This window comes from Vanessa atalanta, chromosome 5, assembly GCF_905147765.1.
Source record: "Vanessa atalanta chromosome 5, ilVanAtal1.2, whole genome shotgun sequence".
Taxonomy (NCBI): domain Eukaryota; kingdom Metazoa; phylum Arthropoda; class Insecta; order Lepidoptera; family Nymphalidae; genus Vanessa; species Vanessa atalanta.
In genome coordinates, this window is record NC_061875.1 from 3086103 (window position 1) to 3157384 (window position 71282).

General features: G+C 32.2%; 9 protein-coding genes across 12 annotated transcripts; 5 read left to right on the top strand and 4 right to left on the bottom strand.

Moving 5' to 3' along the window:
* The first annotated feature begins 12400 nt into the window (after nt 1-12400).
* LOC125064177 (transmembrane protein 115) lies at nt 12401-15168 on the top strand. Its single transcript, XM_047671090.1, has 4 exons — nt 12401-12919; nt 13075-13270; nt 13922-14098; nt 14549-15168. The coding sequence occupies exons 1-4, from the start codon at nt 12409-12411 to the stop codon at nt 14778-14780; spliced, it is 1116 nt and encodes a 371-aa protein (XP_047527046.1). The 5' UTR covers nt 12401-12408; the 3' UTR covers nt 14781-15168.
* Nucleotides 15169-15717: 549 nt separating this feature from the next.
* Nucleotides 15718-19855, bottom strand: LOC125064176 (E3 ubiquitin-protein ligase Hakai). 2 transcript variants are annotated; one of them, XM_047671089.1, is made up of 8 exons: nt 19369-19855; nt 18593-18780; nt 18130-18204; nt 17396-17497; nt 17105-17215; nt 16786-16926; nt 16502-16646; nt 15718-16235 (listed from the first exon to the last, which is right to left on the bottom strand). In XM_047671089.1, the coding sequence occupies exons 1-8, from the start codon at nt 19577-19579 to the stop codon at nt 16063-16065; spliced, it is 1146 nt and encodes a 381-aa protein (XP_047527045.1). In that variant the 5' UTR covers nt 19580-19855; the 3' UTR covers nt 15718-16062. The 2 variants fall into 2 exon arrangements, with proteins under 2 accessions (XP_047527045.1, XP_047527044.1); XM_047671088.1 differs by having other exon boundaries at nt 16502-16649.
* A 547-nt stretch (nt 19856-20402) lies between these two features.
* Nucleotides 20403-21892, top strand: LOC125064126 (NAD(P)H-hydrate epimerase). Its single transcript, XM_047670933.1, has 4 exons — nt 20403-20557; nt 20655-20872; nt 21044-21367; nt 21616-21892. Exons 1-4 carry the CDS (start codon nt 20522-20524, stop codon nt 21842-21844), a joined length of 807 nt encoding a protein of 268 aa, XP_047526889.1. The 5' UTR covers nt 20403-20521; the 3' UTR covers nt 21845-21892.
* A 320-nt stretch (nt 21893-22212) lies between these two features.
* Nucleotides 22213-25082, top strand: LOC125064238 (proliferating cell nuclear antigen). Of its 2 annotated transcripts, none has more exons than XM_047671187.1 (7): nt 22213-22345; nt 22569-22688; nt 22878-22984; nt 23248-23405; nt 23737-23853; nt 24264-24439; nt 24814-25082. In XM_047671187.1, the coding sequence occupies exons 2-7, from the start codon at nt 22575-22577 to the stop codon at nt 24922-24924; spliced, it is 783 nt and encodes a 260-aa protein (XP_047527143.1). In that variant the 5' UTR covers nt 22213-22345; nt 22569-22574; the 3' UTR covers nt 24925-25082. The 2 variants fall into 2 exon arrangements, with proteins under 2 accessions (XP_047527143.1, XP_047527144.1); XM_047671188.1 differs by having other exon boundaries at nt 22228-22298.
* Nucleotides 25083-25110: 28 nt separating this feature from the next.
* Nucleotides 25111-33091, bottom strand: LOC125064237 (MDS1 and EVI1 complex locus protein EVI1-A). Of its 2 annotated transcripts, none has more exons than XM_047671186.1 (10): nt 32839-33091; nt 32070-32388; nt 31530-31770; nt 29581-29915; nt 29036-29211; nt 28702-28830; nt 27927-28038; nt 27140-27226; nt 26671-26865; nt 25111-26349 (listed from the first exon to the last, which is right to left on the bottom strand). In XM_047671186.1, the coding sequence occupies exons 2-9, from the start codon at nt 32359-32361 to the stop codon at nt 26690-26692; spliced, it is 1548 nt and encodes a 515-aa protein (XP_047527142.1). In that variant the 5' UTR covers nt 32362-32388; nt 32839-33091; the 3' UTR covers nt 25111-26349; nt 26671-26689. The 2 variants fall into 2 exon arrangements, with proteins under 2 accessions (XP_047527142.1, XP_047527141.1); XM_047671185.1 differs by having other exon boundaries at nt 27140-27280.
* Nucleotides 33092-43874: 10783 nt separating this feature from the next.
* Nucleotides 43875-53632, top strand: LOC125063979 (integrator complex subunit 5). The gene is made up of 17 exons (XM_047670737.1): nt 43875-44213; nt 44538-44685; nt 45118-45228; nt 45506-45678; nt 45970-46090; nt 46516-46692; nt 47001-47159; nt 47488-47800; nt 48406-48571; nt 49168-49282; nt 49654-49877; nt 50306-50461; nt 50696-50812; nt 51348-51504; nt 52177-52316; nt 52747-52831; nt 53425-53632. Exons 1-17 carry the CDS (start codon nt 43998-44000, stop codon nt 53562-53564), a joined length of 2718 nt encoding a protein of 905 aa, XP_047526693.1. The 5' UTR covers nt 43875-43997; the 3' UTR covers nt 53565-53632.
* A 1471-nt stretch (nt 53633-55103) lies between these two features.
* Nucleotides 55104-58644, top strand: LOC125064132 (GPN-loop GTPase 1). The gene is made up of 9 exons (XM_047670946.1): nt 55104-55315; nt 55398-55523; nt 55677-55844; nt 56117-56313; nt 56592-56783; nt 57111-57163; nt 57670-57755; nt 58003-58146; nt 58517-58644. Exons 1-9 carry the CDS (start codon nt 55276-55278, stop codon nt 58594-58596), a joined length of 1086 nt encoding a protein of 361 aa, XP_047526902.1. The 5' UTR covers nt 55104-55275; the 3' UTR covers nt 58597-58644.
* A 1820-nt stretch (nt 58645-60464) lies between these two features.
* LOC125064260 (FAD synthase-like) lies at nt 60465-67582 on the bottom strand. Its single transcript, XM_047671213.1, has 5 exons — nt 67397-67582; nt 63868-63938; nt 61999-62355; nt 61595-61716; nt 60465-61306 (listed from the first exon to the last, which is right to left on the bottom strand). Exons 2-5 carry the CDS (start codon nt 63910-63912, stop codon nt 61084-61086), a joined length of 747 nt encoding a protein of 248 aa, XP_047527169.1. The 5' UTR covers nt 63913-63938; nt 67397-67582; the 3' UTR covers nt 60465-61083.
* LOC125064259 (tRNA (guanine(37)-N1)-methyltransferase) lies at nt 65643-67403 on the bottom strand. The gene has a single exon (XM_047671212.1). The coding sequence runs from the start codon at nt 67354-67356 to the stop codon at nt 65986-65988; it is 1371 nt and encodes a 456-aa protein (XP_047527168.1). The 5' UTR covers nt 67357-67403; the 3' UTR covers nt 65643-65985.
* Nucleotides 67583-71282: the final 3700 nt, after the last annotated feature.

The window sequence follows — 71282 nt, forward strand, 5'->3', positions numbered from 1 at the left end:
ATACTGTTTTCTTGCCCCAAACTCCTCCATCCCTTATATGACGTTCTCCCTCCTAAAGCTCCTCGCCCTATTAATGTTCAATGTTTGTTAATGTTTGTGTTCAGTCCATTTTGTAAATTTTTATGTAAATATATTGAGCGTAATAACATTAAGTTGTAAATATTTTTGTGTTTGTTCATATATGTTATCTTAATAATAATTTATGTTTATCTAATTATTTATTATTGTGTTGTTTTAGGTTATGGGCTAACAGAGAGTCAACTTCTATTATGCCTTCAAATTAAATTAAGCCTGTAATCTCGACCGCACCGATCAATCTCCATCGTGTCTTCTCCATCGCACGTGACATTGGCGAAATAATCTGTGCCCTCTTGGCATAAATAAAAGCCAAAATTTTTTTTGAAAAAAAAAAAAAAAAAAGATATATTAGGCACAACTAAAAGCCATTAAACTAAGAATTGAATTTCAGATATATTAGAGTGCACAAGTGTGTGTGCATACACAAGTAGTACAAGTACACTCTCTATTAATTCATAAGCGACAGCAATCGAACATGACCGAAAACCATTTACCGCCATTACCGCCGAGGACGAGATTAATTATAAAATTAGGCACATCGCCGTAGTGCTCAGTTGTGCTTGCCTTAATATTCACGTGTTCTATCCCAATCACAATATTATCAAAATACCAAACTGGCGCCAGTAGTCTCACAACGAGTTCCGTTCATGAAATCAATACGCCTATTTTCGAAGCAATAAGTGCAAAATAATGTTATTTTAAGTTGAACGATAAATATTGATTGGGTAGGTAACACAGCAATGTTTATATATGCTATGTGTGTCTACGTATTATGTTTGTTTTGCAAGCCGTCTCAACTACATAAACTCCATGTAGTAATATTTTTCCCAAGCAAAATAAAATATAGTACACTCAATATTTTAATGTCTCCTCTCCTCTTAACTTCTAAATTATACTATTGAAATATTTTATGAACTTTACTGGATAAAAACGTTTAATTCCAAAAAAGGTGTTCTTGAATCTTTTTTCATAGGCTTAGGCTAGGTTAGTAATATATATTTTTATTTAATATTGTCACCGAGAACGAAACCTTTTAAATTATTAGTAATATGACTAAAACTAGTGATGCAGTGTATATTTATATTCAATATTATAACATTATGTTATAAATTCTATGGCCCAGGACTCAATATTGTAGGTTTTTTATTTAACTGCCTCGTTGGATTTGGGCTTGCTTATAACTACAGATCTTTGTTCCCGGCTACGAATCGTGGATCAAACCAAAAAAGTTATTTGTCGAGAAATCATATATATGTCAAAGCAACACATCACAGGCTAGGATGTTGTTAGTGTAACACTTTCACTTAGTACTTGGTCCTACGCCTGTCCCTTCAACGTGTCGGATTTCCGTACCAAATGAAAACGTATATACAAATACACTGTAATTAACTGCGGTATACAATCTATTTACATTTTAAAATTCAAACGTACAACAAAAGCATGACTGACATGACGCTGCAGCCATTATTGTGCCACTAATATGATACTTAGACCTGTACATCTTCTATAACAAAGAGACGAAATGATTACGTTAAATATAAATAAGCAGGACAATTTGTTTACGTTTTGTGTCGGCTAGAAGCGAATACGTGTCTCGTTTGACAATAAGACGATCATTGTTCTGTTAGTTCAGAGAAAAGAGTGTATCAGAATATTAATTTCGAACAGGACATAAATTACTAACATCATTATTATATTGATTTTTTAAACTAAGTGAAAAAATTATTTGAAAAATTGAATGATTTCTTAAAATTAAAATTTTATTTAAGTTTTATTCACGAATTGTCAATACAATCATATACGCAAGTATGAAAACATCTCTATCGTGTCTTCTCCATCGCACGTGACATTGGCGAAATAATCTGTGCCTTTTTGGCACAAATAAAAGCCAAAAAAGAAAAAGTATGAAAACTTTTGTCAAAAATAACTTAATGTTTATGAAATAAAAAAATAAAACACAAATAAATATATCTTTAAAAAAAAAACAAAATTCATGTGGAAAACACATACATAGAAAAAGATTCTTAAATTGTAGCGTAAGTATTTCTTACTGGCTGGAATTCTACTATTTTTGAAAATTTTACTTAATCTACATCTAATTTTTTCTGAGTTAATCACGTAATATAAGTTTGTGATTGCTCTACCTCATATCGTATTTAATATAAACAGCTAACATAAATAAGATTAGGTCGTGAACGAGTTCACGGCTTCTCGAGAACAGGTGCACGACATAGGGCTGGCAACACCAAGAAACTAATATAGAATATTTACTTTAGTTTTTTTATATTATATTCACAAAGTATTGTGTTGATTAAGAATTAAATAGTACAAACAGTAGAGGTAAATATGTATCTGGCCTGTTAAAAGCGTGCGTGAAGAAAGTATCGTTATAGTTTTTAGAAAAGGTCATATATATACAAAAGTATTCATATACATCATTTCTTTTTTTATTATATTTTTGGCCATGGTTATTCCCTCTTAACTAATATATAACTAACGATACAATTTTCAAAGAAATTTAATCAAAGCTCAGTAACACAGGAACCATTAAGAAAAATCTATTGATTTATTAAGATGTTTCTTCAAAAAAAAATTTAACGTTTTACAGTTAAGCTGGTGCCTGACCTGGTCGTTTGAACGTAATAACGTTCAAACGACCAGGTCAGGTTATAATAATCATGTTACAATGTGAGCATTTATAATCAGCACAGCGAGCTGAGTTGTTCGCTGAGAGCTCGCTTCTTCTCGTTGTCAGTTATAGCACGAATCCCTGCATGTTAACACATGTATTCGTTACGAAGCTCAATTCAGAACTGGGAAGACTTGTTGCGAGCACGGTTGCCATAACCTTTTGTATATTATTCTGTGACATTTTCACGGAGAATGCAAATGCAGCACCGCTGTGCTAAACGAGCAGAGCACTGCGCTCGTAAAAAGAACATACGCGTAAGCAAACACCGTAACGTACCACGCCCGTTACTAATATCTTAAATCAGATTCCCGCTGTATATTTATCACTAATTACTAATTACACTATTGAATAATACTGACAGAGTCCCCCGGCGTATAACCTACTCTAATATAACCTTCTAATGTAGGTCAAATATTATATGTACTAAACAAAGACAATTAGATTTATACAGACATATTTACTACTCTTCTAATATGAGATGTTTCTCACAATTTCATTTATATTTTATTATTATTTCTATAGACAAAGCATAACCCTACACGAATACGGAAGGTGAAAGGAGATCACCACCCCGCCATCTACAGCATACTAAGTATTGGAAATACTAGAACATTAATTAAATTTAAGTGAGATAAAAACGTATTCATTAATCCTTATACGAAATTTCTTGAAACAAATATTTTACTCACAACGAATTGGTATGAATGCCACTTAATCTATAATAATATTATAAATGCGAAAGTAACTCTGTCTGATACCTCTTCAACGCTGAACCGATTTGAATAAAGCCGTGGGTTCAAGCTATTATCTCTTTAGTCTACATAATATGTGTCATAAATAGTACCTACATATATAAATGAACTGAAAATACTTAAATTTAATTTACACGCAGTCATTTAATATAATATTAAATTAGTTTGTCTGCTATTTTTATAATTATGGATATAAAAATATAATAATAATTACTGTTAATATATATATATATATACATTCAACAATTAGAATATTATTAACTTAACAAACGTTTTTTCAAAAGGAATCTTTGAGGTATAAATTTAAAGAAATTAAGATATTGACTGTTGCTTCTCAATATATATTCTGTAATGTTTTGTATGTACGGAAAAATATTAATGTTTTTATGAGAAAATGTGATTCTCTTAACGTTGGTACAAGGAACAAACACAATATTGTTACTCCTGTTACTCGACTGCATAGAATCAGTAACTCTTTTGTGGGGCAATGGGTATACGCTTCTACAACAGGATCCCAGAAAGCGTTCAAAATGCTTCTGTTGCGAAATTTAAAAAAATTGTTAAGGAACGCTTGTGTGCGAAAGGTTACTATACAATTAGTGAGTTTATGTTTGATAGCACACCTTGGGAATGAAACGATCGCCTCCTGGCTGTTTCTGCTCATATACATTTATGTATATAATTAATTTGACGTAAAAAAAAAAAGTCCCGCTGAGTTTCTTTCGCCGGTTCTTCTCAGGTCAGGGTGTTTTCTTTTTCCGAACCGGTGGTAGTGTTTAATTTGACCATCAATAAGAAAGTGTAATACTTCTATATTGAATAAAGGAATTTGAGTTTGAGTTTGAGTTTACAAGAAATTTTATTCTTTCTAAAACACCCATCAACAACAAATTATTGCTGGCGGTATATATGTATATATTTTTTATATTTTAATTTAAGCTGACAAAGAGCCAACGTATGAGGAATCAGGAAAATATATTTTATACAGTAAAAAAGGAATAGATTCGGTAGTATTTTGGATATTTTCGCACAAATTTCAAGGAAAACAATCAGACGTCACAGCGAATAGTCTACGGTTCAAGGAAGTATGGTTTGCCAAATTTATTTTTACAACTGACCCGTTATCGGTTCCTCGTTGCGAAACATTTTACTGTGCCAATGAACAGCGCTTTTTTGTGTAAAAAATCTATATTAAAAAAACTCTTAGTCACATCAGAAATTGTGTTGCTAGCATTAAATATTTATTAAATACTTAATCCCTTAATAACTAGAATTTTGTCTTTTTTATTTATGTGTACACCTCAAAAGATTATCTTTGCCTGCGGTCAGGATACCTTCTGCTACCACAGATCCTGTACAATAGCAACACGGACTTTTTTATTTGATTTTAAATGTTATGAAATAACATTTATAAATATATTTTAAAGGTGGAAGTTGGTATACAGTATAGATGTTTGTTAATCTTGTTTGTAATGAAACTATAAAAAAACTTAGATAAATAAAATAATAAAAAAAATAACTTACACGTCAGAATGACACATAAGCTATAATTTATAAAGATATTATGGGCTATAATAACCCGACAACCAATCCTTACAACGAGAGCGAAGGCGCGGCTGAAAACTATTTTAAATATGTATTTATATTAAAAAGTAAATTCGAAACTGTTATTTTTAAATTAATTATTTACTATCAGATATACTCTTCGTCTTACATATTAAACGAGGACTAACATATTCATATGAACAAAAATCATATATGGAAAAAACAAAAGAGATAAAATGAATTAGGAAATTACTTTGCAACAATTTGCGGCAATTTCGAACATAAGATTTATCATAAAATATTGTTTATACAAAATTAAGCAAATCAAATGCAATTCGTGTTCAAATTGTGTTCAATATTCGGAATTGAGTTTATTAGACCACGGTGGCTTTAAACGAAAAGTCTATTAATGCATTGTTCTTTAGAACTTAGAGATACTAACATTCAGAAAGCAACCATCGAAAAAAAAAGGTTCTTTACAAATACAATGATACTTATGTGTCGTCCTATTCAGCATGATATCTTTAAAAATAGTGTAACAGAGCGCCATCTATCGAAACACGCCGGCATCTGCAGTAGCGAATATACAAGATTCTTTATTACAATATGAAAATAACGTCTATTAAAAAGCAGTAAATTATTATTAATTTGATATTGTAGTCCTTAAGTGTCACGATTTAATTTCTTTATTATTGTGCAGTTGTCAATTTGAATTTATTAACGGCATGCCAAGAAAATAGCATTCTAATTACTTATTCCTATTGAGTTGTAGCCAGTTTAGTAAAAACTGGTTGAGTTGATAAATAATCCATTATTTACTACTTTTTTTAAATAACTACCAATAATTAAAAAAAAAACTCTCGTTTTATTACAATCATGCACAGAAGGGGAGGATTCTACATAATATTATAAGCCTAGAACTTTTTATTGAACCGACGAGATTTCATCACAAGTCCACAAAACCTAAAAAAACAAATATTTTATTTTACTAGTTTGCTGTATGTCATTTCTTCCTGCATTCTTATAGTAATTAATACTGACAACTGATACAATTATACTAGACTAGTATAATAGATTTTTAACAAACTGCTCCAAGACTTATTATACATATATATTAATAATTTGATATCCCTCATAGTTTTGGACATTCAGGAAAGACTTGTAACGAAAAATATAGACTATATAATCTTTAAAATATTGACTTGTCCACCTATTTTAATAAATTTATTACAAAAATAAGTATGTAATTCAATTATGGTATGTTAAGTAATCAAAAGATATTTTACCGTACAGGTCAAACGTTCATAGTTATTATCAGCTACAACTGAGAAGGATGACAATAACGATAACTGTCATTTTGTAAATAGTTTTAGGACAAAGTAATTTTATAAATGCCTGCGACATATCGAATGACAGAGCGTCAACCGGCCGTGACCGCGTTAGGAGTCGTGAACTCAGTCGTCACTCATCACCAGTGAACTGCAACGCACTGTTTATGATACTTGTTACATAACAAACTCGATGGTAGGGCTCTTTGCAAGGCCTGGGTAGGTACCGCAAACTCATCACATATTCTACCAAAACAGCAATACATAGAATTGTTTAAAGGGTCAGTGAACCAGTAATTACAAAATAGAGACACAAGCGAAATAAAATCATAGCGCCCATGGTTGTTGGTGCATTGACGATGTAAAGAATGGTTAATATTTCTCATTTATATACATCAGCTTCAGCTCACCAAAAAGTAGCCTATTTGCTAGTCTGCCTGCCTGACAATACGCAGTTTTAAATAAAGACCGCGATTTATGAATAATTATTACTTGCTGATGAGTTTAGCTAAAACTAACGTTTTATATTTCTTCACATATCTACAACAATTACACAATGTTTTAATAAAATGACAATTTTATATGATACAACGTATAATTCTCAATATTAATCAAGTTTAATTAAGTATTTTGTACTAACATAATCTGAAATGTATAATCAAATGAAAACTTAATAATTTTAGTATGATGTATAAATCAGTTGCTTAACCGCATTGCAGCCAATAACTCGGCTTAACATACCAATTTATAGGCGGCAGGTTAAAGGTTCAATAATTTGTCTTAACGAACCTCGAATGCTATCGGTAATTGATATGTCTATATATCAAACGATGGTAACGAGTGACGTCTTATAAATATATGACGATAATTATTTTGAAATATGAAATATACGCAGGAATTCGAATGACATTACATTTATAGGAATGAAACAATTCACTGATTAAAGGAAACGATTAATGAGAATAACAAAATATAAAAATAAGAAATTTATTTCCCGTTACGTTGTATAAACTCTTGATGGACTTTCTAAAACCGATATTAAGAACCATTGCGGTATGGGTATACCTAAACAATTATTAAAAACTTCATTCGCTCGCGAAACTATTTTAGGAATTTCGAAATCTATGACAGGTTTTGTTTTGATTTAACGTCATTGTAAACTGCAAGTCACTCATCTAAATTTGGCGCCAACATGAGGAAACCTATTTTAAATGAAATTTTTAATATCATATAAAAAGTATACATTAGTTCAGTTAGAATTGGAGTTTTTCGAAGACAATTTACTTTAATTTTGTTTACGTTTTTCATTTTTTTTCTTATACATCCATAGCGCCGTTCTCTAATCGGCCAGTTACTTTTTTAAAAGAAATTCTTTGTTAATTCGTAACAATTTAGAAAAAATCAATCAAGAATCCTAATTTAAATTTAAATTTTAAATCCTTTACTTTTCGGCACGTCTACGGCTGCAGCTCTTCAAAATGAAATCATAACCTATTTTTTATGTGCAGCTATCACTCCATAATCACTGGGACAAAATCGGCTTACGCTATTAATATACAAGATTGTAATTCACACAAATCATAACGCTTTTCGCTTGCTAATGAAGTAGTCTCGTTTCTGCAGTGCTAAAGCCATGTTTGCTGCTGCGCTTCCCTGACTTCTTTGTCATTCTCAGAACAAGGACAGCTGATTTCTCGTAATAACTGACACGCAGTACTCATTTTATTTTGACTGCAATCGTTGAGGGTCTAAGTAATCCTTTCTCAAAAGTTTGATATAGCTTATATCGGTGCGGGAAAATACTATTTGATACGTACCTACAGTGTAACTACAGGCATAAGGGATATAACATCTTAGTTCCCAAGGTTGGTGGCGTATTGACGATTTAAGGAATGGTTAATATTTCCTACAGCGCCATTGTACACGCTTGTACAACCTATATCATAAAGAAAAATATATATTATTATTTAATCTAAAAAAGAAAACTAAGTTAGTGCAGCTCTTTATTAGTGAAGACTGAAGTTAAACAACTAACAGATTATTTTTTTATCAACAGGATCACAATAATACTAAGAACTGCTGTTTTGAGCTTTCACAAAGCCCTACCAATAAAACTCACTGTGCCATATATGATTTATATTTTGAAGTATGTATATCATAGAGAATAGTTATAATTATTTTTTCATATTATAAAAATGTTCCGATATTAAAATCTATTACAAATGTGTCTTATTTTGCTATTGGAATTGTAACCAGTGGCGATATATATATTGATTTATATTATACTGATACAGTCAGGGCCGGACAGTAAGTTTAAGGGGGCCCTAAGCTAACACTACTCAGGGGCCCACCTAAGACATATCTCAACGTAGACTTGAATTAAATTAATTGAATGGGCTTGATTAATTGCAGGACTCGCAGGGCTACAAACCATACGATCTGTTTAATTTTATAAAGTTATGGATTCTTTCGCATTATCGTCTATTTTTGACTTTGACTTGACTTAGCTGGGGCCCTTGAATCGAATCCACGGGGCTATGGGCTGAAGCCCAAAAAGCCATATGGTAGATCCGGCCCTGAATACAATTCGTTATTGTTTTAATTTACCTAGTTAATAAACATATACTTATTTTTAAAACTGTTTTTACTTCCACTACTTAATCATAGAGAATCATTATACTTATATGTTATAACCTATACCTATGTCACCTATGTTACCTATACCTATGTTATACCTATGTAAAATTTTCTACATACAATATCCATGCTAGTTATAAACAAACATGTATATTTATATGCATACATTACACTTGCATTACTAAGAGTGTGAACAAACCAATAAATTATTGTTTATCTTATACAATCCAGATGTAAACCAGACCATTTTAGTATGAAGTATTTTATTATACCGGCCATTAAAGACTTGTCGGAAATGTTAGATTAAAAACGATCGACTTCCTAAGTGCTGTATTGCTACTATAGAATGTAAGTATAAACAAATGTATTGAAATACCATTGATTGAAAATAATGCAATAATAATAATAAAGCCCTTTATTATAAGTAAAAAAGAATCATGTAAAGAAATTATTACTTTCTCTTATTAATTCCGCTAATCTACGACGTTTACGCTTCAGATTCTATTCCGATCCAGCTTCTACTGCTGAAAGGTAACGGTTCTATTTCATTACAATTGGGATAAACTGACAATTTGGTAGTAGTATTAACATATTCCTGGCAACATTTTCTTTTCACGTTACCTGTTCAGTTTCTATTTAGATTATATGTACTTTTCAGAGATTTCAGTGTCATATCAAGAACGGTATATTTTTATGTCGGTCAATATAGATTACAAAGAGATGTCGTCAATCTTCGTCGTCGTTATTTTGTACTATAACGATAGCGATATTCGATGTTTTGAATATTAACCCTGTCACGAGTATATGAAAGAGCGAAGCTGTCTTTTGAATTTATGATATCTTCTCTTGCTTTCAACGACAACAGCAACAATCTGCGTATAATTTTATGAATAGGGACGGAAGTATGTAACGGGAAAATGCGAAAGCGTCCGCCATTTGATTTGACCAATGAGCGCGATCTATGCATTAGTCGGCAGTTAGAGGGTACCGCCCATTTTCCAAGAGTGTATATAATGTTACTTATTACCAAGGTGAGATGTCAGATGTTACAAGTCTTGTTACGTATCTATGTAAGGCTCACTTGTATTTTATTTTAAGTTTCGTACCCTACTTTTTTCTATATTTGGCTCGTCTAATTTAAATATGATCTTTGGTGTTCTAACTTTTGTAAACTGCTTGGAAACTGCTGTTGTTACGCTAAATAATATTTGTTATTATTTAAGAGAAGTCTTGTATAAGCACAATTGTTATATGTCAATCTAACAACTATAAACAATCAAAATCTAAAACGTAAATTATATTCATTTACCTACAAGATTTTCGCCTCCTTGTGCTTATTCAAATCGCTTTAATTTGACTTTTACTATAATATATATAATATTTACCTACTGCACTAGTTCGACTTTTTAGGTAACGTGGGTGGATTGTAAGTTTATATCCCTTTCTTACAAAATAAATAACAAGTCTACAATAAAATTTAGATTGAGATCCATGCGTAAGCACAATTAGTATTTACAGCAACCAAAATCAATTCGTTTAACTCAGTCAAGTGCCATCGAAACAGCGTCGTGACCTTCGAAGTGAATATGTATTTATATACAGTAGCCTATTATCACTTTAGTAATATTAGTTTAGTGATATTATTAGTTGCCCATTGAAAATTTCTAGTTTGCAATTACTTCCATTAAGATTAATTATAATCATTTTTTTTATAATTACAGATTACCAAAATTAAAATTATCCCAAAATATGTGTGAGAACAAATTTAGAAAGAAATCTCGTCTTAAATCTCTGTTACGGTATCATGTCCTAACAGTCAGGAACCCATTACATATGCAAAAAAACTGTTATCCCTCGACAATTTTACTTTTCTTCGACGATATACTATAAAACTCTAAATTCGTAAATTCTTTAGTCTTCATGTTTCGTTTAAACAGACAAGAACCCTTACATTTAACGATCTGTTTCATTGAAGGCGCTTCCTTCCGAAATAAAAAAAATAAAAAAAACTAAATAATTACAAACTTTACTCTAATAACACACAAATTTGAGATGCATATGCATACATTTAATATTTCCGCCTATAATCTTTAATCTTTTAATGCAGTTATATTTTTATGATGATTTGATGATGGCCAGTTTCGACTATTTGATTTAGTTCAATCTAAAAAGTTTGTATATTTACCAAAAATATTAATTTGAAAATAATCCCGCACTATGGTATGGTAGTTAATGTGTCTGTCACTATATATTATTGTAAATATACATAATATAACAGTAGACATACCGTGAAGTAACTGTAAAAATATTCACTTTATAAAAACATACCGAAGGGAATGCCGAAAAGAGTATTTTCGGCATTCATACCTACATTTACCTATTTATACGAGGAACAAGTGTCAAATGATAACCTTTGTTACCCCATTACAGCTTGACTTAGAAGTACTCTTTTGTGTATCAATTATACACGCTTTTACATCAAGATCCCAAAAAGCTATTTTTTTTTCTTTTTTGCTTATGAATTAACGTAAGGATTACTTACATTAGACCTTAATTATATACAAATAAATATGGTTACTATACAAATCATGACTGCATGGAATGCAAGTTGAATCGTTAATTCTCTAGGCAAAAAATGAAACATTCCTCCTGTCATTAATGGAGGCATTAAGATGAGGTGCTATACCTTCAATAAAATTTTTTGCTCTCCACAAATTCCACAAATAAATATGTAGGTAATTTTGAATAAGAGACGAATATTAACATGTTTCGCTTATATGAGACGGGCCTGATTCTCACACTAGGGTCCATCCCCGTTTCCAGGGAACCAGTGTCAGTCCATCAGGTCCCTTGCCTTCTCTTCCATGGCTCAATAAGAGCAGGAACGTCAATGGGAGCAAGAGCCCTTTTTATTGTAACATCCATCAGAGATCTTTGCTCAAAGCACATTGGTGTCCTACTGTCCGCCTGTCTGGTTCATTAGGTTGCCCATTAGGAGACCAATTAAAATGTGGAAACATTTACTATCTAAAAGTGTTCTAAGCTTCTAGATATAGAGAAATATAGAGGAATGTACATATGCAACCAATATACTTATTATTTATTTAACATAAATTGAATTATTGGTTAATCAAATTTAAAGTAATAATAAATAAATAACTTACCATAAGTTATTTTGATACTAATAACTACAAATATAAAAAACTGCTACATGTACAGAAAAACACTGAATTTCTTTATTGCGTTTTTCAACAAATAATAACGAAAACAAAGTGAAAAAAAACTTAAAATATTTGAATGCATCTAATTTCTATTTTCTAGTGACATAAGACAATAGACATTGACAAATTAGTCAAGTGTGACATCCGTCATAAAAATGGCTGCGCTTAGAGTATTTAGTCGTAATATACCTTATTTACGACAACAATTTTCAGCATTACTAGGAAACACTTCGCCTTCAGTCAAATTTATTTGTGTTGTAGTAGTAATAGGTTATATTTTGTCATTTTCTGAAGATGTTGTGGACGTTCTTAGTGTTACGCCAGGATATCTGTTACCTCCTTCTTTTCAATTGTGGTCCACTTTCACATTCTGGTTTCTCGAAATACATTTGTGGGAGGTGATCATTGATATCATAACGGTGGGTTTATGTGGGAAATTAATAGAGCCCCTATGGGGCCAAATGGAGATGATGAAGTTCTTTTTCCTAACGAACATTGGAGTTGCATTTTTGACAACATTTTATTACTTGGTGATATATTCTTGGACTCAAGATACATCATTACTATTCGATATACACGTGCATGGCCTTGCGGGCTATCTCGCTGCTGTGAGTGTGGCTGTGAAACAAATAATGCCGGATCACCTTTTAATAAAAACACCATTGGGTATGACAAAAGTATAAATAATATTGAATTTAAATTTATAGCTGAATTGTATATTTATTGAAGCATTTTCAATATTTTATAACATGAAGTTTTAATTTCATTAACACTCAAAAAAATTACAAAACATCTTTACAATTTATTTGGTTCATTTTTAGGAAAACTTACAAATAGATCCTTGCCACTGCTAATTCTAATAGCAGCTATATTACTTTGGGCTGTTGGTGCTTTAGAAGGTACTTATCCTTGTATGTGGGGCAGTGGGACTCTACTATCATGGATTTACCTGAGATTTTTGCAACGCCATAGCAGTGGTACAAGAGGAGATATGGCTGAAAATTTTAGTTTTGATAAGTAAGTCAATTTTTACAAAATCTTAAAATAAATAAGATATTTATTATCTAACCTAGCCTACTATAGACTTATGATTAAGAGCAATAGCAGGTGACATAGTTAATGTTCTCTCAATTAAAAATATAATTATTTATAAACATAAATAAATGTCAGGTTGATACTAGCAAGTTTCTACAAACCTAATGATATTTCTCTATCTTCTATCTATTCACAAACTCAATAGCTTCAATACAGATCATTAGTGTAAATTGTTGTCAAGCTTCATAGAGCCTTGAGTTGTTGATATTATCTGATAAAAGTTTCTGTTATAGTTACTTTAATTTTTCAAACACAAGTGTTTATTTTGCCTGATCTTACAGCCTCAGTTAAGCCCAAGATTTTACAGTACAATTATGCAGACTCTGTTGGAGTAGAATCTAGTTGCTTACTTCAATATCGGTTGTTGTGATAAATATTGACAGCTGAAAAACCAATTCTCTTAATGCAGTATGAGAAAACTTATGTTTATAATTAAGCCAGCAGTTTACAGTTTAAATCCCAAACGATTATATTTAATTTACATCTGGTACTGGTGGCCCTAGCTTAGTATTGCCTCCATGCATCGGTAGATTATTTTATCAGGTAAATTTAAAAATATATCCTTGTTTGCAGTTTCTTCCCAACAGTTTTACAACCTATAGTGCGAGGTATTCTTCGTCCAGGACATCGTTGCTGTGTTCGTATAGGACTATGCTCACCGAGTACACGTCGAGTGCATCTTGCACTGAGTAATCGAGGTGTTGGTGTAATAATACCTGGTGTTGAACCACAGGATATGGAGCGGCGACGGTAACATTAAATATATTAACCATTTATGGATAATTTTTATTCAAAACTCTTAAACGTCTTTAATAATCTACATATAATATTAATGTTTATATGTAACAACAGAGATAAATTGCTATTAAATTATTTATGATAATAGATTAGCATTTGAACAGCCAAAGTATTTATGACATACATCAAAAGATTATAAAGATAACCCTTATAAAATGAGTCAGTATTTTTAATGTGTATTTCATTTAAATTAAAAAAATATTATATTTCCATGATCCAGTTTCAGTAATAATTTTTTATATTGGCATAAAACCAGTTTCATTGGTTTATTTCCAGAATAAGAATATGTAACAGACTGAACTTTTTTTTTTAAACAACGTTTTACTATTGAAATTCAAGTGTTTCACTAGATTTCAATAGATTTCGTCTATCGTTGTTAAAAATTGTCTTGATTTTTTTCAGCCAAATTGCACTTAAAGCTTTAAGTGAGAGATTATCCAAAACATCAGAACAGACTAGACAGAAGAACTTATCAACGAAAGTTAACATGGAGGCAGTGCGAAAAATGCAGTCTTCTCATGTGATTCCACAGTTCCCCACTGAAACAGAGACTAGCCAGCCAGCAGCTCCAGCAGAGACTACTCTAATTGACATAAGTACCGACCCGTCACCCCCCACAACGAAAACATCATGATTATAGTCATTTGTACTGTTAAGACTGTTCACAGTTCAGTGTAGGAACCTAAGATGTGTGATCTTTACAATACATGTATATTTTAAGATTACATCACAAATTGTAAGATTTAAATATGGAAATTTATCATTGATTTTCTTATGATTTCTTTTGTTGTTTGCATGGTAGATAGATTAATTTGTTGATCAGTACTATAAATTTCTGTTCAAACTACATTAATGAATGACGTTTTTAACTTTCAGTTTAATGAAATCCATTGTGATCGATGATCGATATTTAATTCAATATGCTGATATTTAAACAGAAATTTTAAAATTAACATTTTCATGGAAACTTAATTGAACTACTTATTCATGACAATTGTGTTTGTAACAAAGGTAAGGTATATGAAAGTGATGAAAATAAATTAATTAGATTTTATGTGCAATTATTAGAATACTGCCTTTAATATATTGAATCACAAAGGCTGATAATAATATATATACAAACAATTTATTTATGCATTTAAATGTTGTGTAATCTTTGGCATTCCTATACTGATTATGTGGATGCATATAAAAGTATTTTCCATTACTTTTCATTTGATTCATTTCAATAGGCTACTTAGAGTATATAGTACGTACGTACATCCATGTTTTTATACTTTAACAGTTGTTGTAAGGTGCAAAGGAAAATAATTTTCATTGTTATTAATTTGTTACTATGCCCACATTGGCATAGAGTGATCAGAAGTGTAAATAATAATTATTAAATACTGTTTAGTGTTAATAAATAATTACCCCATCATAAGCTAACATCTTTTATTTATTTCCTTTAATATATAAATATTAAATTTTTCATATAAATGTTCCAAGTTGTTGATGTAATTTCAAACATTTGGTAAATGTTTTCTTGTATCATTCATGCCTGTACTGTAAGTTTGAATAATGTTAGAAATAATCTACATTACAGTACTTGTATGTAGTAAATAGATATAGAGTATGCAACAAAACATCTGTGTTTAATATAATTAATAATCCTCAGGGTTACTGTGCTACTTGATACCATATAGGCAGTATAATTTAACCAAATAAACCTTTAACATCAATTATTTAAAACATATGTTTTATAAGAGAACACTTTCAAATAATAACACAATAAAACTTTGAGAGAGTATCAAATTTCACTGAGTACATTTATACGCTATTATTCACTTATTGTAAAATTTAACTTTATTTCAAAGGATCAATGTTTTTCATTTTCAACTCATTGAGTTCTTCCACTATCGTCGAAAGTACAGGTGCTACCTGTAGTAGTGATGTTGATTTTGCGGTGGCCACTGTTGTACAGGGACATTAGACTGTTGGTAGCCAGCTTCAGGCCAGCGACTCGTCTCTGGCATTGGATTGACGGGTGCTATAGGAACGGCAGTCGGCATGGGCGAGACACCTGCTACATTTGTTGACATAGAACCACCTGAAATAAAATATAAGGTAAATATATTATATATACTACTGTAAATATTTTTTTTCTGTTTGGCAAACTTCATAAAACATGCTCCAAGGCCCAAAAATGACGAATAAATTGAGCTATAACTGTTTTTATTTTTCTAGTTGACTTTACATATCGTGCATTGTAAATTCCGTATATTGACTTTTTTGTCATCAATCATTATTGCATGTAACCTTCAACAGGCTTGTTGTGGTGTGATGTTTTTAACTTCAAAGGAATGTATGACTGACCCGGTTGCACGTAGGGCGAGGGCGGCGCGGAGTAAGGTGCGGCGGGGTAGTAGGGCGGCGGCACGGACAAGGCGTGTGCGTGCGCGTGCGGCAGCACCGCCACCGACGAGGCTGGCAGCGCGGGCGGCGGCACCGGCTGCGGGCTCTGCTGATAGTTGTGACACAGGCATAACATATTATTCATCTTGATATACCATGCTAGTTTGCTTATGTCTGAATATTTTTACATGAATATTTCATTTAATAATAAGTCTTAAGGTACGAGTAAGACTTCAAATCTGTACCTGATAATAATTATAGTAGTTGTGTGACTCGGGTTGATCATGTATGGGCACAGTTATGAGATTAGTGCGCGCTCCACGAGGTCGCTCAGCTGTTGCGTGAGCCAGAGAATGTGCACGAGGATCACCACTGCCTCCGGATACCTAATAAAGATTAAAAAATATTAACAATTTCTGTTCAATTCAAATATTCCTTAAAAATCTCTATGGAACTTTGAAGTTTAAACATATACATTACACATTACATTCAATTTTTACTTAGATCTTTAAAAACTATTATTCTAGGTAATAAATATTTTTAATAATGGTTTAAAGTATTTACCGATAGAGGTTTGACAATTGCAACAGATGGTGGTGGAGGCTCTGGTTCCTGCTTGGTTTCAGTACCACCTGACGAAACATGCCTGTGATTTATATGAGCCTGAAGATCTCTCTGTAAATTAAGTACCATACATATGAATAAAACATTATAATAAAGTTCATATAATATTTTAGGTTCAACATAAATTATTATTTGTTCATAATGCATAGTATAAAAAAGTATGTTTAATCAATCAATTTATAAGCCCTGTATGAAATTATATATGAACAATTTTTTTTTAAATGTACATACCTGTGACAAGTAAGTTCTCCTGCAGCCTGTATTGCCATATCTTGTTCCTGAATGAGTGCACATAAAAACAGTGCCGAGTCCTGTTTGCTCCACTCTTAGTACCTAAAAAGTGATATTAACCTTTAATATGGGTGAAAATATATTATCATAGAGTAATACTTTGTACTATTTAGCCTTCATTCATCAAAATAAAGTCTATCAAAAGGTACATATTTATCCAAATGGTAATTAAAAATGTGAATGTGTTAGGAATATAAGTATTAGGTTATAACAAATATTTAAAAAAAAATGCTTCATAAGTAATAAACAATAGAACATGCCCTGTGCATTGTAAATAACATTTTAACTTAAATACTCAGTACAAATCAGCACTACTATTTCATGGTAATGATTTAATAGATTGACTAGGTATTACACACTCTCCTATATACTACTACCAAAGAGCAATTATATTATTTGTATTACCAAGTTCCAGTTTAGAAGTTGGTAAAGTCTATTAAATTACAGTCACAATTGACAGCATTCTGCTGTCTATTGTGTATAAGAATTTAAAATTATGATTGCAAACTTTTTTTTACATAATAACTAGTGTCAATGTTTTAGATTTTGCTGTGCCATTATGTACTGATGAGATATTTAAAAAAAAGGTTTTATATAACTAGCAATGTTTGTTTGAATTAAAACCATTCCACTTATCCTAGGGATCTGATACATATGTCTATAATATTCAATACCTTTTCTCTGCAACGTGGACAGTGCGTATGTTCCGATCTAGCGCATGATAAGCAGAAAACATGCTTACATGGTATCTGAAATAAAAATTAAGATTATAAATTTAAATTAAGCAGTATGTGTAAGCCCATCTTGGTAGGTACAGCCAAATCAAACAGCAGTACTCAGTATTGTTGTATCCCATTTTAAAGGATAAGTGAGCCAGTGTAAGTAAACAGTTAATTATCATTTAACAAAAACAAGGGACATAACATCTTAGTTCCCAAGGTTGGTGCGCTAAGAAATGGTTTATACTTCACACATTGTCATTGTCTATGGGCAGTGGTGAGATTTGCACATCTGCCTACCTATATCAAAAAGTAAAAAAATAACACAAGACTCTTAATTGTAACTACAAAATGAATCATAAGTGATTAATTTTTACTTTCGTTGAGAAACAAAACTATATAAAGTTTATTAACGTACCATTCTCCCATAAATAAGGATAGGTTTTGAGCAAATATCACAACAATATATCATAGGATTGAGGACTTTCTCTCCAATGAGTGTGGCTCTGTGACTCCAATCTAGTCTTAGCATTGGCTCAGGGGGTCCTCTTTGAAGTGTTGTAAATACTGGTGCTTCTAATTGTGATATATCTGAGGGAACTTCCACTGAAACAATATCAAAAGTTATGATAAGATTTTGGGCTTTTCAAAAATAAAATCTCTCATTGTCCACTACACTATGCACTAAAGCATAAACATGGAAATATTATCCTAAAGAATGAGACAAAATTCAATATATGTTTATCTTTACTCCTGCAATTGGAATATATTATGATCTATACAGAATTATTGTCTACTAGAAGTTCATAAGTTACCAACAAAAAATAGAGCCAACCTTTTATAGATTATAGAATATAATATCATAAATGGAATTAATGATTTTATTGGGTATTATTAGAAAATAGATATGTACTAGGGTCATTTTTATAACTTATTTTACAAAAATGCTGTTATAATTATAATAACTTGTCTTTAATATACAGGTAATATTTTTTAATTTCCAATTAGGCCTATTCATAAATATTATTATAGGTTTTTAAGTTTAATTTAGAATCAAATAAGATAAATGAAATAATAACATATCTTCATATTATTATTATCATAATATCATCATAAACTTGGTTTACTAATTACATTTCTTTTTTAAATAATGTACATACATGTGTTTGTGTTAATAACGTAAATATAACTTACACTTGACAGGTTCAGCTGGCTCAGGTTCTTCTTTAATTTCTTCAGGCACAATGTCTTCTGTGTCTTGAGTTGTTTCCTCCACTGAACATTCTTCTTCATCAGACGACATTACTTTCGGTACTTTTTTACCTCTACCTCGCCCTCTACCTCGTCCTCTCCCACGGCCACGACCCCGGCCTCTTCCACGAGCATTTCTCTTTTCACCGTTCATTGAAAATTGTAGTTAAAAACAATAAGAAAATAATTTACACATAAAACAAATACTTTGACAGATTGACAACTTGTCGGCAGTAAATTGTAAAGTAATTCTTTTTATTTATAAGAGTATGCAGCTTAACTCGATGTCGTTATTATATATTTGTTAAACTAATGGTTTAACCATCAATTTCATTAAAAATTCATTGTTTTTTAGATTTAAACCATCAATATTTCCACTAAATCTAAACTAATATCGTTGGATTGTCATAAAATTCACAACTCTTTGGACTAGTTCTTTTTAGTCTATGGTCACAACTCACAAGTCCACAGCTTAAATTTCAAAGGATGTCCTACTTGGGGCTTGGGGCATGAGTTTGTTTTCGGTTTTTCTGACAGAAATAATTCTAGTTAATAAAGTTAAAAATAGCAGAGAACACAATAGATAATATTTTATACATGTATCAGGCTACACGCTTAACATTAATACTCAAATATTAATATAATAATGATTTCAACATTTTGGTTTTTATTTTTTATTTTTAATGAGGTAAAGAATGTTGATTTTGGTTATAATAGAATAGAATTCTGGTTTTTACACACTATACAATTCGGACATATATTAAGCCTGATGATTAATTGACGAATTTATGAAAAAAAAGCTACTCAATCTTCAATGTCAGTAGTTTTAAAATTAACTATTAGATAGATAATCTTGCAGATATAAAATTTAAATAAACTTTTAAATAGGTACCCACCAATAGGTTTGCATTTTATACTACACTATATACTAAATATATGTTACTAAACTATTTAGATATGACTTTAATTAAAACTTAATGTCAAATGTCAAAGATTTGTAAAAATATAAATGATAAACAAATTTCAACTTAATAAACAACAAATATATTTAGTGAAACTAATTTACCATTAAAACTAAATAGTAATTTAAGTGTAAATGTTAATTAAAAGGCTTTTTGGAAGCGCTTTATTGGTGCGTAAATTAAACACTTGACCTTAAACTATCTTTTTTTCACATTATAAAACGTATTGACTACATAACACTAACAGTTACTGTTTTATATATTTAGTTGCGGGTCGCTACTATTGGCTATAGAGGTACAATGGCTTGTGAAGGAAATCAATGTCATTATAATACAACAAAGAAAACTAGCTATTTATCTCAAGCTGAAGCAGCAGCTCTTGATCAGGAATTATTCAATGACTATAAATTTAGTGTAGATCAGCTCATGGAGTTAGCTGGTTTAAGTGTAGCAACAGCAGTCTCTCGCGTATTCCCATCATCTACGTATGTATATCATATAATTTTCAAAATAATATATATCTTCCATTCTTGATACATCGACACAAAAACTTTGTTGTTTAGGTAATAACCATAGAATTCAAACATAATATATTATTTTATAAGATATATATTCTACATAACCTTATTTGTGAATGAACAGTTTTATATTTACAGACATAAATCAGCTTTAATTATATGTGGACCTGGAAACAATGGTGGTGATGGACTGGTGGCAGCGCGACACATGACACACTTTGGTTATAATGTAGGAGTATATTATCCAAAACGTACACCAAAACCCCTGTATGAAAATCTTCTATTACAATGTGAAAAGTTTGGAGTAAATATCCTGAATGATTTACCACCAATGGAAGAAATTAAGCAAGAATACCAAGTCCTGGTTGATGCTTTATTTGGTTTTAGTTTTAAACCACCAGTACGTGAAGGCTTGAAACCTGCACTAGATGCATTGGTTAATGCTGGATTACCTGTGTGTAGGTGAGTAATAAAATCATTTTAAAAAGCTCATCTGAATATATTTTATATAAAATATATATACATAAACCATCATTATTATAATATGGTTTAAATTTATTTTTTAATTTATCTATAAAAATATTAATATCCTATAATTTTTACCAAAGCAATAATATTATATTTTTACTATCATTGCTTTGGTATAGTTGCATGGAATAATAAATCTGTTGTTGTAGTATAGATAAGTTGCATATAATTTTTTGTTTCAGTGTGGATATTCCCAGTGGTTGGGATGTAGAGAATGGACCAACCTTAGAAAATTCTCTCACACCAGCATTGCTCATATCTCTTTCAGCTCCTAAACTATGTGCGAAGCCAGAAATACTAAAAGAAACCAAACACTATTTAGGCGGAAGATTTTTACCTCCTGGCATCATAGAAAAATACAAACTCAAATTACCACCTTATCCTGATCAAAGTCAAGTTGTTGAGTTGTAGTCATTTATATATTTTTTCTGTTAAAAAGTTTTTGTTAATAAAACATTATAAAAATTTGTTGTTTATCTTTAGTGTCCGTACATTTTTCACCGTTAAGAATTTTTTGACTAATCTCTGAAACAGACATATGTATATACGTAGGTACCCATTAAATTGAAATTATAAAGCTAAGTATTAAATTAATTTTATGTAATAAGCACAATATTTAATTTGTATAAATTAGAAATTATCTTAAAATCGATATCCTATCAACAAAATTGCTTCAATACATACAAAATTAAAAAGTCGTTACCATGTCGCTTTACTGTATTTGGCTTAAACTCAATTACTAAACGCACGTTACATCAATTTGACGTTTAACTATTTCGCGCTACTTTTTCCCGCTTGTAACCGGCTTGTCTGTCAAATTTCGAAGCGGTCAGCGACATCAACGCTTGCTTGCAACATATTAAACGTAAATTGCAGTAGTTATTTATTATAAAGGACTGAACAAATAATTTTGTAAGTAACAAAGTTAGAAATAGCTTTAAGTTTGAAACTTCCTTCTAAATCTCGACCATTAAAACGGTTCTTAAATTAACTTCTAACAACTTTCCGACATGTCAGCGATTTGTGTTTGATGCTTGTTAATGGTTTAATTATTCAATTATAACAATTAAAGCCCTAACATTAAAACTTCGATTGTATGTAGTTTCGTGTGACGATGATATCATTATAATTATAGGTGAAGATGTTTGAAGCACGTCTACTCCGTAGCTCAATCCTGAAGAAAGTTCTGGAGGCTATCAAGGACCTTCTTACACAAGCAACGTTTGATTGCGATGATAATGGAATCCAACTGCAGGTATTGTATAATTTCATGATTTGAGTAAATGAGAAAGAAATTTACCTTATAATAAATATATGAAACCTATTATATTTATATCATATAATTATTCTAATAGGCAAAATTTCAACAAAGGATTTCAACATTATTTCAAAATTGATATTATGAATAAGATAAGGCTTTTTACTAATATCAAATGGGTTACAGGCTATGGACAATTCACACGTCTCCCTCGTGTCCCTGACTCTCCGAGCAGATGGTTTTGACAAATATCGATGTGATAGAAATATTTCAATGGGCATGAATTTAGGAAGGTATGACATTTTTTTAAATTACCTGGTTCTTTATTTTGACTTATATTGATTTTAGTAAATGTATAAATCTGTTTATTGTTATATAGTACAGATTAAGCTGCAACTAAGCTAAATACTGGTCAATATTTAACTTAAACACTACTTAACCTATTCATCAGAATGATTGAGCAATGGCAGCTATAAAAAGTCTATTTTCAAATGAAAAATCCTTTATTTGAATTAAGAGTATAATACAACACTTTAAATTTTTTTTATTTTTTTAGTATGTCAAAAATTCTGAAATGTGCCGGGGACAAGGATACAGTGACCATGAAGGCGCAGGATAACGCTGATACAGTCACATTTGTGTTCGAGAGCCCCAATCAAGAAAAAGTCTCTGATTATGAAATGAAACTCATGAATTTAGATCTGGAGCACTTAGGTAAGAATTAAATATTGTCATTTGATCTCTGAATAGAGCTGCACTATTTTAACCAATAAGAGTTGCATCTTGTCACTTTTTGACCAGCACATTTGCAAATTGAGCATGTGAGTTCACTTCCAATTAAAGCATTAGCAAAAAACAGATTCTTAAGAGAGACTGGTGTCTGGGAGACATATATTTAGTTAAATACTCTTTTTGTGCAGTCTAATGAATTGTGTCAGTTCCAATAAATGAAAATGAATAAGCAAGTGTTAACGACATGTATTTGTTAGGATTAAAGTGTAAAATAATATTTGTTAAATAACATAAAAATCCCTGTTTCCACTAGGTATCCCAGAAACTGAGTACAGTTGCACAATCCGTATGCCAAGTGCAGAGTTTGCGAGAATCTGCCGTGATCTGTCACAGTTTGGAGAGTCAATGGTCATATCTTGCACAAAAGAGGGTAAGCACTAAATTAGTTAATTGTTTTAATAAAATAACTATTTAAGGACTACTTTTTACAGAAGTTCATTTAAATACATGATATATAATAAATAAAATGGGTCTTTCTTACTTGGTGGTAAGGCATTGTGAAGGCTTGAAAAACTAAGTGGTGTAAATGTTGGTGATTTGAACTTGGTGGATAGGCTTGGTGCAAGCCCATTTCAGCAGAAACAACCACTCATCCCATTCTATTGCCGAACAGCAAAATAACATTTTAGTCTCAAGGGTACTGGTGCATTGTAAGGAATGTTTAAGCATGTACCATAAGATAGACTCTTTTTGCCTGACTGCCTACCAACTTTATAAAGTCTTAATAGATTTCATATTAACCATGTTAACTTTATATTTATTCCAATTTCTAAATTTTAGGTGTTAAGTTCTCTGCAAGTGGAGATATTGGTTCTGCTAATATTAAGCTGGCGCAAACAGCATCCATAGATAAGGAGGAAGAAGCAGTTGTCATTGAGATGGACGAGCCTGTCACATTAACCTTTGCCTGCCAGTATCTCAACTATTTCACAAAAGCTACATCATTAAGTCCACAGGTATAATCATTTATTTTCATATCTCTTCGAAATTAATCATTCACTCATTTATTTATCACCAAAAAGTCGAAATTGTTTTTTTTATATGCACAATATTTTTATTACTTTGTATATGTATTGTCTGAAATTATTATACAAATCTTTAAAATACTGGATAGTAGAGTTTTCACAAGTAGTTAGTAGTTTTACGAAATTATAAACTCCTCTAAAAGGTGTTGTATTTCACACATGTTCTCATTTAATCATTTATGTTGTGCAAAATGCATTTATGAAAAAAGCATGTTATTTTAATGGTAATGCAAAATTACTAATGCAAAAAAAGCTAAATATCTTTGATTAAATTTTTTTTTATATTATTATTTTTTTATTCACAGGTTCAGCTTTCAATGTCAGCAGATGTACCATTAGTTGTCGAGTACCGCATTCCTGATATCGGCCATATCCGTTACTACTTAGCGCCTAAGATCGAAGAAGATGACAATTAGGTTAAAAATTATCTTTAAATAAGTCGTACCTATGTTTTGCTATCATGTTGTAAGATTACAGATACAATGTGTATTACAATAAAATTGTGATAATATCTTGGGAACACAAAGTATTTACAGTCAATTTTCTAATAAAACAACAATACATAATCTTTTAAGTTTTGTTTATTTTGACATACTATCATATAAAATAGCAATAACTTGAATGTCACTTCCATGTTACACATGAGTATTTAAATAATAATACAGGGAACACAAAATATTTACTTCTAACATTTGGAATGGTGAACATTAAGTAAAATTATTACTTATATAATTACGATTATAACACATTCTTTGCTCATCCGTCGTAAGAATAGAATAGTGCGTGTTTATAATACTAAAAAAAATTACATTCTGTTAGGACATATTGTCCGCAACTAAACTAATCTATAGGATAAACTAAACATTACTTATAAATAAAACTGACCAGAAATATTCAAAGATCACATGAAACACTTAAAACTATCCTAAACTAGTGAACTTAATATTAGAGAATAATAAAAATTAATCGTAGGAATAAAATTCAATTAAATACAAGATTAAAATTTATAAGGAGGGTGGGCAGGATACGAAATTCAACGCCGAGCCCGCTGCCATAACTTCTGTTCCGAGGTGTTTTCTCAACTCTTCATTTTTATATCAGCCATCGTCATAACCACGAATTAGAATGGTATCCACTGCGATAATCGTACGCAAACGTGTTAGCACATGCATAATTCCTGGAATAATGCAACACTCACATATCCTTCAATAATTATGATGATCACTGATAAAAGTAACATAGAGATTATTGGTTTTATACCTTTTGATATAGTATAAACACAATGAAAATATGTAAGAACTAACGGAGGCGGTAGATCGAATTAATAATTCGACATAATTATATAATTTCAGAAGGAAAATTCAGTCACTCGCTCACACGTTATAATTCTTCACACTAACATTTAACCAATCGCTGCTTAAATGTGTATTTTATACACCGGTTTCGAATATCTAACAATGTTACTTTCGGAATTGTACGTATCGATTTAATGGAATAATATTAGACATCGCATTTATTTTCAATAATGAAATAACAAATAGGCAATTTTAATAAAGTTTTGATTCAGAATCGAGTGAATCTCTATCTATTCAATACTACGTTAAGAAATGCGACGTCTAACAACCGAGACGGTCAACACGTCAGAGTGGGCCTCCGTGCGCAGTCCGGTAATCGATCACCCGGCGTCGGCTCGTGGCAGCGGGAAGGGCGTGACTATTTCCACTTCTTGGCGGAGAAGAGCACGGCGCGCTGCTTGAGGAACAGCGAGTAGCTCTGCTTGCGCAGCGCCGAGTCGCTGGACAACGCCGACACGAGCGCCGCGCGGCGGCCGCGGCCTCTACCTGCAACACCACGCTGCTTACACTACTTGCTTGTGTTTGTCATCGAATTCTATTTGAATACTAAATCTTAACTGCTGCCAGTAGATTTCAAAAATACGGTGTAACGAAAGTCAGCAGACACGAAAATTATCCTACAAGAGTTTATAGAAGATGTACGTAGCATTAAAAATAATATGAAATGAGGTCACGTGCGAAGTTAGCTCTGCGAATTTGCTCAGGTGCCCTCAAATTACAAGAAAAACATAGGCTCGATGAATAATGGGAGAGCTCGTATAATAGCCTGCGTATCGTAGTATCGAGACGAGTTCGAGTAGGACTGACCTGCCCCCCCTCCTCGTCCTCAAGACTCGCGCTTGGGCTCGCTGGTGCCGGGCACGTCGTCCTCGGGCGTGCACTCGTCGTCGTCGAGGCGCGCGGGGCTGATGACCTGGTCGTGCAGCGTGCGCAGGTGCCGCAGCAGATTCGACTTCACGTTGAAGCCTTTGTTGCAGAGGCCGCAGACGAATGGTCGCTCCCCTAGTATTATTTGGAAACTAATTTATAAACCGAAAACAAGCGCCAATTACATGTTCTACTTTAATTCAAAAGAGTAAAATTATAAAAAGCATACTCAAAAGTTCTTTACAATAAAAAAGTATTATAATGTGTAAATTTAACTTTGCAGTCATCACTATATTTCTTCATTAAAATAACAATACAATTTTAATATTTAGCGCTATTTATAGTACAATGAGAACAGAGATGGTAGATCACAAGAAATATAGTCCAAATGTATAAGAGTCATACTGACCTGTGTGAGTACGCATATGTATGAGCATAGAGGCGTGCGACGGGAATGTCTTCTTGCAGAACGAGCAAGTTTTGTTTTGCGCGCCCTCTGTGAAACGATTGTGACGTTTTGGTGGGGCACTGTTGTTTGATATGGCCAATTCTGGACAACCGACATCGAACCAACATTTAGACAACGATTTCAATCACAACAGCATAAGGAGTCAATGCAATGCTTTGTTTAAATAAATAATTATATATATATTTTTATCTTTGCAGAAAATCAGTGATAGACTAGTTCAAAAGCGATACAAAGCATTCCAAGGTTACAAAACTATCATAGAACATAACTGAAGTGATTATCATGACTGTAGCGGGTTGGTGAGAGAAAATAAAAAATAAAATGCTATAAAAAATAATAATATGCAATAATTCGACTGTGTTAGGAAGGAAACAGCGATAGTGATACTATAAACTCTTAAAATTATGTTGCGTTTGTCGAGAATTAGCCACATACATAACAATCAATTTTCAGCTATGTTAACCGTATTACTACTTATTATAATATAGTTCAAACAATGACATACTAGTTACTTTGTAATACTTAAGATATTTCGAAATGTATATTAAAATTTACTATGTATTTTATTTAAAATATTCTACATTTTACAAATACTAAAATTCACTAAACATTTTATACTAATTCTATAGAAAAAAACTGTTAAATTACAAAATGTATTTATTATATTGAATAAGAGCTACACTATCTTATAGTAAGGAATATTTACACAATGTTTCTTTGTACTGACCTGATTCGGTGTGTGTGCTCTGGATGTGTCGGACCCATTCCGCTGGGTTTGGGAAGTGTTTCTGGCATAGATCACATCTTAGCAATGCCATTGTCTCCTCTGTGTCATCACTCTAGAAAAACATTCTAATATTATCATCTGCGAACGATAAATCAAACATCTTCAATAATGGACGTTCAAATATTCATCGGCATACCGTTAATATATGAGCGCCTACCGTCGGTACTGCTTTCTATGAAATTAGTTACCTAGATGGCATGTAGACATTTCAAGGGGGCCTTATGGCAGACGATGCTTTTCTGCACGTCAGTACAGACCATGATAAATTTTAGTGTAAAGAGCTTGAATTTTTTTATTAAATTACTTACTTTGTAGAGACCGTCAACGTTTATTAAATAATCACCAGAAAGTACAGATTTAATTTAATTTTACCTCGATGTTTAATGTGGCATCTTTATCTTTTTGTGGAAATTGTGACGCCGCAAAAATTTTGTTTTGATGAAAATAGTAAAATTTTTTGATGCTAATGCTTTTTGTCGCCTAGCTGTCTTTTTTATCTATATCATTTCCCTACCGTTTGGTGTAGATCATTCGAGCCCATGTGTGAGTTCGAATGCTATAACGTGCCACTTGCGTACACGTTGATAGCTTTTTGGCTTCAACTATGAACGGAAATTTTAAGTAAATTATGAATTTAAGTGTTATAGCTCCGAAAGTGTTCAATGACAGATCACACATCGATACTTTTGTGGAGTGGTGTCTGTAGACTACTTACCGCAGAGCGATTCTTGCGGCGCCTGGGGTGGTGGTGGTGGTCGCGCGCGTGGTTCTGCACGTGGCGCACCCAGGCCGCCGGCACGGTGAACACCTCCGCGCACAGCTCGCACGCCAGCGGACTGTACAGCTACACGGACAAAGCTTATTACACTCCTGGACACAAATACATGCATTCCAATACTTTTCTTAATAGATGCTAGACTTTGATTTCAATCGAGAGAGTTCAATTCTTATGTTTTTGAAGGTTTAGTTCTAATTATATGATGCTTTCTTATATTCCATTGGAAACCACTCGTCTAATCTATAAACTGTCAATTTTAATATATAATTACCAAACTCTCTTCTTCAATGTCCATATCGTCGATCGGCTCCGACTTAACGCTCATCTCTGCTTGGAACATCTCGGCGATGGACCGCTCCTCTTCTTCTATACTGCTGGCGTCCCACTCTGGTTCATCTTTGACGTGCACTTCGGTATTCATCTCTGAAAGGGTTTGGCTGGATTTTTCTGTAACAATTTTTTTTTTTATATTAACGTATTAATAGAACAGTAATGCAAGCACAGTCATAAGAAATTAATTATTTTTAATTTGAAATAGTTACAGTAACCAAACTGTCCAATGGTAAAATAGAAAGTGTTGACTTTAAGATTTGAAGACAAAGACGACGCTTTATCACGATGAAACATCGTAAGGCGCTTCCATGTGGCCTTGACAAAGGGAATTCTTGTTAAGCCCAACTATCAATTCCAACGAGTACAAGCGCAACTCCAATATATCTCACCTACCTTTTCTATCATATATCATATCAGAGCTAGAAACATACTGCCCGAACCGTTAAAAAATGGTATTCAGAAAAATGAACGCTAATGACTTACTTGAACTAACAGACGCATTTTCTTGTTCCTCAGCCTCTTTCGCCTCTTTCTCTGCATTTTCAGTCTTTTGCCTCTTCCCGTACTTGCGTTCAGCCGCATGACGTCTCAATATACGCGGAGGTGGCGTCTCGTCCGACGAGTCCTCTGTTGTATGAGATACGGTGGCCGTTGTCGTCGCAGTCGGCGTGGTGACGGTCGCGGTGGTCATTTCAGTAGTTGGTGCGGGTGCGACCAGAATAGTTTGGCCCTTCGGTGCGCCTGGACGGAGCGCCGCTTGTGTCCCGCCATCCGCTGTCTTAATAAAGACAAGCTTCGGTGGACCGATGAACATTGGTCTGTGTAGTATATATTTTGTGATAAGTGTAAATGGTTTAGTGTTGGGGAGCGGGGGGGTCATAGAATCAAACTTCAACTTATAAATTCCTATAAAATGAGGTCAGTCGGAGCTAACGTGCCTGTGGAACATTATCATTTCTCCATCAAGTAAAAACCTAGCAACTATCTGCTATTTGATGACATGATGTGATTTGATTTTCGGGTAAATAAAAATATCGTAGACCGGGCTTGGGTGGCAAAATTTGGTTCTTGACCCGACGGCGGCTGAGATATATTACACTTAAGAAACGGACGCATGCGTCCACATTGAAACAATAGTACCAAGCGTCAGTAGTGTAAATTCAAATGGTGCTAAATTGTCTTCGCGGGACACTGACAGACCTGCCTAACAAACCAATTTGAATTTGTCGCTCTGAAGGCGTTTCGAACAAAATGACAATAACTAAATACGGACTAATTTATTAGAGTAGTTTAAACCAAAATGACAATATGGCATCACAAACAACACTATCATTTGAGCTGCTTAAAACATTAGACATTACAAGTAGGCTCTATTCTAGGGAACCAGAAGAGAAACTATAAAAACTACAAACTTCTCAATGTGGGACACAATTTAGAATTTTTTGAATCCAAGACCTCGGGATATACAGCCATAATCATTAGGCATTAATCTACTCACTACTTACTAGACCAATGACGAGAATGGTACTATGTATATATGAATGAATGTTTATATATACTTTTACAAATTTTCATGTATGTAATAAAGAAAAAAATAGAATTATATAGAAGGTTATTCTAAATATTTATAAAAATATTCTTTTCTGGTAATGCAAATATAACAGTTTATTAGTAACTTATGGTATATCAGAAATTTGTGTAAGTTTTATATTAAAATCAAAAATCAATGAATAGTAATTTTTGCAAGGAACAAGAGAGGATAACAATTTGAATTTTTATGTAATAGTTTTAGTTTACTTTATAATCATTTTATATCAGAACAAAGGCCCGTTATAGTTGGGCAATTATATGGATGTACATTACATAAAAAATTAAAATAATATAATTAAGAGTAAATCTTGTATTGTAGTAGTATAATAACTGTTGTATACAAAGATATAAAAATAAATATAACAAATTACAAACTTTTTTTTGTAAATTAAACCTAATATAAACCAAACAGGGCTCTATTATAAATAAAATGGAAATGTACAAGTACAATATGCAGTGAAGTGAATTTGAAGATTAGTTGTGTGATATGAATACAATAAATACTAAATTATCGTTGTGTCTCAATGCTGGTACAATTTTATTTTACACTGCTTATATTCATTAAATTGTTTTTTAGTATACACAGATCTAAATAAGGTATAATAGTTCTAATTTTTTAGTTCTTAAAATAATTGTTTTTGTTTGTATGGTAATATTTTATTAATACTTGAGTCGCAGCCAAGTGTTCAGTTTGACATGAACAACTAAAATGGTTAGAATTTTTGTGTTTGCTACTTAAGAAAATCGTCAAAACTTTCACAAGATTGTATCAAATTCAATATAAAAAAAAATTTTGGAGGAGACAGTTTTTGTTATGTCTTAAAAACTATAGATATACAAACCTTGTAACACCCTGAGGTTGAACCGGGTTGAATGATTTAAGGAGTTTGTCATCTTTCTTAACGGTAATCTTTGGCTGTTCATCTGTTTTCTTTGTTTGTTTGTTAACAGTTTGAGTGCTTGTTTTTTCAGCTGGTGTGTCACCTCCGGGCTCATCAGTCTGTCTCCAGAGACCTCGAATTTTTAGAACTTCTCCAGCTTTTAATACTGTATCTAATACTTCGTTAGATACAGTTGTTTCTCCTGAAAATATTTTTGAAATTGAGTATATTTTGTAATGTATTTTATACAAGAAACCAATCAATATAAAAAAGATTAAATTAAATATGAAGAATTACTTTCAAGGATCTTATTAATAAAATTGAATACATTATCCTTTTGGCTTTTACTATACTTCGATATTCAACTACAAAAAGAATATTAAAAAATATATATCGATATAATAAGGTAATTTACCTTAATTAATAAGTTGTTTAATAAATCATTAGGTATTTATACTGATTATTTATTGTAAAATTGTAATAAACTTTTCATAAACACACCTTTGTACATATATTCCACTAGAATCTTTAGCGCTTTTGTAGATATCTCTGAAGGTAAAACAACGTATAACATTCCGCCCATGCGTGTTACAGACCGTTGTCCTTCGAACAAAGTGCTCAAGTACACACTGCATGAGCTCAATATAAACTTGTGTGCAGGAATTTGTGAACCGTCCATTGTACAAAGTACCACATCTGTGAATCGCTCCGAACGTAGCAACGCGGCTACAGAACCGTTTAAATGCGAACTGTGCGAGTGCCATTTTAATTGATAGGTATCCGTCGATGTCATCTTACACCATTTTTAATTTTACTTTCTCTGTGGAAGACCTAATAATAGTTAAAAATCACTTTGTTTACATTGTAATGTAATGACAAAACAAATACGAGGTACCATGAGTCTTTATCTCATCGATATCTCACAATCCTCGACTCGACAGAACTTCACGTTCGTATATATAAATTTTGATAAAACTTTTGTTTACTATTCTGATATAGCTTTACGAATGAAACAGTTAAAACTCGCAGCATAATACTTGTTAATTATTTTTGTAAAATATATATTTTTTGTCCGTTTATTTGTTTTGTAGTAGTGGATAATCAGAACCAAAAAGGAAATATGGGAATACTTATGATTTGTCAAACTTTTTACAAAACATACATGATTAAAATTAAATAATTAAAAATATTCAATACAATAAATCATTAATAATTATTAAATAATAATAAAAAAAAATAATTTAAAAATAAATACTAGAATTAATTTTACCTTAAAAAAATAATGATTCATGACTTCTATATAAAGAAAGGCATATCATTTTGATATATTTTTTCACAATCACATTCATTTACACATTTTAATAAAACAATATAATGCGCGCAACCACCGCGTGCGATCCTCGAATACGGTGTGCGGCGGCTGCGGCTCCGAAAATCGATGAAATTTGTATTGATTTAACGCGAAAAGCGGGGTTGCGCGTTTATCTCATCGATCCATGAGTTGGGCGCGTCGCGTCGCGCGTCGGGTGGGTAGCGTCGGTGCGCGCGCGTGCGCGTAGCAACCGGCGCCCGCCCTGCCGCCTGCAATGCCCTATGCCACCCTGTTCACGCGCAAATTTCTATAATAATACGTATTATTATTATATTCTATGAATGAAATAAAGAGGGACACTATTAACATATAAATATGAAATCACAATATATTTATTCAATTATAAAATTAATTAAAAAACTATATCACTTGTGAGTATCACTTATAAATATAAAATAGCAGCAATACTCATATTTGGGAATAGTAGGTATTTAACTTTATTATTTTTATTAATGTATTAATATTTGTTTTAAAAAAAAGCTATAGATAAAATATTATTTATATTGTTCTACTTTGTAGTAATCTCTATAAGAAACTTTACGAATCAAAACATAAAAGAATTAGTCGAAATAAAACCGCTAGAAAGTTTTTATGTAGAAAAAATTATATAGAAATCTGTTATGCCGGTGCCTGTTTCATATTATAATCGAAGTGTAGTGTTATTACAGCGATTTAATTTAAGTAAAATTTTTAAGTAGCCGCATACATTTGCCCAAAAAATATATTGTCATTTTAATTTGATAGCAAGAAAATTACTAGATAGATAATCATAATAATTTATTCGTCTGTACCGACACTGACCTTTAATATATTTACTTATGCGGTACATGATGTCCACGTGTTTTCTTCTGTTAAATATCGTTTATAAATTAAACGACAAAGTGTTCATGTATTTTATAACATTATGAGATATACATAGTGACCTATATAAAGTTTTGAAATATATGAATATTAATGATTATACGTATTTGTTTATAATCATTTAATATTAATATATGTGTTTCAAAACAATAAGCGTCGACTTAACAACCGAATCGATCCAAATTTTAATAATGTTTAAATTTCCAAATCCCTAATTAAAATATAGTTTTAAGGACATGATTAACCGCGATTTCAATAATAAACGTTACATATCTTAGTTATACGGCAAAGAAAAATTCCAAATCAGTCTAGCCGCTTTCGGATCCTAGAAATAGCTGAAAATATATATTCAAATATAAAATTTTCTTTTCTCTTTTTTTCTTCGAATGTAAAATGGTGAACTAACCAGAGCATAAGTGCAAAGCAGGCGCAAATTCGAGTCTGATTTATCCATATATCCATATATGTATATATATATATGTTATCATCCACTCATCAAATGTGGTCCCGTCAAACAGCAGTACTTTTGTGCTCCGGTTTGAAGGGTATGTGAGCCAGTGCTGGTGATGCATTGGCGATAAAGGGATTGTTAATAATACTTTAAGTCTAGGCGGACGGTGTCCACTTGCCATGAGGTGGCCAATTTTCCATTCCAACAATCCATGAAAAAAAAGCCTGTGGAAAACCTGCTACAAAGGCAGGCTTTATAATCTATAATGATAATTCAGAGATTTTTGTTTGAGTTTGAACTCGCTATTGCCACTTGGGCATCTCGGCTCTGCCATTTTAACTGTACTCATTACAAATAATTTATTTGCAAAATATTCTTGAAATTTCTAAGCCTTTAATTTTATAAAAATTTATATTTATTCCGTTGACAATAAAAAAAAAAAATAGAGCTAGAATTTTTTTAATTATATTTTTGAAGTTATATATAATGTAAAGATATTTAAATATGGTCGTATAGAATCTCTCGAGAAAATTTAGCAGGTTATTTTGTAACAGCTTTAGCGCTCCACCTACAGCACTCGTTAATATCGATATTACAATAGACTATAAATAAGTTGTACTTATTAAAAAATACAACTAAAAGTGCATTTTAAGTTGTGCAACTTAAAATGAACGCTTCATATTAATCGATTGATACTTTTTGCTTATTAAGTAAAAAAAAACTAGATAAACATTCTATATAAAAATTGTTAAAATGTTAAGTCGAAATTCATTTGGGATATGATAACTTTATATTGGTATAAATTTAATTCTTCTGTACGTGTTTTAGGTATTTAATATTTTGTTATTGAACTTCGACTGGACAAATTTTATTAAAAAAAATATGTTTGTGTTTTAATTGATCCCTGCTTGGTATAGATTGGTCCCGGGAAGTAGCGTTGCAATCTGGTTAAAAGTTTTATTGCTTTTTTTAAATTTTTAATCCGTATTTCAGCCGTACGAAGTCGACTTGTAATATGTAAATATGCTTGTGTTAATTAAATACTGAGACATTACGTTGTGTTTATTTATATTATAATCTGTTTATACATATATATACCAAAACATCTTTTTTGTGTGTGTATAACTGAACTCCTAAGCGGTATGATTGATTTCGATGATTTTATTGTGTGTTTGAGAGGATGGTTTAGAGATGAGATAGAGACAGGTGTCGGGAAGTATATAATAAGGTTTTGATCTAGACGAAGTCGGAACGGTCAGCTAACACTAAACTATTTCCGTGATATTTATATATTTTATAATGTGGAATTATTAATATAGGTAACAGAAGAGTCAGCAAAAAAATTAATACCATTTTATTTGTGGTGAAAATAATAGAGAACCTCCCAACTTTGTCTTCGATGTGTGATATAAAGATGTCAAACATGTACTGTAAGGTAACATAAAATACCTATTCCTATTTTATTAAAAATAAATATGAATACTCGAATTCATAGTTTTAATAAATTGAACATACTTATCCACATTTACGTAACATCTAGACCTATTTATAAAGAAATAGTATTTTTTGTATTTCTAACTAGAATAGTTCGTAATTTACTTTTGAATGCTTAAATAAATAATTATATAAGTAAATCTAGATTGAAGAATAATTACATTCGATTTTACAAGTTTTGTTTTAACTAAAATTGTTACCATTTTGATACTTATAAAGCAAACAAAAACACATTACATAATATACATGGATGGATACCCAGCGCGGGGAGAGAGTCGCGGTCCGCGGATCGCGTGCGCAGTCGTTATTGATTTCTCCGACCCTCCTAGCCCACGCATTTCAACCCCCGCTCTATGTATGCCTAGATGTAGTTATCGATCTTTTAACCAGCGGACGTCATAGTTTGAATCGCAAAGCGTACATACGGAGATTTACGGATAATTCGTTATACTAAACTTTAAATAAGAGAAACTCGTGGGAGAAAAAAAAAACGTTAATGTAAAATTATATTAGGTACTTACCTATATATTTTGTACTAACATAGTTAATAAAGATTTATAACTTCTTTATAAATGAACATATCTAATATCAAATATGTATCTAAAACAGTTATTATTTTACTTAATGTTCGATTCAAGTATGTACCTAGTACGATACTTACGGCGAGATTGACACATATTAAGAAAGTTTTATAATATATTACACTTATTATAATATATATATATATTATATTCCGACTTCATACCGGTAAAACAGGAATTTTGTATTTTACGTTGTTTAATTAAAAAAAGATATATCCCGATCAAAACACAAAACAAAACTCGGAAAAGAAATCTGTCCAACTGCTTAAGAGGAGAACAGTAACTTATATGCGTACAGAAGATTGATAATATCATGTATTTAAATATTAGATATTTATAGCGTATATAAAATTTTCAAAAAAGTACACATTTCTAATACGAAGTCTCTTACGTCACGATCTGTGACGTAAGAGATTGAGTTCCATAAGTAATTTTAATATACTATTATAAGGAGAATTAGTGTGACTTTCCGAACGTCATGCGTCAAGCTGTCAGATGTCTTTTAAAGGCATTCACTTTTTGGCGGGAAGCAGCGCGTTATACGGTCAGGCGTATCATTGTAAACTGTTTATGTAATAATATTAGCAAACCAGAAATTGATTAAAGTATTTTGTTATTAACTAATTATTATTTTAAATTCATGTAATAAATTTATTAAAAGTAAATTTGTTTTGTTAATATCAGAAGTGGGATTTCCAACTCACTTTTTCTTTTGTTGATTTCTGGTTAATTTTCTATTTATTCTTAATAACTTAATTTTTTTTTTCTTGTTAAACGTAATTTGCGTTTTGTTTTGTGATTAATTGAAATTGTGACTATGGGAAAGCGCAAGTGTAGCCGTTCTAGGGATTATAACGTTTCGAAGCGTCGTCATCGTTCCCGAAGTCGTTCTACCCACAGTTCGCGATCTAGAAGTACTTCTAAAAACTCAGAATTACGTGAGTCATTGAATACAATTATCACTCGTCTTAATGCATTAGAAGATAGATCCTCGGTACCTGTATCATCTAATTTTAATAGTGAAAATAATAATAATATGACTAGTGATACTGCTACGAAGATTGTTGAGGCTATCCATCATTTAAAAAATAGTTCTCGCGACTATTACGTGTCTAATTTTGATCCTAATGTTCATAATATTGATTCTTGGTTTGGTGAGGTAGATCGCGCACAAAGTATTAATAAATGGAGTGATATAGAATGTTTGTCACGCGTAGGACACTGTCTAAAGGGAGACGCAAAGTCTTGGTTAGACGATTGGGTCACCACGGATCGTTCATGGAGTAATTTTAAAAATGATTTTAAATCCTTATGTGCTAAAAATGTTGATGTGGCTAATATTTTGTATGACGTCATGAGTACAAATTCTGACGATTATCCTACATATTCCGAATATGCTCGTCGTTCGTTACTGCGTTTGCGTATGGTAAAAGGTTTAAGTGAGGAACTAATTAGCGCAATTGTTATACGGGGAATTAATGAACCACATGTAAAAGCCTCAGCTACTAATGGAAAACTTATGCCCAGTGATTTAGTTAATTACTTGTCTACCTTCGTTAAGCCAGTATTAGTTAAAAATGAAAATTCCTTGTCATATAATTCTGGAACACGCAAACACATAATAAAATCACATACGACTAAGCGTGCACCACTTTTTACGACATATAAGTGTTTTTCTTGTGGTCAAACGGGCCACAAACAAGCCGTTTGTCCGACGAATAAAAAGTTAACAATAAACAATAACGATGTAAAACCGAATACAAAAATAACTTGTGCGTATTGTAAAAAACTCGGTCATCATATTAGTGTTTGTTTTGCTAAGCAACGATCCGATCAGAGAAAAAGTCACGTTAATTTTTGTTCTTTGCCTAAATTAAATAATTCTAGAGATGTAATGGTTGGAGTGGTTCAAGGGATACCTATTGATATCCTCATAGACAGCGGTGCTTTAGACGTGTCCCTTATTTCGTCATCCGTGGTTAGTCATTTAGCATGCGCTATGAAACCGATTTATCGTGAATTAAAAGGTGTCGGACAAGGTATCACTCGAGTGTTTTCTTATGTTACTCTCTTTATTGAATTTGAAGAAATCACTCTTGAAGTTGATTTATTAGTTGTGCCTAGTGAGAGTATGAACGCACCTATTATAATTGGTACTGATGTCCTCAACCGTGAAGGCGTAACGTACGTGCGTACAAAATATTTTCAGCATTTATCTTACAGTCCTGCCTCTACAAATGTTTCAATTGTAAAAGCGAATGAACATTCTATTAAAACCCCTTTGGTTGGTAAAGATTATGAGAATCTTAATAAAATTTTAAAAGAATATTCGAAATTTATGATTGTTGGAACTGCTACTTCTACAGTAACTACAGGTAGTATGCACATTCGCTTGAACAGTGATACGCCTGTATATTATAGACCTTATAAATTGTCAATTAATGAAAAACTCAAAGTCCGCGAAATAATACAAGACCTTTTATCAAAAGGTATAATTCGTGAATCCGAATCTGCGTATGCCAGCCCAATTCTATTAATAAAGAAAAAAGACGGAACGGATCGAATGTGTGTTGACTTCCGCGCATTAAATAGGGTGACGATTAAGGATAGGTATCCTCTGCCGTTAATCGAGGATCATATAGATCGTTTAGGTAAAGGACGTTATTTTACAACACTAGATATGGCGTCTGGCTTTCACCAGATTCGTTTAGACGATGTATCAATTCCGTTAACAGGTTTTGTCACGCCCGAGGGCCATTATGAATATTTAAAAATGCCTTTCGGACTTGCTAATGCACCAGTAGTGTTTCAGCGTATTATTAATAACACGCTGCGTTCATTTATTAATGATAACAAGGTGATGGTATATATCGACGATATTTTATTAGTAAGTGATACCATTGAGGAAGGGTTAAAGCTTTTGCACGATGTCCTGCGTACTTTAACTAATGCCGGTTTTTCTTTAAATCTATTAAAGTGTTCGTTTTTAAACACCGAAATTGAATATTTAGGTCGTGTTATTTCGAATGGAGAAGTACGGCCATCAAAGTCAAAAATAACTGCTTTAGTCAAATCTCCGGTGCCTGAGAATGTTCGACAGGTTCGACAGTTTTTAGGATTAGCTGGATATTTTCGAAAATACATAAAAAACTACGCCCTTAAAACCTCGTGTGTTGCTCGCTTAACAAAGAAAAATGTTGAATTTAAATGGGGTATAGAACAGGAACAAGTTCGACAAAATCTTATTAAATGTTTAACAAGTGAACCAGTACTCACTATCTTTGACCCAAACCGAGTAACTGAAGTTCACACAGACGCTAGCAGTCTTGGATATGGTGCCGTTTTACTTCAGATTCGTGAAAATGGTAGCAAGTCCGTCGTCGCTTATTATAGTCAGGTCACGCAAGGGGCTGAGGTACGTTATCATTCCTATGAATTAGAGACCTTGGCGGTGGTCAAAGCTCTGCGTCACTTTCGCCATTATCTTATAGGTATTGAATTTAAGGTTATCACTGACTGCAACGCTTTGAAAGCTACACAAAATAAAAAGGACCTTCTACCCCGTGTTGCAAGATGGTGGGTTTACTTACAGGATTTTTCTTTTACGATTGTTTACCGAAAAGGTGTTTTAATGCCTCATGCTGACTATTTGAGTCGCAATCCCATCAGAGTAATAAATAGCATCGATAGGCCACGCAACTGGGCACGGATAGCGCAATCAGGAGATGAAGAGACGCAAAAACTTATGGAACAGTTAGGTGAAGGACAGTTGGATGCTAGTCGATACCAAAAAAGGAACGACATCCTCTACTACAAATATACGCCTGTGGGTGAACAACCACGTTTATTGTGCTACATACCCAAAGGTTATCGATTAAGTTTGCTCAGGATTTTTCATGATGAAAACTGCCATGTAGGCGTAGAGAAAACGATCGGGCTAATTTTAAACCACTTTTGGTTTCCTGGTCTTTTCACATTCGTGAAGAAATACATAAGTCATTGTTTAACCTGTATATCCTATAAGAGAATCCCGCGAGCATCATTACAACCTATTTCATCATGGCCTAAGCCGGATACTGTTTTCCACACGCTTCATGTAGATATTTTAGGGCCTTTGCCAGAATCATATGGCTATAAACATGTAATGATAGTCATCGACGCCTTTTCTAAGTATTGTCTCATGTATGCTCTCTACAAACAAGATCTTGATGAATTAAAGCGTGTGTTTAAAAATGTTATATCGCTGTTTGGTACTCCACGTCTTGTCGTTACTGATAGGGGTCGAATGTTTGAGTCATCGGGATTCATAAAGTGGATGAATGGTTTCGGGTGTAACATACATCATATAACACCTGAGATGCACCATGCTAACGGTCAGGTGGAGCGATACGTGCGTACTGTACTTAATATGTTACGCATAGAGGCCAGTCATAAAAAGAAGAAGTGGTCTGAGGAATTATGGCGTCTGCAGTTGGTGCTCAATATTACTAAGCAAAAGACGACACAAATGTCTCCATTGAACCTTTTAATTGGTTCTGAAGGGACAACTCCTGTGATACAAGCTTTAGTCCGTGATGTGGCTACTGATTATTCGGGATCAAATCGCCAGTCTTTACGGGAGTTAGCTAGGCAAAGGACGGCCGAACGTCTCAAAGAAAATGAAAAGAAACAAAATGAATATGTGAATAAGGGACGTGAATCGCCTCGCGCATTTCAAGTCAATGATTTTGTATTCGTCATTAAGTACTCTCAATCTAAAGGAAAATTAGATCCTGGAATGCGTGGCCCTTATAAGGTGACAAGAATTCTTGAGAATGGACGATATGAGTTACGGCTTGTGGCTGGAGACTATGGCAAGCTGACTTATGCTGCCGCTCAGTATATGGTGCCTTGGAATGGAGAATGGACCCCTGATGAGTGTGCCGCTTTCTTTGATAGTAAGTTATTCCTTCTACTTTGATACTAGACCTTGCTGTTTTATGTCTAGTCTTATGTGAATATCTACTAGACCTTGCTGTGTTATGTCTAGTCTTATGTGAATACCTACTAGACCTTGCTGTGTTATGTCTAGTCTTATGTGAATATCTACTAGACCTTGCTGTGTTATGTCTAGTCTTATGTGAATACCTACTAGACCTTGCTGTGTTATGTCTAGTCTTATGTGAATATCTACTAGACCTTGCTGTGTTATGTCTAGTCTTATGTGAATACCTACTAGACCTTGCTGTGTTATGTCTAGTCTTATGTGAAAACCTACTAGACCTTGCTGTGTTATGTCTAGTCTTATGTGAATACCTACTAGACCTTGCTGTTGTATGTCTAGTCTTATGTGAATACCTACTAGACCTCGCTGTTGTATGTCTAGTCCTATGTGAATACATACTGGACCTTTTAGTTGTTATGTCTAGTCTGGCTTAAATGTCTACTGTTGACATTAACATGTTCTAACAATAAATTTGGAATTTCGCAGGTGTAGACCAAACCGATGAGTTGACCCCTACGAGTATAAATTACCCTATGGAAATTATCAGCGCCTTTGACCGAGGTGATAAAGAAGCTGGACCTCAGACTGACGAGGACGCCAGGACATCAGGAGAGGCCGTATAAGGAGAATTAGTGTGACTTTCCGAACGTCATGCGTCAAGCTGTCAGATGTCTTTTAAAGGCATTCACTTTTTGGCGGGAAGCAGCGCGTTATACGGTCAGGCGTATCATTGTAAACTGTTTATGTAATAATATTAGCAAACCAGAAATTGATTAAAGTATTTTGTTATTAACTAATTATTATTTTAAATTCATGTAATAAATTTATTAAAAGTAAATTATTTTGTTAATACTATATTAAATACTTCAATAATTACGCATTGAAACTAATTATCATTAGAACGAGAACATTATACACTGTGAAATAGATATTTGTTTTAAATTGGTAGAACGAACGATCATAAATTATCAATCTTATACTATCTTTCTTCCATATTATTCTATTTTCTTACTAAAAATAATATTTGAAATTATGACATACTTACTTATGATTATTATTCATAATTGCAATGTTTTATAATTATATCACGAGATACGCCATCACCATAACAAATATGATGGTTACAACAATACCATTAACAATAATTAAATTTTAAATTTGTTTTTCATGATTATGCCAGCCTAGGTGCTGTTGTGGGCCCCCTAGCAGTTGACTACACTTTTTAACGGATAATCCGGCCCTGGTAGGCACATTGGAACTTTAAGAAAAATTGGCCCTAAATGCGTCACCAACTGAAATAAGATGTTGGACTTGTAGTTACACAAGACTTGCTCACTCACCCTTTAAATCGAACATTATCACAAAGATACGAAGTAGGAAAATATATGATGACGGACTTACCCAGACGGACTTGCATAAAGCACATCTCAAATTTAATTTTTTAAAGTAAAATTACTAGCATATTGATGGCTAAATCGTTAAACTGATATACAATAATTAATATACTATAAATAAACTATAAAAATATATTATGATATTATGTTTTTATAATAATTAATAATGATTGTCAATAATGTTATTAAGTACGACTGATCGTACGCCGGTTGATAAGCATAGAACCCATATTCACTGGACCATCTTGGATAGAATTTTTTTTCTAATATCAAATTACGTCACCAAATGAGGATTTCTTAACCGTTTGTACCTACTTCTTTAAAGTTTTATAAGGATTAATAATTCAAATAAATATATATACATACTTTTTTATACGTTTATATTTATAATACCGTCTTATTTACAGGTAGATGTGCAATTGTGCATGAGTAAGAATGTGCATTTTATATATATATGTATATATATATATATGTTATAGTTACCAGATGGTGGATGGTATGTGGTCACCACCGCCCATAGACAATGGTGTTGCAAGAAATATTAACCATTCCTTACATCGCCAAAGCGTCACCAACCTTGGGAACTAAGATGTTATGTCCCATGTGCCTGTATTTCCACTGGCTCACTCACCCTTCACAGCCGGAACATAGCAATATTGAGTACTACTGTTGGCGGTAGAATATCTAATGAGTGGGTGGTACCTATCCAGATATATAGATATATACATAAAGCCCTACCACCAAGTGTATTAATTTTTTTTTTCATTTTATTAAGGGACAAGGACATAATAAAATAACGATAATAAGTCAATTTATTGGACCAACTAAAGTTATATCTGTAAGTTTCCAGTTTCGTGTGGTTCCATGATCGTCCTGTAGGTACAATATATTAACACAAGTGCATAGGTCCAGTGACCTACGAGTGTTGCTATTCTTTATAATGATTACAATATAATTAAACTGATAGATTGCTTTATTTAATTACTTTGATAATTTGTCTTGAAAGTTTAATATTAATTTAAATTTAATGATGTTACTTTAATAATTATTCTCATTTTATGGAAATATAATTAAAGGTTATGCTCTGGAGTACAGTTTCAGAACGTACTTTACGAATGTAGTACTCTGACACTGACAAGTCAATAAATAGCAAAGCAAACTAATTGATAATTTGCATTTTGTCTTGTTATTACGTCGGCGTGTGGAACTTTAGTTTTAACAAATAATATCAATAGTATAATATATATGAATCAGTCATTTAAAATCAAGTTTTCTAATGTAATGAACTTAAAATGAACACCCAAAATAAACAGACCGCTCTATCTGCGGACTTGAATAATTTTATTTATGGGGTATCGAGGAGGAATTTCCAAAATGCACCTGAATTAACTAAAATCGGAATATCTTTGTTAAGAAACTTCCCAGCTGCCAGAGATGCAGTTTTGGAATACTTTGCCATGGTATTCCATGATGCCGTTAATGTATCAATCAATCAAACTGATTATGAGGTGTTTATTTTTCTTTTGAATATATAATATTTTTTCATAAATTAAAATTTTCATAATATATCTATAAAAAATTCGATTTTAATTACTAAAATGTGAATCCCTATTTCACTAATTCACATTTTCAAAATTAAAGAGTATTTTTGGTAGTCTAATGTACTATGTACAAGACTTATTGGTTCTAACACTACAACCAATTAAAATTTGAACTACTTATAGCAATTAATCAATTATATTACATCAAATTGGCAACTTAAACTAGTGCACAGCTTTTACATAAATAATAATGATATAATTATATTAAAATAATGTATCAATAATTTGTAGTCTGATTCCTCGGCAAATGGTTCACTTGAGAGTGTTAGCATGATTGGGCCAGAGCTATGCAGCATGGGTGAGTCCTGGGCACCTTTTATTGCACCATGGTGCATCACCTTGATAATGGATATTGCTACTGAAAAGTCAAATTTACCAAGTAAGTATAGAAAGAAAAGAGGTATCAATTTTTTTAGATCCTATTTTATTTGGTGACTATTTTGAACAAATATGCTCAATACAAAAGTAAAGTAATGTACCTTATCCTCTCCTTTTGCGGGTATAGTATTTAATATAATCATTTGTATAGTCAACTGCATCAAAATTATATTATTTAATATTTTAGAGATATTTGTTTTAATTTACAAGATGGAACCCATACATAATAACTTAACATTAAACTAAAGTTTTGTAATGTACAATCTGTACACTTTGTAACTTCAAGCTTATTTATTACTGAAAAAACCTTTATGGCTTACGTATGTTATGATTTGCTTTGATGACGTTGATTTCTCAGATAAAATCTTACTCAGTCTTATAAGTGTGTGTATTTTTCAAAAGGTCTGAATTGTATTATATTTTATTGTTTTAGATGCTACATTACAAAATACAGAACCTGTGAGAGTTTTGTTAGATATTACTACTCAAAATCTGACACTTCTAAACGCTGAAGAAAGAGCTAAGTGTATTGATATGATGCTCGGTGAGTTTGGGTTCTACATTATCCATTCTACATAATATAATCCATTTTTTCTTTTCTTTCTTCTATTTATTGTTGTACGATTGCAATATTTGTCTTGTTCTGGAGTGAATTGTTAAGAAAATTAGAGTTGAGTTCAATATTATGTTTAGTATTAAAGTATTAGTTGTTTATTGCTATTAATAAAAGTTTAATTAATGGATATGTATTAAATTAATTTATGTGTAACTTAAATGCTTGTGTATGGTAGTGTTATCTGTGATCATTATATTTTCGTCAGATTGTCGAGCCTGCTCGTGGGCGGTAGGATGGGTTGGTCGTGCTGAGCCCGCCCTAGTGGCACCACGAGCACTTGCTCTTGGTGCCGATGCAGCACGAGCAGTGCTGGCTCACCTCGCTAACCACCCACCTGCACTGTACCATGTTCGTGCTGCGCTTGTTGATTTGTTTCAAGTGAGTAGGACATTAATACATTTAACAGTGCACACCAATTATTATTTTTTTTCAAGTTTAAATATTTAATATTTTTTTGAGGAAGAAACTTGCAATATGCAGCAGAATTATAATTTTTATAGGCTTAAGCTTATATTTAAAATTGTAAATTATCATATCATAACATAAATATAATTCAAGAATTTGTGTTGTTATTGTATCATTTCTGTTTTATATAGAAACTTGTGGAACACTGATACAAATTTATAATGTACGTTTTTCACTACCAGGTTGTATGTTTTTTAATTGCAGGAAGCTATCAAAGAGGATAGTAAAGCAGAAAAGAAAAGAGATGTCATTCCCTACCTTTTAAATCTTGCTTCCAAATCAGATATAGTTTTGAAAGCACTAACTCAAGATATCGCACTAACTTGTAAGTTTTATATTCATCTAGTTACTAGTCTTTAAAACTGACAGTTCATAAAAGTCAGCTTTGATCAAATTAGTTACCTAATTTAATAATAATATAAAAAACTTAATTTCAATTATTGTTGTACCTTTGAATGTATCATAGTTATAGATCATAGAGGATATATAGGATGTAGTTTTTCAACTTCCATATCCACAAACTTGTGCATAACAACTAACAACTTTTACAAAACAAAGTATTCTTAATAGTGTAATAAAATATAATATTATCAAAGTAATGATAACAGAATAAGTTAGAGATTATTAGAAGTTATTGGTGAGACAGTTTACAGAGAAGTATTTTTTTTTAGGATTTTGGAGATAAAAGTTTGAGAATCTATGATTTTTATCTTTCAGCACATGAAAGTTTTATTATAAATATATTTTCAGTGACGGATGAGGTTATGGATAGACTGTGTGTAGTGTGCGCTACGCACAGGCACAGCGGCGCGTGGGAGGGCGTCGGTCCGGCATCGCTCGTAGCGTTACTACTCCGATCAGATGTGCACTGTTTCCTGTTACTACTCAAACATGCGCAGAGGAATGTATTCTGCAGGCAATTGTTGGGTATGTATTCACATGGATTGTTGAGATTAATTTAATAAAATATATTATACCTTTTAAACATGATCTTTATATAAAATGACTTTAGTCTCGTATGATGCTATAGCAGAGTACGGACGAATAGAATGGTTGGGAAATCTCATTGACCCACGAAGCTTGGAAGTGCAAAAGCAAGCTTGAAATTAAATAAACCATTTGAAAATAATGTTAGCAAAGACATTATCTCAGTACCACTGATGTATAGATTTTAAAGAATGATAAAGTAGTTTATAAACCATAATTAATTATATCATTGAAAATTTTCATTTTAGAATATCTCCTACAAAAGGTTGAGTACGAGAGCTTGTTCCCGGATTCGAATCTACCGCTGGTAATGAGTGCTGCAGAAGAGATAAATATTGTTAGAGAGAAACTATTGACCGGTAACCAGTTGGAGCAGTATTCTATCGCAAGGATACTTATTTTAGTCTGTAAGTGAGCATAACTGTATAATGTTTAAACAAGTTAGAATTTATTTTGAACTTTTTTAAATGAAAGTCAAGTGATTTTAATATTAAATTTTAATTAAGCAACAGTTCATAGCTATACCTCACTACTTGGAAAAGGCCGTCTCTTCTCATATTGAGATGATTTGGAGTTAATTGTATCACTGCTCTAGTGCGGTTCGGTGGTACCACATTTTTTAGAATTTCATGGGAGATACAAATGTTTTTTTTTTTTATGAATCTTGAGTTTTATATTATATTAGATTCGATGTAAGTTTTGTATGAATAAGGAATCGTTATCAAAATCGGTCAGGTTACAATCTGCCGTCGGAGTTCGTGAGCACGATCAGCTACCTGCTGCAGTGCGCGCGCAGCGACACGACGCTGGCGCTGCTCGTGCGCGTGGTGTCGGGCGCGCTGGCCATGCACTCGCCGGCCGACGGGCCCGACGTGCCCGCCGACGTGGAGCGCTACCAGAACCTCATCAACACGGGCGTCGAGTACGCGCTGCGGGACGCCATGATGGCCGACACGCAGATCAAGAAGTGCTTCGTGGAGGGCACGGGGACGAAGGACGAGAAGACTTACTTGCATCATTTTTGTCTGAATATCGTCAAGTTGTTGAGGTTAGTATGATTGTATTTGGACATATGAATTTATATAAATTGAATGAATACAGGTTGATAAGTTCTTTTATATGAGCTAAGTTGAGACATGGTGTACCAATAGACGGATACAAATATAATTGCTTCAGTGAGCCATTACTCAATTCTTTATACAATTTATATTCGCTTCTCATTGGTGCTTTTCAATGATTAATATGTCTAAGTTTAAATAATGAAGCCGTATATTTGACTATACCAGAAGCTATACAAGGCTATATCACAGCGTTAAGAAAAACTAACAGTGGGAAAACGGACGCGTCTATACCGGTCAATCGTCAAGCGAGCCCAAGCTGTCATACGCTCGCTTGGCATTCAAGGGTGAAAGAATCTAAATTTACGAGACAATCTCTTTGTGTTATTTAGTTGTGATTTTAACACAAGTGCACTGATTCCTGGTACTGGTACTCAGCCAATAAACAAATACGGAACAGACTGAATATAAAAAATAATAAATAGCGGCATTTAGCGAGACCTCAACAGCGATGGCCCACTGGTAGTTTTTCCTCACGCTGCGGCTGTAGGGTGAGTCGCATGTAATGTAACACTCGGCCGGTTCCGGCGCGCAGATGGGAGCGGGGCGGCGTGCGCTGCGCGTGGGCGGCGCGCGCGGTGGCGGCGCGCGTGGGGCGCGTGGGCGCGGCGCTGCGGGCGCGCGCGGCGCTGCTGCGCGAGCGGCCGCCCGCCACCGCCGCCGCGCTCGCCGACATGCCCACCTGCCACGCGCTCGCGCAGGTACCGTCCCGGACTGACCCTGTCCCCGCACCTCACTCACTAACATCATTTTTTCTACTATTTACCGGCTACAGACGACAAAAGCCAAATAACAACATTTGAAATTGAATCGACGCGATGTTATGCCTTGAAGGCCGGCAACACACTGGCAAGCCCGCAGAGCAACGCAACAAAATAACGCTAACTATTAATTTAAACTATTAAATTGGGATGTATAAAAGACTGACTAACCAGCTCCTATGTCTAAGATCTAGCTTATTGCCCTACAGAACCCAGTCATCACCGGACGTAAAAAATGTCACTTCTTCATACTATTTATTTATTCTTTATTGTATTCCAATACTTAAAACTGATTAACAAAAGTTGCATCAGGTGCAACGGCCTTATCGCAGCAATCTCTTCCAGACAACTTTGGGCAGATGACTGCTTGTAAAATAAATGTACAATTATTTTAAATTGCGAATAAATAATATTCTACATATATAATATAATATTACACAACTCACACATGACTCTACATATAAATGTAATACATACCCATAACATTACCCATTAACAATAACTAATATTTGAGTAAATTTCTTATAACTTTATAGGTACTGGACAATGTCGACTTGACGGGAACGAAATCGGCGCCCCCAAGTGTGGAAGTGATCTTAAAAGTAATTCAAGCTACAGTCCAATACTTCTTCAGATGTTTACATGAAACAGGTTTGTCAAAGAAATTTCCTATGTATTAGTGGAGCGGAATTAGAGTTTGTTGATTTTCATTCAGAATAATAAAAAAAAAAAAATATTTGAAGTTAACTGAAGGACCGACTAATGTTAATTAGTGACAAAGATTTACTGAGTTTCTTACCGGTTTCTCTCGGTAGAATCTACATTCAGAACCGGTGCTAGGTTTACATTTAATATCATCCCGTCACTTTTCTGACCATACTTGAATAAAGAATATTATGACTTTTATTTTCCACTAATAGTTAAAAGAATATATAAAAGATTACCAATATTTTATAAGACTTTATCAAGTCTTTAGTTTTGTGTCTTTATTAAGTATGTATATATCTCTTTTACAATTTCAGATATAATGGCTAAGATTCGGGGAGTTCAAACAGCCAGTCGCCTCCTTCGTAAGCTGTGTTTACACAGTAAGCTGGCTCGAGCCGTGGCGTTGAGAGATTTATTAGAAACGGCCATGTTCCGAGAAGACAAGGTGTTCGGCAGTCGCTCCGACGTTACTAACAATGTGGCTTCGTCCAAAGACTGGAACGGCGAAGAGCTGCTCATTTATATGAATCAAAAACATGTAAGTCTGTTAAACTATGATGATATATATGAAAATATTATGTTATGTATCGTTCATAGTGTATATACAAATATACTGTTTATGTGTGAGCAAATAATGGGTAGGCTGTGTGGTGAGGTTATTTCTTCTATTTATCTGATTTAATTTCGAATGCAGGCAACGATTATACGTCTATTGTTACGTTGTTTTGTAAAATGCTTTATTTGTTGTAATTAGTTGATTATTGTCATATATTATGTGGGAATAGTTTAGTTCTTCACCAGAGATTTGGTTTTGGTTGGAATGGACGTTGTGATTGGTTTTCACACGAGAGACTACTCCAACGGACTGTTGCTTCTACAAATTGTAAATAATAGACCATCAGTCTATATGTGTGTCGTTTTTATTTCGCTAGGTTTAATTTAAATTGTGTGTTTGACAATTTCCAGGGTCCAATAACGCAGCTGACGCAGAGCCACACGTCGGTGTTCCACGCCGGCATCATCGGCAAGGGCGTGCGCAAGCGCAGCGACGCGGGGCGCGGCGCGCCGCCCGTGCTCGCGCTCGACAACGAGCTGCTCATGGGCGCGCTCATGGCCTGCATGGTGAGTCCGCCGGGCCCGGCCATTCGTGACATAAGCGACATTGACGGTGAAAAAACGTGTTTATATTTTTTATCGTGCCAACAATAGAGCAATGAGACACGTTTGCGTGCCTAAAATAAAAAAAATAAAAAGAACCAATAGGTACCTCATGACTATTCTAAAACTAGTAACTAGTGAAATTCGCTACATTATTGTTTTAACATTTGTAAATCGATGATTCAAATTGATATACAGGACGGAAACAGCGGAATAGTAGAGGGCTCGACGTCGATATCTTTACTATTAGTGGAACTGGTTTCACCTGATGTCATGTACAATGGACTTCCTTGGCCAGACGAAGATTTCACTAAGGTAACGTGTTCTGTATAGCATTTAAAATTGATTTTTATTGTAGTGATTAGTGATAATAATTAGAAAGATTTAAAAAAAAATGTTACGTATCGTTGCAGTTTTCTTCGCCTTTTATTTAGGACGTTTAGCTGTAAAGGTGATATGACATCTTTATAGCTTATGCAAGTCTTTCGTTATAGATATTAATATTAGTCTACTGCACGTTGTGAATATTTTGTACTCAGCTTAACGGTGAAAAAATAAACATAAGGCATATATGACATTTTGAACTCTTGGGCGACTGAATTTTAAGGAATACAGAATGTTTGCGACGAAGTAATTTTATTTAGAATGAACTAGAGAACATCGCCATGTGAGGATGAAGCGTTATGTCCCAGACGACATTTTCTTGTCTTCCTCCCGTATACGGTTATATACACTATTCCTTAAACTTATTTCTTTGATTTAAAACATAATACATAGCGAAAGCATTCGTTCCATACAAACACTCTTATTTGTTTTTAAACGTCGTGTGGGGTCGTGGTGTGTTTCACAGCAAGTGAGCATCGAGCGCGAGCTGTACATGCGCAGCGCGGTGGAGCGCTGCGGCGTGTCGCGCGCGGCGCTGCGGCGCACGGCGCGCGCGCGGCCCGCGCTGTGCCTGTCGTCGGCGCTGCTGCGCGCCGCCGCCGCCTCGCTGCTGCACCGCGCGCGTACGTACCGCTGGCCCCTCGATGCCCGCGAGCTCGTGAAGCGCTCACACGCAGAACACTTATTTTTAATTATTATTTAATTATATTTGAAAAAACAAGATGTTCGTTTTTCGTTCATAAAACAAGATCAATAGACATTGTGGAAAATGTATTCATTTAAAACTTTTTGCGTTTATGTTTTATATGTAATATATATATTATATTACGATATCTTCGTCCGAATCCGTTTTATCAGACTCCGTTAATAATACAAAAACATTACTAGATCAGAACACTTGTAATGACTGTACTATATTTTGTAATAACATGTAAGCTAAAATGGAACGTATGAAAGATAAGCATAAGCGAATCATGTGTCTGTAATATTACTGCTGCACGGTCTAGATACTTCAGAACGGCTAAGTCGCGTGATGCAAACTTCACAAAAGCTGTCCTTCTCATTTGCAATGCATATTAAGCCAAAAAACAAATAAGATTGCGCAAAAACACAATGACGCACAATTAAACATAAATTAAAATCCTTATTGCTTTTAATTCCACAATTCAACTATTTCCCACATTACCTTTATACATTTCATTCACTCACACAAATCCGTATTGCTTTATTAATATACTCATAAGTAATGAGTAAAAACGAATGACAATTATTAAAAAAAATTACTTCATATCCAGATCGTCACACACAATCAGCAGAAATGGTTCGAGAATTAGCTGCACTCGTGGAGTTACTGTCAGTTATGACGTTGGGACAGCTCTTGCCGCATCCTTTGAGTCATATTTTGGAATTGGCTCCAGAACTTACTCCTAGTGAGGTAAATAAAATAATTTTACTTTTTTGAAAAACCATCTGCGTAGACCCTCTGACCCTCTGACATCTGACCCTCATATCATATAATCTACCGCCAAACAAAAATTAGTATTTTTGTGTTCTTTTTGAACGGTGAGTGAGCCAGTGTAACTACATGCTCAAGAGACATAACTGAACTGGTGATATGAACAATGATTAATAGTTCTTAAAATACCCATGAGAAGGGGAAATGGTGACCATAACCTATTTGGCAGTCTGCCTATCTATTTGATACAAAAACTATTTAGATTTACTTTGTACCATTTATATTGTACCAGTGTTTTAAGTGAAAAAAATATGCTTACTGATAAATTTTGCTTACTTAAACGTTGCATAAGCAATGTTGAACACAATGTGATTGTATTAATTCCTAAAATGAAATATTTCCTTTGCAGATTGTTCAAGTTCTAAGAGATTGTATTTGGAATTACACGCGAGATCACGTGCCTTCACCTGCGCTGTTTAGCTGCGATTCTACAGGTATTTAAATATTGTAATGATGTTTAATATTGTGCAAAATAAAATGATAAGAAATAGATGATATATGAATAGTAGGTTTGGCTTGGTGGTAGGGCTTTGTGCAGCCCGTCTGGGTAGATACCACCCACATCATATATACTATCGCCAAACAGCAACACTTTGTATCGTTGTGTTCCGGTTTGAAGGTTGAGTGTACTAGTGTAAATACAAACTACAGGCTCAAGGGACATAATAACTTAGTTCCCAATGTAAGTGGCGAATTGGAGATGTAAAGAATGAATAAAATCACTTACTATCTTATAAGGTGGTCTACTGATCTGTGCGAATACATAATTAAAAAAAAAATCTTTAGTTTATTACTAACAGTATTTAAAACGGGATATTTACCATGTTTTTTATTTTTATTTGTTGGAGTTCTCGTAAACAAGACATTCGTAGATAATGTCGAAATATCGAGCTCCAAAAAAACATGGTAAATATCCCGTTTTAAATATTATTAGTAATAAAAATAACCATGTTAATTTAAAATCTTTAGTTTATGTTAAGTTGTGTTTGGTTTCTAAATAATATATCTTATTACGCATTATTTGCAGGTCTTCATTGGCGCGATCCGTCTACTTGCAAGCCACCACCAACGTACACAGATACTTTGAGAATGATTATTCAGAAAAGAATATCAAAGTTGGGCCACATGTACCCTATAATGTTTTTAAATCTTGAAAAAGATAGTTGAATCTATCCTTTGTAACACCTTTGTAAATATTACGAAACTGATTAAGAAATAAAGTGCCTAAAAATTTTTGTTTTATTTGTATTACTTGGTATAATCTTATTGCCTAAAAATTTACTAACAATTGACCTTCATTATGTTTTCAACTTAGATTCTTTTTCTGTCTAATATTACCACAAAAATATTATATATAAATATGCTACGAGGACGGCTTTAACTTTCAATTTAATTTAATTAATATAAAATACCAATAGTCGCCCGCGGCTTCGCTTGTGTTTTAGGGGTTGGTCGTTAGATATTAGAAGTAAAACGCCGTATATGCCCTTTATTTTAATTTAAGATTGCTTCATACTTAATTTCATCAAATTCAGTTCAGTGGTTTTGTCGTGAGAGAGCAACAGACAGACAAACACGCTGTTACTTTCGCATTTGTAATATTAGTATATAGGACGGATCCGATTTTATACAAATGTATAGTTCATTCCATTTTTAATAGTGAAGAGAAAAGTGCTGAATGACTTGATATAAAGAATTATCCAGTAACTATTGATAGATTTTATTGCTTTGTATACATTTTTATTTATAATTTTAATAGATATTCTCGCGTGATTTAAATTGTAGGTAAATTAAAAACACAAGAATTTCAAAATTGAAATATTACAAATCGCCAGTTACTATCAATTGGGATGGGTTATAATGTGACATTGACATATTTAAAATGGTACATATTTTCAAATTTTATTTTTAAATGGGTTAATAATCGGTTTATTTTTATTGGCTTAAAGACATGTATGCGGTAAAGCCGGCAGAGCTAAATATGTGAGTTGTGATCGATGCCACACGAATACACGTCTAAACTGGATTTAACAGTAACCCGCATCGCAATAATTATAGCTAAATAAATATATAGCTCGTCGACAGCAGTTGTGTCCTGCCAACGGCTGATGCGGCGGTAATTCGAATTTTTTGTCTTCACTTACAATATTCTCTTTTATTGTAAGGGACACTTGCCAGGTCAATAATCAAATATCATTTTACGTGCCTTATTTTAATATATAACAAGCGAGCTGTTTGTAAACTTAGTATATTTTTGAACAAAATTAAGAAAATTACAATTACGGTTATAGTTTGTTAAATTCATACAGCTCATATAATTTATATCTACTATTATAGATAACGGTAGTGGCCCAGAGAACTCTGAGAACTGTATTTGATTGCTTTGGTAGAAGGTTAAAAATTTGGTAGATTTTTTACATGGTAGGCGGTAGTAGATTTGGTCATGTCACTAAAAGTTGGTAAATCTATCGAAAACTTGGTAGAGTTGGGAACACTACAGACACCTTTAAAAGGTGTAGTGTATGTATTTTCAGTAAACATTGTCCCCTTTTCTGAGACAAAAAAATACATATGTAATTGGAAAAAAAAATATTTAAAAAACATTGTTTCGCGAATTATTGTTAAAAATATTTATTGTAAGTGTTACGAAGTATTTTAGTTTTAAGGATTGGCAGCTTCGTTAAGAATTAAGATGTCAATGTCACTTTCATGCAAATGGTCAAATATTAATGTTTTCATCTTAATTCGTAAACATAAAGCGTAATTCATTATACTTAGAAAGTTGATTTCATATAGTCATTTAAAGAAATTTTAAGAAAAGAAATATATAAGAAGTGTATAACGAAGTGCGTCTGGTACGGTTAAATTATATTAAAATATGGAAGAAGTTCCGAAGCCAGTATGTCTCATAATATTAGGTTAGAACTATGCATTTTATAAAAAATAAAATATATTTTATTAAATTTGATTGTCGATAATCAATATAAATCTACAATTTAGGTATGGCAGGAGCAGGGAAAACATCTTTTACTAAACGACTAGCCGGAAAAATTGTAAATGGTTCAAGACCATATTTAGTCAATTTAGATCCAGCTTGTCGAGAAGTTCCATACCCTGCTAACATAGGTAACTATAATTGACAATTTTTAAAATCATACTCGATTTTTAAATATAAGTCTTATTTCTAAAATATTGATCAAAAAACATATCCCATGTTGTATCCATGTATCCATTATATATAAAAAAGGTGTATTTAATAAAATTCATGTTATTTCCCAGATATAAGGGACACAGTCAATTATAAAGAGGTAATGAAACAGTATGGTCTAGGACCAAATGGTGGTATTGTGACTGCACTTAATTTGTTTTCAACAAAATTTGGACAAGTTGTTGATTTGATTGAGAAAGCTGGAAAGAAACACAAATACTGTATAATTGATACACCAGGTATGTAAAATAATTGGAGTAGCTTTTGAAATACCTATACTGAATGTAACAGAACAGTAATTTAGATGGTTTTTCTTCAGTGACTCAATCTTTCCATTGTTTTTTTTTGTTTCGCCTATATAAAAAAAAGAAGATAAAAAACACTGATATACACTGTGATAAGTAATTTTGGAAAAAGCGTAAATAATTTGAAAACAGAAATAAAAATAATATTATCATATTAATTTATATTATATAATCTTGGGTAATTAAGTTGGTAATTTCTTTGTCAGGTCAAATAGAAGTATTCACATGGTCAGCCTCTGGTACAATAGTGACGGAGACATTAGCATCATCCTGTCCTACAGTTGTTGTGTATGTCATGGATACTGTTCGGAGCGTGTCTCCTGTTACATTTATGTCTAATATGTTGTATGCCTGCTCTATATTATATAAGACAAGATTACCTTTTATCGTTGTCATGAATAAGGTATGTAAAGGTTAAAGGTTATTAGGGATTAAAATGTAATTTATTTTTCACTTATTTAAAATAGACCTGTAAGATCAGGTCTTCACAAAATTCATTCATGTCATTCACTACACAGTCTAAATGTTTGACAATAAATGCAGTAAAATATTTAAAGCCTAACAAACTGACTCAAAAGAAATCTAAATATTTTTGAAACAGTAATAAAACCTGTAAAAGTTGTACATAAGTTTAATCAATGGAAAAATAAGTTAATAATTTATTAATTAAAATTCTAACAGACTGATGTAGTAGACAATAACTATGCAGTAGAATGGATGAGAGATTTCGAAGCATTTCAAGATGCATTAGACGCTGATGGCGATGGAGAAGGCGGCACATACATTGGCAACCTAACGAGGTCCATGGCATTAGCACTTGATGCTTTCTATACAGATCTACGTTGCTGTGGAGTTAGTGCACATACAGGAGATGTAAGCCCATTAAGTATTTAATTTAAAATCGAATAATTACTCCCAATAATTTGTTTTAATTTGTGTTTATTCATCAATCTACTCAAAATCAACATGTCTTGCAATGATTAATAATAAACAGTCTTATTTTTCGTGTTCTTAGTGGTTTTTTCTGTTTCTGTTATGATGAATTTGACATTAGAAAGAAGAAACACAACTGTAATTGAATATTTCCTATTAGAACAGTTATTGGTAGGATGGACAACATTTTCTCTTAGATTCGAAAATAGAGATTGTGTAAAATAAAATTGAATATCTCAACGATTTCTATAATTTGCTTTTTTGCAGGGTATAGATGAATTTTTCAAATTAGTTGATGATGCAGCAGAAGAATATGAGAAGTAAGTGTAATTTTTAATTAATTCTGTATTATATAAGAGTCATAGTAGATAGTAGATACCTAGTAATATTAGACTGAATGTTTATTTGTTTTACAATTTATATATTATGATAGACAGTGATCAAGGGAATATTTGATGTCTAAAGCAAACATTTTATTTTATCTAAGTGCTATGAAAACACAAACTAATTTGTTAACTTGAAAAAATATTCTTGTCAAAGACAATGAGATTTAGGCATAGATAAATTTACTACTTTTTAATGACTTCACATTCACATTGATTGACATATTCATAATCATCCTTGGAAATGATTCTGTATTACTTTACTCATACATCACCTATTGGTTGAGATGGGATGGCTCTATTCTATACTAGACTGAAAACACATTACTGTTGTGGCCTTGCCCTTTAACTATATCTGAATTTTGTCTATAATATAATATTCATCTTTTATGATAGACTGTTTGTGAACTGTAAGTTTTTAAATAATGTTTTGTAATTTTTAGAGAGTACAAAGCTGATTGGTTGAAAATGCGTGCAGAAAAATTAGAACAGAAAAATAATGAAGATAAATTAAAGAAAAGTGATAAAGGTATGTCTTAACTTGGATAGGGATTTTTAAATAAAAGACCAAGCCAGCCTAAGCTCACAACATCATATTTTTTGGAAGTTGCGGCTACCTGTATAATTTGTTGTAACTCTTACTCTATTGCACAAATTTTTTAACTTCTTTATTTTAAATTTACATTTCATATTTTTACTTGAAAAATAGAAAAAAAAAAGGTTAATTGGTGGTGTTTTTTATTCTCATATCTTATATAATATATCTTTTTTTTCAGATGATTCAGACACAATCATTGATAAAAATAAACTTATAGAGGAAGTGCCGGCCGGTCGGGAGATAAGTGATATGTATTTGAAGCACCCCGGTAATGACAGTTCCAGCGACGACGAGGGGATTGAAACTCAGCAGCCAGAGACAGGTAGTGTAAATTTCCTTGAATATAGCTTGGCTTAGAAAAATTAAGGCTAATTAAGGCTATTAATTACCGAGATTTATAGCCGATGACTGCCGGTTCGAACCCAGACAAGCACTTCTGAATTTTCATATGCTTAATTTGTGTTTATAATCATCTCGTGCTCGGCGGTGAAGGAAAACATCGTGAGGAAACCTGAATCAGTCTAATTTCAACGAAATTCGAAAATAAAAAATAATAATATAGTTCTGTAAAATGAAAATGTTCCAAGTAACATTGACATTGTAATTACAATAGACAATAACATTGTAACCGGTTGTTAGTGTGACGTGTGGTGTTTAATTTTAAGTTTAAGATGTATTTAAAATGTTCGCAGATGACAAGAGCGAAGATGTTGCCGCATTCCAAGATTTTTTCATGAAGTATGTTAAGCATAACAATGAAAGTAAAACTTGAAATAAATATAATATATGTTTATAAAAATCATATTTTACTCCAAAAGCCCCGTTTTCGTTACAAAGGTATATATGTTACTGTAAAAGCTCGAACTAAGGTAAATCTTAAGATTTTCCAGTAAAACCTAAGATTTACCGATATGCCTTGGTAAATGTAAGTATTTATTATAAAGGAACGACTTTTTCGGACTTTTACCATTCCAACCTAACCTAACCTAACATGTAAATCCTAAGATTTACCAAGTGAATGATGGTAAAAGTTCGAATCCCAAAGTTTTATGGACATTTACTATTCATAATCGGTAAATCTTAGGTTTTACTGGAAAATCTTTAGATTTACCGCAGTTCGAGTTTTTACAGTAACATATATACCATATCAACCTTTGTTGTAAGAGACGGCCGCAGTTTAAAATATGTTATAACGAAATAAACGATTTTATAACGGGAATTGAATTAAAAAATTGAAATTATTTTGATAAAACTTTAATATGCAATTTCCAAACATAATATAATGTTAAAGACATAAGTTATCACAGAACTGCATACTAAAACTGTGGATTTTTGAATTTAATTGTTTTTTTTTTAAATACATATATGAATTTTACAACATTTAAATAAGTAAATTATTGATAGTTTTTGGTAAGTTGCTTGCGCGGGACAATGTGAATAATAACCATAGTATTTATTCGGACTGTTGGAATCAATGGTCGGATTTAAAAATGATATCAGTCCTGCAGTTCGAATACATATATTTTTTTTATTTTTAGCTGTCCTCTCCTTCGCAAGTCTCGTGCTAGCAAATTTAACTTGTCTTGAATTAAAATATTAAAATTATAAAATAAATCATAGGTATATAAAAGCACACAAATGGTCCACAATAATATAAATCAAATTTGAGCTAACTGCCTAATTTCCTAATTTGTAAAATGAAAATATAGTTATCAATAAATTCGAAAATTAAATTATAATATGGTTTTGTGCTTAGCCAATCTACAATAATGGTATTTAGTGTAAATAATTGAATCGACTTACATTAAGTTGTAGTTACAACAAAATTTAGACAGTTACCGGTGTAAATATCTATATATGAATAAATGTATTTGTTATTGTGGCCACCCATGCCATTATTTAACTACAACAATGACACAAAATCACCTAGGTGTTGTCCACAATTAGAATCCACTCAGCAGTTATTCAACTGTTAAATTGCTGACCCCATTGGAACGGTGAGTGAGCCAGTGTAAATATAGGCACAAGGAACATTACATCTCGGATTAGTTATGTGCGACGCTTTGACGATGTTAATAGTTTATACTTCTTACTGCGTTAGAGCGATGGTAGCCACTTAATATCAGGTACATTTTCCAGTCTGCCTTACTATTAATAATAATATAACTAGTGTTTTGTCATAATAGTGCTTAAATAGCACTAATTAGGGTTTTAATTATAATACACAAAATAGTGGAGCAATGTGATTTTAATATAAAAACATAAATATTAATTACTATACATTTTTTAAATTTAAAATCAGTAATATCAAGTTAAGTTGCCTAGACATGCTAATTTACATTCAGATTTAATCATTTAAAATTACATGTAATTTATTCATGCTCTATTAAGTGATGTTTATTTTCAAGCTGTACAAAATTTGTATTGTAATAATTAATTATACTAAGATAAATGAGAAATATATAAACCATCAATTTGAATTATAATTAAAAATTTTCAAAGACTATTTACTTAGTTTGAGTATTAAGTACATTTTAGTTTCAATTACATATAGATTTAAGTAACATTCAAATTAAGAACCTGTTTTATATAAATTATACTTTAAATTAGACATACATTTAAATTGTTTTTAAAGGAGGTAGTGATACATTATGATAAAAAAAAAACAGTAAATTGACGTTAAGGCGGTAATTTGTTTTTAAACGAAATAATTATTAACTTTAAACATTATCACACTATTCTTTTATGATTGTTCGTGAACACAAATGCAAATATATACATAGCTTATTAAATCCTATGGACCTCGTTGAATTGGATACATAAATTAATTTTGTTTATGGTCAACTGAAGTAGTTTATTTTTTTTACTTGCAATATTAATTAGTTTGTTCAAATCCTGCGACCTATTTTCTCTGATACTATGGAGTTGAAGTTTTGCATGGTTCGGTGACAGGGCATTTTTAAAGTTAGCATAATTTTGTCCTACACTCAGGGTTGGCTCCAGACGAACAACTCTTCAACGCTCAACAGCATAGATAAGAAAATTTGTATGTAGAAGCTTGTCATTATTATTTTTTGACTGCAATAATTTATTTTCATTTTAGTCAGAGTTCGGTCACAGTCTACTTTTTATGTATATTTATTTGTTTCCAAATTATAATCACTTGTCAAATGTCGTAGATCAATTTTAGTATTTAATTAAATCTAGATGTTATTCAGCTATGTCCAAAAGTCAGAAAGTTGATTTGATTTCATTCGTATCATGAGACATCTGATTTTACTTCGCCTATACAGAGGCACTTATCTATAGGGTTTTGTACTGCGTGTTCTGTTACGGTAATATTGTTTGTACCTCTCCCAGCTCTCTCGAGGGTCGGGTCAGCGAGCATCCAAGCAGGTCGATGGGTCACTCGACCGAAAGAATCTTTGTATGCGAGTGATGGATTGGGCCAAGTATTATGAATGCTCCCAATTGATGTGTATCTGTGAATAAATATGTTATAAAAATACATATATTATTATAAATTTTTATACATAGTCAATCATGCATGTGGGAATCTTTAATATCAGAAATACTAATCGCCATTTAAAATTGATAATTGGCAACATTGAAAACTGATACTTTTCATGTATTTTCATATAATTTATAAATGTCGTATGTGAAATATTAAATTCAGTCTAACGATGACGTATTTAGGTGGTACAGTTGCTCGACATTACTATTACAAAAAACAAACAAAAAAATGAGTCTAGTGTTATCGTTCCACATACCCTTTGTCATAAAGGCTACAATACGGCACTTGTTTCTGCAGAATGTAACTCCATATCTGATGATAGCTCCAATTTAACAATGGCGATACTCTTACAATTTGTGGCCAGTTGATATCTGTTTTCTGGGAGATAGAAAAAAGTTCACAAAGGTTTTATATATTTCAAAATATTTTATAACACTACTGTTGTAGAAAAAGTATTTGTCTGCCTCGTTGATCCAGATCCATATCTCACGTGTAGTTGACTCCGATGAGACTATTCTCAACAAAAGCTGGTATCACATTAACGCCATTTGTGCCGTATAGAATTAGTTACTTTTGTTTCCAGTAAATTTATAAAAGATATAGACATTAAAAATAGATGTGTTACAACAGTTAGATAAATATTTGAAAACATAAATGTACCTGCATAAATTTCAATCCTTCGCTGTATGGATCTGTTCGTCTCGTTCCCAGTAAGCATGCTTTTAATTTGCTGTCTTGTTCCATTGTCCTTTGTAGTGTCGTCTTAATTTCTCCCTCTGTCACTATTATCTTAACACCGTAGTGTTTCTCTATTTCTTTTACAAAATTTTCGATTTCTTTAAACGGACCAATGGTTCTTATGTATACGATTTTTAAGTCTTTACCTATGTCATCTCTTTTGTATAAATCTTTTAATATGTTTATTGTGAGGTCTAATAAAACCGTGCAGTCTTTTCCGCCATTGAACGATAGGAACACCTCGTCTAGTTGAAACTGAGTAAAGCATTCTCGTATAACCTGTCAATTACCTTAAAATTAATTTAAATTAAAAATACAGTCACCTAACCAATAATTTGACGGTCCCTCAACTTACAAGATAAGATCTTAAGCATTACAATACAGTAGTCACTGACTGACGAGGATTCACCTTTATCAGTGTACAATTCGATTTTGTCTTGTTAACAAATTAATTACAGATTGCGCACTGTAATATGCTCAATTCTTCTGACTTACTTATGTAATACTGGAATCTGAACTGTTACAATACAGCCCCCGGCGAGGGACCGCCTCAACAAATAATTAAAGATGATCTGAGTCATTTTGCATTTTTAAGTCAATACGACCCACAAAACTTACCAGTGGACTTATTTAAAGAAATATAAAAAAGTATAAGTATAGTCTGTCATTACGTGTTAGCCATTTATATTAGTTTTCTAACGATTTTCGATCACGTTATAGCACCGTGGATTATATCGATACTATCCGTAAGATTAAGAAGTCAAACAAGTAAAATAAAGGATAGTATTGGTATCGCTTCTGTGGATTACGGGCAAGTTTTATCGAAACCTGATCATCGTGATTGAAGTTATATCGGGTTTCTAACATGTCTCTATAAATTAATGAAGAAATGAAGGCAATTGAACTATTCTGAGAGGAGAGTTGATGCTTTGGAAGATGTATTCACGGCACTGGATTGGACTGCATAAGATGTATAAATGGCGACTACATCATAAATTTCAGGTCAGAACTAAGCTTAAATCAGACAAGCAACTATGAACATCAAAAATTATAAGTAGAAGACACGATAGGGACATACTTGCTTACTAAAGGAGTTTTGTTTATCCTCATCCTCATCACGTAGATCGTGATCGAACTATGGACTTAACTGACAACTACAAGAAAACCATGTATCATCATCCAAGATAGGTGTGATATGATATTTGCGTATGCGATCCAGTACGAATCCCACTTTTGTCTTAAGCTATGATCAAAGTTTGGAAACGACCAGGAAAAAAAATGCCCATTTATTTGAAAAAAAAAAGCCTTATTGTGGAAGATCAGTAGTTATACGTACTTATGAAGCTATACGAAGAAAATGGGTTATAGAACAGATAGCCTTTTCCGTTAATTTGCACATTAAGACAAGATTTTTTTTAAATGCATGATAATACTGGATCTCATACAGCAGCGACCATATAGGAATACTTGATATTTAAAATCAAAGTTTTGAAGAGTCTTAACTGTCTGTCAATAGAATAAGTGTGGTTTAAATTTTGAAGACAAGTTATACAAAGAAATCCAGTTGGAGCAACAATAATGATATGTGAAAGTGCTTTGTTAGAACAATGTCATTTAAAAAAAAAGAACTCGCTTTTTTTAAATAACATCAGTTAACAGTTTCGACAGAAACCTCATTCCGAACTAAACTAAATAAAGATTAGAACCTCCTTTAATAAAGTACTTAATATTTCAAGATACAAGATAATTCCGCTAAAATGTTCACTGATATAAATTATTATAATATATCACCTGTTCCGTTTCTTCTAAAACTGTAGCAGTATTTTCAAAATCCATTATGCCTTCACTTTTCAAACATGAAACTGAAATAAAAGAAAAACGTTAGCTTGTAAACTTATGAGGAGGAAGATACAATACGTACTAACTTAGGTATTGGTTTTATTCAAGATATCATAATAACTCATTACTATAACACGTTTTTGTTATCATAGGTAGGAAGCAAAATTACATAAATACAAACTACGTATATACATATAGAGGAAAATTATTATGGTGTCAAAGAATATAAATATATAAGATAATTAGTGATATAAAAAATTGATATTTTTTGAAATCAAAATTTTGCATGTCGTTCGGTCGCACTGCTTGCGATGTTTTTAATCATTCTGTCCAGTGAGCTATCAAGCCTCAATCGCCAGAATCATGAAAATATTTTTACAAGGTTTTTTTCAATATATCTTCATTCAAATTACCAATATATTTTTTAAAGACACCAGTTCTATTTATAAGGAATATTACATTCCATTTTTATATTTTAACAATTATTCAACGATATTTTTTAAACATGCCGTTATGCCAATACGTTCCACTATCAATCCTTTAAGTCCCATGAACTTTTAAACTATATAATCGAAGCGAAAAGATAATAAAAATTGGTCTTATTTATGCTAATGAAAACTTTAATCAAGTGTTCAAGTTTGGTATAACATGTAAAGAATATTTTAGAGATGTGGTTGTTTTATTAATGGACAGGAAATTCATTAATGAAAATTAATTAATGGAATCTGTTATTATTTGAAAACAATGTATCAATTGCAATTATAGATTGGAAAAGATGTGTAATTTGTTGCGTTGATTTCGCACCATTATCGAATGGTTATTAGATAAATAAACATTAACGTAAGAAACGCCCAAAACTTCTCTAATTGATATATAACAGCTAGGCTAAGGCATAGTCTCCTTTTTAGAGGATTCGGATTGGAACTTATTTTTAGATAATTCACATGGCTGCTCCAATCCAGCTTAGGGGATATAATGAATATTATAATATTGATTTCCTTTACTGACGAGCATGAAAATTCAGAGGATACCCACTTTTGAAGCCGTAATCTTCGATTAAGATTCACAGTAGTAATTAATAGGTCTCTATTAATCTCGGCTTCTCTGTGTGTTGTGCAGAAATTTTCTAACCTATGGAAATGATAATAAAAGTTATTAAGATTTAAAATTATTATCTATTTTAAACCTTAGAAACTTTTATTAGTGTTACTGTGGGTTGAATGTTTCAGCACTCATGGTCCACATCATAGTTTCAGGAATCACACAAGTTATAGAGTATTTTTATTTAGTTTGTGAGAAAATTGACATCTGGTTTTCCATCTTAAATGGGAAAAATTTAGATCTCCAAAATTACTGAGAATTGCCTAAAGAGTATTGAATGCTTAATGAAATGCTAAAAAAAGCATCAGAGTTCACTAACATGACAATGAGAAGATGTTTGAAGCAATACAAGTATAAACAGGATGAGGTGTGTTAGCAGTATGTGTACAAATGTGCTTGTGAATATAGGCACAGAGAACACTTGGTTTCATTTTAATCACATATTTTAACTGTTCATATAATTTCATATCATATTACAGTATTTTACTTGTAAAAAGATTTTTTTTTTACATTATAACATGTATCTTATAATAATTAGCTGTCTGTCCCTATTTATTTGACCAACAATAATGTATATGAATAAAAATATCAATTAATAAACATATTTTTATTATTTTGTATAATCCAATCCAGTTCGCTCCATCGACAAGAGGAGTGAAGATAAACAAACTGTAAATTTATATATTGGATGTATTGCTAATAACCCTTCAAATTTATGTAGAACAATATACATCACTATTCCACAAAATATATTTTGATTTTTCATACACAAGTTTAGAAAACTACTTTGCTGTTTAAAATACCGTTGACTCACATGTTCATAATTCATACCATGAATTATTTTAGATCTCGACCAAAGATATCGTGGGAATGTAACATCACAGTTGTCTATTTATCTTCACTCTTTCACCAACAATTGTCTATAGACGAAATTAACAATGTATACTTATAGAACTAAATAAAAAACACTTATTTATCTGTGTCATTAGTACATTGTTTTTTACACGGAGGTTCATCGCTTTCTGAATTATCATCAAATATTATTTCTTTTGTTAACTTAAATGTAACTCTCATCATTTGTTTTTTAGGGGACACATTTCTTACATCGAAAACATCAATTATATTAGATGATATGTCTGTACCGATATTATCATTTACCATTTGTTTAGCAACTGTGAATGGATCTTCTCCAACTGCAAAGCAGTACACATAAACGAATATATCACAATCATATTTATCTTTAAGCCCTGTGTCCTTAATTAAACCTTTAAAGTATTTTAAAAATTCAACGGCTAATGCTGGCAAGTTCATTGTTATATGGATTTTAGCTCCAGTATTCAATTTTTCTTTTCCATTGCAATAATCTATTATAAATGCTTTGAATGTTGTGCAAATAAATTCTTTGCCGTCCATGTTGTAGGATTTAAAAAGGTTCATGTTGATCTTATTGTGCTTTGCATTATGATTAAGCCATTTATATGATTCCGGATTTAAATCATTAGCAAATACATTACATTTCTGTTTAGCAGCTGGAATGGCAAATGGACCTACACCGCAGAAAATGTCAAATAAAACATCCCCTGGTGTTAAAAATTTTAATATCCTTTCGTGTTCTTTGCATAGGCGTGGATTCCAATATACTTTAGAGAAATCAAATTGAAAGTTGCACATGTTTTCTTTAACAGTAACCAAAAAATCTTCATCTCCGGCAATCACTTCCATACTGAAATTTCTATATGTATTATCAATTATGTTGCTTTTATTTACCACTGTCCGGCAAGTTTTGATCTTGTCAACTAGGACTTCACCAACAAGAGATCGGTATTCCAAAAGATGGTCACGCAAATTAAGATGTATTATGTGCCCAATTTGAGAAAAACCAGTAACAATTTCCTCATTTTCCGGCAATACTGCTTTGAAAATAGTTTCATGCTTGAAATTGTCATATGTCAGTTGAATGTCTTGTAAATCAAAATGTTTCTCATCTATGTCATATTTATGCAGATTTTTGCGGTCGTCCTCCGAAATGTTGTGCCAATTAGTTATTTTTTCCGGATCAAAATATAAGCACTTATATAAATTTTCACTTTGTTTTTCTAATAAATTTTGAACAGGCTTAAAATTTTGGAGTTTTAAAAAATACGGCCTACATATTGATATAATTTTGGACAGTTTCTCATCTGGCACTTTTAAAACTGGTACTTTAATGTTACGTAAGAATTTTTCACGATCAAGACGCTTCATGCCACGAACACCAATTGGTACTAACAACGAATTTGATGAAGAAGACATTTTAATTCTTAAAATTTGAAAAAGTTTACGAATTATGGTGACATCCATTCAACAAATTTTAAATTATTAACATAGACTGCATACTAACCTAATCCGTCGTTAGAGTTTAATACATAAGCGTAGAACTTTCGTGAAATATAAAAACTTATTTAGAATTTTAAGTAATCCGAATATTTTACAGGTTTCTTTTAAAAAGTAAATTGATTTGCATGCTGTACAAATTAAGCAGATTATGAAAAACTACGTGATTGTGACTTCATAAGTTGTGTGTATTGTCATATTGTCAATTTGACGTTTAAAGCAATGTTGACTATAAAATGTCGTTCTGAAAAGTAAAAAACGTGTTGTTGTCTTGATGCAAGTACATAGATAATTAATATTTCAATAATCTTTTGTAAAGTAAAATAATTATAGTATGAAATAATCCAATCGATTAATTTATTATCTTAAGTTTTTTATATACACCAAGATAAAAAAACGATAATTATAAGTCGTTAAATATTAAATGACAAAAATATTATGTAAAGTTATTTAACATTTAATACAAACCCTTACTGAGAATATATTCTCAAAAACCTACTAAGTATTAACGATATTATTTTTTACTCTACTCCAAATTTATTTAATGGTTTTCCTACATTATTTTTTTTACTAAAAGTAAAGACAGTGAAAAATAGTAAAATTTTATTATTAAATATTTATTATTTAATTAATAAAAAATCTATAAGATTAAAATGTCGATTCAGTTAGGCATTGCTTTTATTGACATAGGCATTTATAAGTAGACGATCATTAGACAATGAAAGTATTTAGGCATATATTAGCGTTATTTTGTATGGACACACTTACCTGAGATGGGAGGCGATTTAAAGATAGAATTTTACAGCGAAGTGAACCCCACTTAATATGATTAAGGCCTAAGACACCTACAAAAACTGGTGTTCCTTTTACTTCAAATATTGTTCATAAATAGAATTGTTTTATTGAACGAAGTGTAAAATACCTTATCTCACTTACATGATACTATTATAAAATGACAAAGGCGCTATATTAGAACTGGTCAAGGCGCGATTTGACTTTAACCTACATCAGTTAATAATCATATCCGGATATTATTGTTCCATAATATTTTTTGTGGTTTATCATCGTTTCTAGTGCCTCGTATAGCACGTAAAACCATCGGTTCTAGGCCTAGAACTCTTTCTGACGGTGTGGAATTTTCCGTCTTATTACAAGAGTGTGGGAATAGAGATTGCAACTGTGTTTGCATGTACTTGTGCTCTAAAAGATGACCCGTGTAGTTTGACAAATTTGTCTTGAGAATTCCCGCTGACCATTTTTATTATTATGATGTACAATAAATAATTAAAATGATTTATGTAGATTAAATACACTTTAATTGTTGCGTTAATCAAAATAATTTGATACTACAAGTCTTTAAAAGCAGCTTGTCAAGTGCAAGGCAGTACGGTTCGCTATTGTCTACGGATACAAATTTAAATTAAAAAACTTTTACCAACACCGGCGACCTCAAGAAAACTATATTTTGATACCGCTCTATGAATATTATGTTTTTATTCAAGCTAAAAGAATGTAAACCTACACTAACTTTGGGTAAAGATACTTTTTGTACAGTATTATTTTCTTTGTGGGTAACTTTTGTATATTTATTTAAGATAATAATATTTTATATCGATGAGAGTTAGGTTTGTCACAGTATGACAGTTAGTAGTAATTGTAGAAAACTCGTTTTTGGTTGATGTTTTATATAAGTAAAGCGTAAAGCATAAATTGTTTATTGTTCAGTCTTTTACCATTGTATTTAAATGTATTTATTACTGAAACAAAAATGATTCGATTTCATTATTTTATTGAACTATTGAAATACAGTTATTTATTAAAAAAGCAATCAGAACATACGTCTTCCTTATTATTTATTTATTCAGTTTGTGCCAGATTCAGGCGACAATTTGGCACGAATTTATGTTATTTATTTTCCATCGAAGAGTAACTGTTTGTTTTACGTACGTGCGTTATTTATTTTTGAAATTTCATTCGCTGGGTAACGAATGTTTTACGGACAACGAGTACATTATGAAATTTTATGATTTCGCCACTCATGTGCAGGTTGCGGTTTTTCAGTATGTCAAATAACACTTTGATAAAGTTAATATTATGTTTATATTTAAATTATTTTAATAGATAATGTGCTCAATTAGCTGTCTTCTCAACAGTTTATATAAATTGATTGTTACTGTGTAAGAAATGGACAATTACAATTTGGAGACGTCGTTTTATGTTGTTGAGAGGCACTAAAACATATAGGTATAGGAGAAAAAATGATTTCAAAGCCAAATCTAAATTTACTCTTTTAAGATTATAAGTCGCGTTAAAAAACCACTGAAATATTATAATAACAGGCAGGCATATATACGACTTTATGTATAAACTATTAATCCAGGTTAAGGATTACGTTAAATTTTATGTTAGCAATTTGATGATTTAGCAGATCAATTCGGTGGTAACAATGTTTGTACGTACATACGGTTGTTATTAATCTACTATTAAATATTATCTGTGAACAACTGTCTTAATTTTATTTACTAATATAATAAAAAAAAAAATAGAATAACAAGCAAGACATTCTAGTAGTTAGATATTCTTTTTCACTATTAAAATACGATTATGACACCGCCCTAATGTTCATAAAATACAATTAAATTTATACATTCTGCCTGAAATTCAACAAACACTAACTCCATGTGTTTTCCATCCATATAATTAGTACGCCCCTACACTCTACTTAATTAGGTAATTCACTTATATAGGTACTTATTATGTAGGTATTTTACACAAAATAGATATTAATCCGTATACGTATTGTAAATTGATTTGATTTGAACGTATACATTTTCGAAATCTCTAAAATTTATTTGCTATCAAATTAGGTTTATCAAATAAATATTTCCCCTATATTTTATTTAATGTGACAATTCACATAACACTTATTGTATCAAAATATGAAAAATAGCTTAGAAGCTACAAGGGAACTGAAGAATATACCTACTGACAAACATAGGACTAGTAAAGTCATAACCCTCAATTTTGATTGTCGTTATGAAGTAATAAAATTTAAAATGGCATGTTAAACAAACTGAAAGAAATCAAGAAAACGTAGATAATCGAATCATAAATAAAGTATCACCTGTCTGGTGTCATAAGTATTCTAGCATTTCTCTCGCTTATTTATCTTTACACTGGGGATCTGTTAACGGCACTGTAATGGTGTTTTTATGATTCCCGCCCCCATCAACTGAGCTCCATTGTTCAAGGTTTGTTATTCAGCCGCTGTGTTTTAAAGATATTTTTTCACGCCCCTGTCGTTATATATTTCAAGGGTTGAAATAAATCTAAGGTTTGCGTAAGTCAGACAGAAAGTTTGGAGCAATAAATTGTTTATACTTTGAATTATTCCAAATTAGTCTACAAAGTTTGGTTCGAGATGCATTCGATTTGCTGATTTTTATTTGATTTCATCCAACAATAATGTAATATATACTACAATTAAGTGCTTATATTCTAATAACTCAACAATGTTTGAATAATAGATTTTCATAAATAAAATAACTTTGAATAAAGTATGTTTCAACTTTCTTATCCAAATAAAGTTTCTCAATAATACTAAGCGATTACCTATTTCTTTTTATTTCTTTCAACGTAATTTTATACTCTATACTAGCAACTAAAGGTGGTTTTTCTGCAAAAACTCGAATGTTTTTTTTATGGATTTGGGAAACAAACAAATATAATAAAAAAAATTAGTTTTAGAAATTATTGCTTATGTAATAACCAAAAATTAGATTTATATAATAAATAATAAATTTTATTTTTACATGACCTTATCTTTATTAATAAATAGTTCCCGTGTGATATTAGGATTTGCGTTGAAATGTGGTGAAATAGATTGTATTCTT

Coding starts and splice junctions, on each gene's coding strand:
- LOC125064177 (XM_047671090.1), top strand. CDS start 12,409: ATGGCTGCGCTTAGAGTATTTAGTCGTAATATACCTTATTTACGACAA. Junction 13,271..13,921: donor GAAAATTTTAGTTTTGATAA/GTAAGTCAATTT, acceptor CCTTGTTTGCAG/TTTCTTCCCAACAGTTTTAC. Junction 14,099..14,548: donor CAGGATATGGAGCGGCGACG/GTAACATTAAAT, acceptor GATTTTTTTCAG/CCAAATTGCACTTAAAGCTT.
- LOC125064176 (XM_047671088.1), bottom strand. CDS start 19,579: ATGAACGGTGAAAAGAGAAATGCTCGTGGAAGAGGCCGGGGTCGTGGC. Junction 18,781..19,368: donor GCCAGCTGAACCTGTCAAGT/GTAAGTTATATT, acceptor ATATTGTTTCAG/TGGAAGTTCCCTCAGATATA. Junction 16,236..16,501: donor CTCGCCCTACGTGCAACCGG/GTCAGTCATACA, acceptor ATTTTATTTCAG/GTGGTTCTATGTCAACAAAT.
- LOC125064126 (XM_047670933.1), top strand. CDS start 20,522: ATGTTAATTAAAAGGCTTTTTGGAAGCGCTTTATTG. Junction 20,873..21,043: donor CGCGTATTCCCATCATCTAC/GTATGTATATCA, acceptor TTATATTTACAG/ACATAAATCAGCTTTAATTA. Junction 21,368..21,615: donor GCTGGATTACCTGTGTGTAG/GTGAGTAATAAA, acceptor TTTTTGTTTCAG/TGTGGATATTCCCAGTGGTT.
- LOC125064238 (XM_047671187.1), top strand. CDS start 22,575: ATGTTTGAAGCACGTCTACTCCGTAGCTCAATCCTGAAGAAAGTTCTG. Junction 23,406..23,736: donor TTTAGATCTGGAGCACTTAG/GTAAGAATTAAA, acceptor TGTTTCCACTAG/GTATCCCAGAAACTGAGTAC. Junction 23,854..24,263: donor CATATCTTGCACAAAAGAGG/GTAAGCACTAAA, acceptor TCTAAATTTTAG/GTGTTAAGTTCTCTGCAAGT.
- LOC125064237 (XM_047671185.1), bottom strand. CDS start 32,361: ATGACATCGACGGATACCTATCAATTAAAATGGCACTCGCACAGTTCG. Junction 31,771..32,069: donor AGTGGAATATATGTACAAAG/GTGTGTTTATGA, acceptor AAATATTTTCAG/GAGAAACAACTGTATCTAAC. Junction 28,039..28,701: donor GCCGCAAGAATCGCTCTGCG/GTAAGTAGTCTA, acceptor ATGTTTTTCTAG/AGTGATGACACAGAGGAGAC.
- LOC125063979 (XM_047670737.1), top strand. CDS start 43,998: ATGAACACCCAAAATAAACAGACCGCTCTATCTGCGGACTTGAATAAT. Junction 44,686..45,117: donor TGAAAAGTCAAATTTACCAA/GTAAGTATAGAA, acceptor TTATTGTTTTAG/ATGCTACATTACAAAATACA. Junction 48,572..49,167: donor CCTGCCACGCGCTCGCGCAG/GTACCGTCCCGG, acceptor ATAACTTTATAG/GTACTGGACAATGTCGACTT.
- LOC125064132 (XM_047670946.1), top strand. CDS start 55,276: ATGGAAGAAGTTCCGAAGCCAGTATGTCTCATAATATTAG. Junction 56,314..56,591: donor TTATCGTTGTCATGAATAAG/GTATGTAAAGGT, acceptor AAATTCTAACAG/ACTGATGTAGTAGACAATAA. Junction 57,164..57,669: donor GCAGCAGAAGAATATGAGAA/GTAAGTGTAATT, acceptor TGTAATTTTTAG/AGAGTACAAAGCTGATTGGT.
- LOC125064260 (XM_047671213.1), bottom strand. CDS start 63,912: ATGGATTTTGAAAATACTGCTACAGTTTTAGAAGAAACGGAACAG. Junction 61,717..61,998: donor AAGGATTGAAATTTATGCAG/GTACATTTATGT, acceptor TCTATCTCCCAG/AAAACAGATATCAACTGGCC. Junction 61,307..61,594: donor TGTAGCCTTTATGACAAAGG/GTATGTGGAACG, acceptor ATTTATTCACAG/ATACACATCAATTGGGAGCA.
- LOC125064259 (XM_047671212.1), bottom strand. CDS start 67,356: ATGGATGTCACCATAATTCGTAAACTTTTTCAAATTTTAAGAATTAAA.